The 72,089-nt window shown below is 30.6% G+C and overlaps 4 protein-coding genes across 4 annotated transcripts; 2 read left to right on the top strand and 2 right to left on the bottom strand.

Moving 5' to 3' along the window:
• Positions 1-2,045: 2,045 nt before the first annotated feature.
• Positions 2,046-6,534, top strand: LOC100805213 (kinase D-interacting substrate of 220 kDa). Its single transcript, XM_006604032.4, has 2 exons — positions 2,046-3,758; positions 4,823-6,534. Exons 1-2 carry the CDS (start codon positions 3,051-3,053, stop codon positions 6,194-6,196), a joined length of 2,082 nt encoding a protein of 693 aa, XP_006604095.1. The 5' UTR covers positions 2,046-3,050; the 3' UTR covers positions 6,197-6,534.
• A 23,909-nt stretch (positions 6,535-30,443) lies between these two features.
• Positions 30,444-37,598, bottom strand: LOC102665314 (uncharacterized). The gene is made up of 5 exons (XM_014771467.3): positions 37,534-37,598; positions 33,700-33,859; positions 31,890-32,046; positions 30,948-31,078; positions 30,444-30,883 (listed from the first exon to the last, which is right to left on the bottom strand). The coding sequence occupies exons 3-5, from the start codon at positions 32,019-32,021 to the stop codon at positions 30,799-30,801; spliced, it is 348 nt and encodes a 115-aa protein (XP_014626953.1). The 5' UTR covers positions 32,022-32,046; positions 33,700-33,859; positions 37,534-37,598; the 3' UTR covers positions 30,444-30,798.
• A 16,832-nt stretch (positions 37,599-54,430) lies between these two features.
• LOC100804680 (lysine histidine transporter 1) lies at positions 54,431-64,021 on the top strand. The gene is made up of 8 exons (XM_003553825.5): positions 54,431-54,617; positions 59,411-59,562; positions 60,245-60,628; positions 62,041-62,434; positions 63,066-63,171; positions 63,311-63,402; positions 63,500-63,568; positions 63,660-64,021. Exons 1-8 carry the CDS (start codon positions 54,558-54,560, stop codon positions 63,756-63,758), a joined length of 1,356 nt encoding a protein of 451 aa, XP_003553873.1. The 5' UTR covers positions 54,431-54,557; the 3' UTR covers positions 63,759-64,021.
• A 6,462-nt stretch (positions 64,022-70,483) lies between these two features.
• Positions 70,484-71,619, bottom strand: LOC100780631 (TLC domain-containing protein At5g14285). Its single transcript, XM_003555077.5, has one exon. The coding sequence runs from the start codon at positions 71,347-71,349 to the stop codon at positions 70,606-70,608; it is 744 nt and encodes a 247-aa protein (XP_003555125.1). The 5' UTR covers positions 71,350-71,619; the 3' UTR covers positions 70,484-70,605.
• Positions 71,620-72,089: the final 470 nt, after the last annotated feature.

Here is a 72,089-nt window from a genome sequence, read left to right as displayed (position 1 = left end):
TGCATTCAAAATTTGACCTGTGCTTCTTTTTTTTTAATGAAAGGTCAATATTAATTGTTAATTTATTAGTTTTTGTTATTGGAAGAGTTTTAAACCCACAACCTGGCTCTTCCTTTAACCACCAAGTCAACTTCTTAACTTTTCGTTCTTCTTCCTTTAATCACCAAATCAACTTCATAACTTCTTTGACATGTGTCTCTTAACTCTTATTTATTATGAGACATAAGAGCTGAAAAACTAGGATAATATGTTAGGATCAAAGAGGTTAGATATTAATAGCACAATATAATAATTGATGATGGTAATAAGAAAGGAGTATCTCTCAAGTCTCAATTATTCAACCAATATTGCTTTTGTTGAGTCCCTGGAAAATGTTTCTGGTCAATACTAGATAAGATCTTTGTGGAAGAAGGATAGAAACTTTATTGATGGTATATTCTCACGAGGGACACGTCAGCCATGTCCACCACGCGTGCTTGCTTTGCTTTCTTGTCATTTACATTTCTTAATATGATAATGTCAAATTACTTCATTACCTCATGTTTTTCGTACATTGATTTCTATTTTCTTTGTTTAACCTTGGCAAATAGTCCTAATAGTCATAGGCACATACTCATTAATTGTCTTTCTAAAAAAAATTAATTGGCATGAGCTGTGTTTCTCTATTTGTCGAATTATAACTTATAAGTGAAGAATAAATCTACAAGTTGTGGTAATAAAAACATTTGAAAAATGAGATTCTACCCAAGAATAGGAATGTATGAGAGAAGAAAATTCCAATAACAAAACTTTCAAAGTAGAAGTACTATTGCTCACGGCATAATTTCACATACAATATTACTTTTCTCTCCGAAACACTTTTTGTTTGCGAAAAAAGTATCCATTTATGGTATACGTTATCAGTTTATATAAACGTATAATAATTCTCGAGACCAAACTGAAAATTTCTAGCTTGTTCTTTTCATGTTGCCATGGTACCAAATCATTGGTTAATTAGGCCGACAAATTTTGATTTATTTGTTTTAATTTTTGATAGTTGAAACTTTTAGGCCAATCGCTAAATTTAGGTTCCCAAACACAAAGAATTCAACTACTTTTAGAGAGGCCGGTGGGATAGGGAGACAGACTATTACTCAGAAACCCCCAAACAATATTTTGCTGCTAAATAAAAGTTAATATTTGCAGTTTTGCACACTTACTTTTCATACCTTTTTTTGGCACCTCCACTCCAATCACATAATACTCTTTTCTATTAATTATATACATATATATTTTTCTTTTGTAAAATATGTTTTTAGTTTCTATAAGTTTGGTAAAACTTTATTATAACTTTCGAATTTTAACTTCTTTGAATTTAGTTTCTAAATTTTATAAAAGTAGTAATTTTTTTTATTTTTCAAAAATTCAAGAATTTAATTAATCAAAGTTAAAATATGAGTACTTATACTAATTTTTACCAAAAACACAATGACTAAAAACAAATATATTTTCCTTTTTGCTAGAAATTTAGGATGTCTGGGGATCTCCATACTTAACGAATGTTTATAATAATATACATAACCTACCAATAACCGACTTTGGTAAGATTTAAATTCTGGTCAACTCAGTTAATGCATTTGCCAAGGTAAGATTTGAACCCCCACCTCTCTCTGATGCAAGGCCTACCATTGTAGGCCATTCATATATACACATAATTTGTTTATATTAAATTAATAAATGGGAAAGAAGAATAGAAAAATTTGTTTAGTGAAAGCAAGTAGAATTTCCTTTAAAAGATAGCGTGAACCGACAACCTACCATTTTTATTTTCATAGATGCTATATTCTATATTGCAAACGTGTGGCTGTATAATATGCTGCTAAGTTTTGATAAAGGAAAAGAAAAAGGTCAATTTTAATAAACTTTGCCAAAACATTCCGAAGAAATGAGTAAGCACATTATTAAGATGTGAATTGTGGAACTAAACTATCACTTTAACCACATCTTTATAGAATATAATTGATTGATTGTCCAAAAGACTGATAATTTATTTTAATTACAAGTTGCACACAACATTTGATGGTCACATGAGTTCTGTCCCTGAAAGTGTGATGTAAAGCACCCTGCTTCAGTTTAGCCTTCTATAATTACTTAAATACCTTTGTGAACAGTGAAATCTCATTACCATTGGTTGAACTTCCCTACTTCTACCATCATTGCATCCAACCCCTCTTTCATTATTATTAATGTCCTTTGCATCCTACAAAGGGTTCAATGTTCTAAACCATAATCATCAATGAGATTTTAATTGGCATCTTAGAGTTCCCTTTTAAGATTCCAAGTTGAACTGATTTTTTTTTCTTCCTTCTGGAATACAACATTCCTTTCTCATGTTAACTTCTGCAAATGGTCTTGTGATCACTTTTATAAACAATATTCTTCTTTGAAGTGCCTCTTACCTTTTGTGTTAACTTTGTGAGAACAATTATGGCTGTTTCCATTCTCATTCTATTATTTACTTGGTATTATTGATTATGATCACACCACCATCCAACGTAACCAACCTTAGGGGACCCTTCTTTTTCCCCTTGAGCTTGTGATACTTATCATATTTAATTACCAAGTGTTTTAATGGAATTTTGCAACTAGTACAAATCAACCCTTTAATTAGTCTCATGCGTTGTCTTTATGTGTATGCTTTAGTGATTTTCTACATTTCTCAGATGTGAATTATTTTGGTTCCCTTTTATACTCACTTAATTACTTGTTCATTGTCATAATTCCCATGCAAGCTTTCTTGTGCTGTATCAGTTTTCTATATTCCTCACACAGGTCCAGCTTCCCTACTCTTATTTTGTGCTCTATCAGTTTCATCCTCAATTACTTTCTTTCTCTCTTTCTTTCTTTTCCCTTTCAACTTTTCCATCATTAGTTTTAGTGTGAGGTTGAGTTGATTTTAGTTTGTTCTTCTCAATTTCAATTATTATCTAGCTTTCATTTTGTTAAAGTTGTTACTTGTGTTAGAGTTTTCAAATCACTAGTGTGTTTTTTTAGCCTTTTCAATCTTGTCAATGCCTCCTACATACTTTCCTCTTCGTTGGGAGAGCACTGGGGACCAGTGGTGGTATGCATCACCAATTGATTGGGCTGCTGCTAATGGCCACTATGATTTGGTCCGTGAGCTGCTCAGAATGGACAGTAATCACCTTTTCAAGCTCACTTCCCTGCGCCGAATTCGGCGCTTGGAAGTGGTGTGGGATGATGAAGAACAATTCAATGATGTTGCGAAGTTTCGGAGCGAGGTGGCACAGAAACTGCTTCTTGAATCTGAGTCCAAGAGAGGGAAGAACTCTCTAATTCGTGCTGGATACGGTGGATGGCTAATGTATACCGCTGCCTCGGCCGGGGACTTAGGTTTTGTTCAAGTTCTTCTTGAGAGGAACTCTTTGCTGGTTTTTGGTGAGGGGGAGTATGGTGTTACTGACATACTCTATGCTGCTGCAAGGAGCAAGAATTGTGAGGTTTTTAGGCTGCTATTTGATTTTGCTGTTTCACCAAGGTTTTTGAGTGGCAAAGGTGGGATGGTGGAGGAGCATGTTGGGGACATTCCTTCTGTTTACAGGTGGGAAATGACCAATAGGGCTGTTCATGCTGCTGCTAGAGGTGGAAATCTGAAGATTTTGGAGGAGCTTCTTGCCAATTGCTCTGATGTTTTGGCTTATAGAGATGCTGATGGGTCTACTGTTTTGCATGCAGCTGCAGGCAGAGGGCAAGTTGAGGTGATAATCTTGTCTTTCATTATGAGTTTTGTTTCTTTTTTATGCACCAAATGTTTGAAGCTACTGCTACTCTTTAGCCTTCTTTCTCATAACCCCTTTCAGATGACTATTCTGGTGTAGTAGTAGAGGAATTCTAAAAGTTCTCAATATATAAAGTTTTGTTTGGTGTTGATTGAACATAGATTATTTCTTGATATGTACAATGAAGACACCCCTCACAGAATATTTGGTATGGAATATCAGTTAGCAGTAGAATTATTCTAATCTTAGTAAGATCCTTATTATTGTGAGTAATTCTTTCATGATCACATAGACTATGTCCACAGGCACAAGTAATTAAAAGCTCAAAGTAATATTAAAATACTCTCTTTGGTCCTGGTCCTGGTCCTGGTCCTATATATTAAGGATCCTTTTAGCCACTTTACAAAGCATTAAGGAATGTAGTTACTGGTATTAGATTTATCAACAATTTATTTAATTTTCCTAGAATCACCCTTAAATTATTAAGACCTCATTCTATTTAACATTTTTGCAGCTAATTAATTAATATATCTCATCTAATGTAATAACTTTTTGCATTGTATAGGAAAAGGAAAAGTGAATGAGAGTAAGTTTGCCAAGTGAACTTCCCTTATCCTCATGAGAGAGTCCAAGAAATTAATTAATATATTATATATATTTTTTATTTACCAAAACAAATTGTTGAATAATTAAGGGTATTTTTGTAAAAATATTAGTAATACAGTAGACAATCTTGAGGTTCCTTATAAAAAAAGACCAAGGTAAACTTTTCAAAAAAGGTTTCCATCAAAAGGATTGGAAGGAGTAATTTTACCAGAGATTTTTGAATCATTTTTATAATTACTTTAATGCATTAGAGCTTTTGATTGGTTTTTCCTATAGGCTATAGGCACTGTTCAAGAATTACTCTATTGTTATTGAGCTTCCCATATTAATGCAATTATGGTCTCAGAAAGGAAGATCAACCACTTCTTTTATCTTGTCATTTGATTTTGTTGTAATGATATGACGTTAAATCTGAATTAGTATTGCCTCTTATGCAGGTAGTTAAATACCTTACATCATCCTTTGACATGATCAACTCCACAGACCATCAGGGTAACACTGCTTTGCATGTGGCTGCTTCCAGGGGCCAATTACCTACAGCTGAAGCTCTAGTCTCAGCATTTCCCTCACTGATCTCTCTGAGAAACAACTCTGGAGAAATTTTTCTCCACAAGGCAGTGTCTGGTTTTAAATCTCATGCATTCAGAAGATTGGACAAGCAGGTTGAACTTTTGAGAAACATGCTAAGTGGTAAGAACTTTCATTTGGCAGACATCATCAATGTCAAGAACAATGATGGAAGAACTGCTCTTCACATGGCCATCATAGGCAACATTCACACTGATCTTGTGCAGCTCCTGATGACTGCACCATCAATAAATGTGAATATATGTGATGTTGATGGCATGACCCCACTAGATTACCTTAGGCAACACCCCAAATCTGCATCATCAGATATACTAATTAAAAAATTAATCTCAGCTGGGGGAATGTTTGGTTGTCAAGGCCATAGTTCAAGAAAAGCCATAGCATCACACTTGAGAATGCAAAGCATTGGAAGCAGTCCTGGGACATCATTCAGAGTCTCAGACACTGAGATATTTTTGTACACTGGCATTGAGAATGTGTCAGATGCTAGTGCTGCTGATCATGGAAGTGGGGGAATGAGTTCATCTTCATCAGAACACATTCCATACGATCCGAATCCGACCGAGAATCGCGTACCAATCGCAACCAAAAGGCATAGTACTGTCAACCATGCAGCAGCAAGGTTGAAGAGAGTTCTTCTGTGGCCTAGAGTGAAGGACAGGAAATCTGAAGGGTTCAAGAAGCCTTGTACAACAGATGAGGGTTCAGTGGACTCATGCAGGAAATGGAATAACAGCTTTGATGAAACTCCAACACCACTTAGACAAAGATTTTCTAGGCCATCTTCACTTCCCAACAACAAAAGAACTCTTTCTGTCAGGAGTCACCAATCAAGTCCAAATGCCAAGAAGAGGTTTGCTTCAGGACTAGTGCATGGAGTCATGCAATCATTGCCACATGCAAAGGTTTCTGGCAGATCCAGGTCTAGTTCCTTTTCAAAGTCATCAATTTCTTCACCTAGATCAATAGACAAGCAAAAGGGAATTTTCATTGACAATGACATCGCCGGGCCGTCTTGTTCAAGTGAACAACAACTACCACCACCACCACCACCACAACCTGATGATGATGAATCACCAAAGTTGGTAAAGAGAACTTCTGTTGGAAGGAAGTTGAGGGGCCATTATTTCTGTTTTGGTGCACCTGGCCTTAATGTCAAAAACTCAGTTCACAGGCAGCAAGAAAGCCAGAGTTACAAGGCTCATGTTGTTGCAGTGGCTTAATTGGAATTGGATGAGCTTACATAGATAATTCTCCTGACCAGGCTAATTCAACAAAATAAGGGAAAAAAAGGTGATTCATCAACTTGAAACTTCCCTGTTAAGGATCCCTAGGTGGTTCCATAGTTGTAAGTTTTTTCTAGATTATATTTTGTTACTTAAGGATTAGCTCATCCTCGACTGCACTTGTTAATGGTAAAATGCTATGTTAAAATATGCTTCTTATCAATTGGCATCAAATTAGCTCAATTTGGTGCCTAGTAATGTAAGAATTAGGTATTGCCAATGCACTCAATAAACCTTTTGGATTATGCACTATGCAGTCATCTGCATTTTTGTTAGATGATTGACTACTAATTCCATTTATAAGATTAATTCCATTTTGAATTTGGTAATTAATTCCATTTTAATTAAAAAAGATGATTTATATGATACCGATTGTTATTAAAAAAGGTAGATTGTATCTTATTTAATTTATTTTTAATTTTAAAACAAGGATAATTTATATCTATAATTAGTTATAATTTTTTCATAAAACTTTAACAAAATAGAAATATAGGTTATGTTCGGCAAGTCAATTCAGTTAATTTTTATTTTTTTTACTAGTTGAAAACTTGTTTGATAGTTTGGTAAATAAGTTTTTTTTAAGTAACTTCTAATGTTTTTTTTAAAATGTTACTTGAGGTAGTATTTTTTTAAAATGTTAATTTCTAGCTTTTTATATTTTATTCTCTTTTTATCCATAAAATATTTATTCAATTTCTTTACTACCACTTTTTAAATATGTCATTTATGTCATTTTATATTTTTTAGCTACTTCAATAGTTAATTTTACCAACACTTATGATTTAAGGTGTGTTTGTTCAAACTTAAAAAAATAACTTTAAAATAAACGCTTTTTATATAAACACTTTTTTAAGAATCACCCATTTTTCGAAAAACCAATAAGAAGAGTTTTATTTAAAAATAAATAGAGTTTTAAAAAAAACAATGATGTTTTTGTATTTAAGTGAATGATAGAAAATAGTTTTTATTAATTAAAATAATGGATTTGAGGTAAATAAAATAAATATATGTTTTAGAAAATTAAAAATAGTGTTTTAAAAAATAAAATGATGTTTTATTTATTTATTTATTTATTTAATAGGGAGTAAATAGATCTCTCTTTTTATGAAATAATAAAATAAAATAAAAAGAATAAATAGTAGACTCAAAATTCTAACAATAAATAGAAACATATTAGGTCGATTTTTACAATTATGATACGTCTATACGCTTCTTCTTCCTTCCAAATTCGTTCTCCCTTCTTCCTCTTTCAAAACTCTCTCTTTTTATGCATACATCCAAACCTGTTCCAGAAAAACTACAATCATGGAATCGTTAACCATTAGATCGTCCTAAAATTTGGATAGCACCTTCGAAACTCATTTTCACACATTCTCACCTTTGGGATGTGTGAAATAATGTCTGTAGAGAGAGAAATACCCTCGCATAGAGATAGTAAAATTGAAGCTTCGATCCCTTCTCCTTCTCTCTAACGCTTAGAAACCCTAACAGAACAACTAGAGGAAAAACTTGAAGAATATTAAGAAATTGCCAGAGACGCTGCTATTGTTGTTGGACTACACATGTGAACCCACTTAGAGGTAATAAATAAGTTTATCGTAGTTGGGGTTAGAGTGAACGTATGTAGGGATCCTTAGAGGATCAATTAGGATTTATTTTGGGGTGTTTTATGCGTTTTAATTTTACCTGTACAATGATAACTACGAATTGCTGATGTTTGATGGGTCAATTGATGCTCTAATGCGAATTGGATGGTTTAATTGAGTGTTTGGCTTCGAATGTTAGAAACCTAGAAATTTGGGAATTCTTGATTCTTGCATGTTTTCTCGAAATTGATTGAGGAGTTTTGTTTCCCATGATGTGCTCACATGTTTTGTGCTATTCATTTTGAATTTGGGTGTGTTTTGAGGTATGAATTGTGCCTCTTTTACTCCACGAAACAGAGGTTTTTCGCGAAGCACAACCGTGCTTGATGAGAGTACGTTCATGCTTAGTGAAAATCAGTTGATTTAAGCCCGTGTTATTTTCCTGACAATGTGAGTTAACGTGTAGCCTAATAATGAATGAGAAAATGATTGCATTAGGTTTTGTGGTCTTCATAAAATTTGTATCCCTAGATGTTATCTAACAAATGTAGTTGGTTTCACCCAATTTGGAGTTGTATAGCCCCCTAGAGAGTCAAATTACTGAGCAAAGGTTGAGCTTTTAGCATTAAGCAATGATCCAATGTTTACCTTAGCTTTAGACATAGTTAATGGTCAACTAATTTTTTTCATCAACATAAGAGTTGTAAATAATTGTCTTAGCTTTCAAAGAAGATAAGTATGAACTTAATAGGATTAGTACATCCCTTGTAATTTTAATTTTACTCTACAAAGGTCGTAGTAACTTAGGAGGAAAGGTAAGGATATACTTGTTTACTATACATGTATGTGTGGTTGCTATTAACTGAATGAATATGTGAATGATTATATATATATATATATATGATGTATGAGAAGTAATAATGTGTTAGTGAGAAGGTGTGATGAGACATGTGTTGTGAACAAGTGTGAGATTAATAAGTTCTACAATGTGATTATACATGTTATTGTGAAATGTAAAGTAATGACATTGAGTTATGAGCTATGAACTGTATAATCACATAATTGTAAGACCCTTTAACATGTCATTTTAGGATTATGAAATTGTGATTGAGATTGAGTATAAGTGACAAGTTGAGCATGTGTTAATTTGTGAGATACACGTGAACATGTGATGATGGATTGTGACGTTGTGAGATGTTAAATTGTGGACATGAGATATGGTTGTGAATAAGTGTTTGGTTAATACTTGATTTGATATTACTTGTGTTGTGAATTGTGAATTATACAATAATCTGACTGGTGTTTACCATGAGAAAAATGTTTATGTGTGATGTGTAAAAAGGAAAGTGTAGGGTTCCAAGTTAGGAACCTGAGGTGTTGAATTGTAGCGCAATGTGTTAAACATGTTTGAAAACAAGTGTGAGGTCGTGGGTATTGTATAATTCATTAGCAATGCCTGTGTGCAAAAGTTGTTTTAGTGGTTAGACCTGAATTAGAAAGGTGAGGCCTTAACGGATTCTTCAGAGTCTAGGCCTTGGGGGTAAATACACTCGGCTTGAATGCTCCTTAAAACCTATGTTGATCCCATATGGTTGAAGCATTCTCACAAAACAGAGTGATCCTGACTGATCACCTTATGATTTCACTTAGTGAGAGTGACCTGATATACCCATTGTGTGGTGTGTCTTGTTATGTACTCCTAGGAACCCTGGTGTTGTTTTTCATTGACATGGTACCACATTACATATAGGCTTGAGTCTTAGTATAATTGTTGCATAACGCTTGTGAATCGTTTATTATGAAATTGATAAGTCTTGTTACATCTTGAGTTGAGTGTGTGATTTATGTGTAATGTGATTGGTGATTGAAAAATTAATTTTAAATGATAAAGTGGTGAAATGACATGGATTGTATTAAGTTGAGCTATGTGATAAATATTTTCATAATGTATTTTGCTTATGTCTTTGTTTATCTGTATTTTATTTAGAAATGTGATAATTCACTCATTGTGTGTTGTTTTTGTTTGGATCCTGTGATGATCTCGAATCGTGTGTTTGTGGGAGCAGATGATTAGATGAATGACTTTAAAGAATCTTGTGCTAGAGGACGTTGGGATACAATGCTCTGATAGGATGTGACATTGGGACAAGCGTTTTTGTTTCAATTGCATGATGTTCTTAACATGTTTAAACAAACATAGTTATAGTTTAAACACACTAAAATCCAAAAAGCTACTTACACTACTAGAATTTATAGATTTAACATCGCACAGTTAACATCGGTTATTGAAAAAACCGATGTTAACAAAAGCACGATTGCATTTTTGTAAATAACTTGAGTTAAGTAACATCGGTTTTGAAAAACCGATGTTAACATGAGATCGTTAACATCAGTTTTTTATAAAACCAATGTTAACTAGTTGATGTTAACATCGGTTTTCTTTAAAAAACCGATGTTGTATTATACATAAATTAAAACCCAAAACCCTTTTTCCCCCCTCACGCTTAGTCTCGTAAACCCTTTCACTTCTCCCTCACCCGCAAGACCTTGCTCGTCACTGTCGTCTCCTCCTCGCCATCGTTGCCGCTAAACTGCTCCATGAGTTGGGGTTCATCACTATCGCGAGGTTGAGCATTCGTTGGAGTCCGACATCAACGCAAGGTACGTGGTTGCTTCTTTTCTCATTCTTGTGAGGTTTTGCAAGGTTCTTTTTTTTCAATAGATGTTTTTATGTCACTAGGTCTTTGAATGACATTAGATGCTTTGATGTTTGAACTTATTTGTTATTCTCTATAACTATCGACTGTTGCCACTGTTTGGCTTTTACCTTGCTTTATCACTTTGCCAGGCCCTGTGTTGAACACAATAAGAATGTTAAAATATCATATTAGATACTTGTTCTAAGACCTGTTATTTCAACTTTGAAGGAAAAAGATAATCTAAGACCTATTTGTTAGTAGATGGGAATATTAGAGTGGTCACAAGTGTTAAACTTGGGTACTTAGGCCATCTCCAACTGTGATTCTTATAGGGATTCTTAGAAATAAAAACTCTAGCTTATGAATTTATACTATTGAAGTTAATATATTGGCATCCCCTCCTACCTTGAAGCAGACAAGAAAAGTGACACACCTAGATCATTGGCTACTAGACCAGTTGGGGCAAAGAGACCCCTGGTCCATGTGGATCCTGCGACTGGGAAAGCTGATGGTTCCCACAGAAAGAAGTTAAGAACATATTTGGGGATTATCGCTCGTGATAAGGTGGATATGACATACGAGAATTGGAAACAAGTCCCTATTGCGTAGAAGGATATGATATGGAAGGATATTCAGGTATTTTACTTAAATGTTGCATGTGGATGATTAACAATAAAATTGTAATTTAGTAACAACAAATTAATATTTAATTTTCATTTGTCAGGCTGAAATTGATATCCCTGAAGCATCTGATTTGTGGACAAAAAGAAAATACTTCAGACTGTAAGGGAGTGGTGGAGACAGTTTAAGTCTAATTTGATATCAAAATGGGCACTTGCAGCCGACAAGGACAATGTAGATGACACTGTATGCAAAAAGTACGACATTAACAAGGAGAAGTGAACCCAATTTTGTCAGAGTCGCAGAGACCCTTTGTGGGAGGTAACTTTGTGATTTTCATTGTTTTAAACTTTAAATTTAATTATTATTTTCATTAATCATAACTTTCAATAATCTTTAATTTTTACAGGATGTGCGAAAGAAGGCACAAGCCATTCAAAAATAAAACACTGCCCCTTACGTGTTGTCTCGTGGGGGTTATAAGTTTCTTGAAAAGAAGTTGATGGATGAAAAGAAAAAGAAACAACTGGAGGAAGCTTCTCAATCCAGAAGCACTGACACTATGATTGATCCTCCATCTCCCATCAAACGACACGTGAAATGGAAGATGGCCCGCACCAAGAAAACTAGGCAAATGACGTCTAAGGCAACAAAGGAAATTGTTGGCAAGATTATAAGTCACTTTCAATTGTTAATTACAATTATTTATGTTTATTGCGTGATTGAGTAAACAAATAAATGTGTTCTTTACAGGATTTGTTGGAGGAGCAGGCCTCACAAGGTTCCTTTGTCGCCCATGGGCGTTAGGATGTACTGACTGCTGCCATTGGGCGACTAGAACACCCTGGTCGTGTGTGTGTTGTTGGAGCCAGTGTCACAATCAAACAATACTTTGGACTGGCTCCAACGACCTCCTACACTTCTTTGGCCATGGCTCCCGAAGACCAAGAGTAGTTGATGCAATAGATTAGGGACCAGTTGGAGGAGTCGATCACAGAAAAAGTGACTCGACAACTAATGTTGTTCTTCAGCCAGATGCAGTCCTAGTTTCAATCGCAGATGCAGTGGAAAAAGTGACTTGCACTGCCTCCTGAGCCAGAGGTTGGTCCTTCAACTACTTGTGTCAACATAAAGGAGAGTTGTATTGATCCCTCAGGGAATGACCCAGACATGAGTGACTCAAAGAAATGTGGGTTGTACGTTGAAGAAAATCCTTCCTGCCTGGTTGCCCTAGGAAGACTTTATGAAGGGTCCACAACCGTTCACAACATGCCTTTGCGCCATGATCAACTCAAGGTTGATGTTGAGGAAGTTAAAGATATTTTTGTACCCACTCAAGAGGTTCAGCTAGTGGGGCAGACACTTAATACCTTTGTTACTTGGCCGATACATCTTGTAAAGCGTTTACTGGAACAAGTATTTCACTGTGATTAATTTTTTTTTTCCAATTAAAGTGTTCATTGTATATATGTTATGTTAATTAACTATGTTTGATAAACAAGGAGTTGTGGGATCGGCGAAACCTGCAAATAGGTCGGATCATGATGTCAATGATCCCTTATATCTAATGACATTGATCATCCCACAACTTTTTCTAAGGCTATTGCAGGTTATGTGGGATGCTACCATGTTTGGGAAGTTTAATGACGACTTCCACTTGTATATAAAGCATGAAGATCTGTCCGAAATAGCACACGGTGGTCGATGTCTCAACATCTCTGTTATACAATTATTGATTTTGTAAGTCACTTTAAATTATTTTTTATTACCTAACTTATTGTTTTAAATTCATACATAATTTACTTTATTTTAACAACAATAGGCATATGATTGAAAAAGGTATGCGAGCGGGGAATTCCGATGTTTATGGATTCCTCGAGCCACAGTTCATACAAAGATCTGAGCAATCACAATTTGAATCAGAAAGTTACATTAAGAATTTGATGCATAATTTAAAGAGGGATGTGTACCTAGGAGCCTACTTGGCTGAGTAATTTAAACTGAACAAATGAATTTAAGTAATGTATAATAGTATAATAACTTATATTGTTTTCCACTGCAGTGCACATTGGCAAATGGTCGTCATTTTGCCTAAGGAAAATGTTGTCATCTGGTTTTGTTCGTTTCATAATAGGCCAGACAACTACCTCAAGGGAATTATTAACAGGTTAGTTATATTTTTCAATACATTTGCATTAGCATTAGTTGAAAACATCAATATATTAATTGTACAATACACATCCATGTTTGTATTGAATAGTGCTTTGAAAGGACTTGACGATACTCCACAAAGTAAATCCAAGACTGCTACTAAGTGGATTGTTGTTAAAGGTAGTCATTTAAACAATATTTCTAGTTATATTTTAATACTCTGTAGACTAATTTGTACTTAACATTGAATATCTAAACTTCATAATGTATTTAGTGTAATAGACAAAAAGGAAGCACTGAATGTGGGTATTACGTCATGCACTGGATGTCAACTATAATCTTAGGAAGTTTCAAGAATAATTGGTAAACGGTAATTGTTTAATTCAAACATATTTCATTATGTTATAATTGGTATTATATATTATTGACTTATATTTTATTATATCATGCAATATTTCAATGATACTTGACCATTAGAAGCAAAGAGATTGAAGGCGCTTCACTTCCAGTGGGCAACCTATTATTTGAAATTTAAAAATGAAACAATTAGCGTTTAGGCAATTTTGGAATTGTAGTTTAGTTACTTTACATTTTTTATAATTCATGTCTCCTTAACATTTAATATTCTTTTAATTCATAGTAAATAATAAATTTTTTATGGAATTTCTGGTAAAAACTATTTCAAAACAAAATGAAAATTATATGTTGTGGTTCTACTTTTAAATTTACAGGTTAATTTGGGATTATTAAAAAAAACAGACAGCATATTAAAAAAATCCTAAAAAATAACATCGATTATATATATATATATATATATATTAACATCAGTTTTTTTAAAAAATTGATGTTAAGCTTCATCAACAACATTGATATTTCCAAAAACCGATGTTGCTGGTAATAAAACAACATCGGTTCTTACCAAAAATTGATGTCTGTTATCAGAAAATAACATCGATTTTTAAAAATCGATGTTATTTTGTTACTAGCAACATCGGTTTTTGGAAAAATTGATGTTAACATATGCAGACAACATCAATTTTTACTAACCGATGTTGTCTACATATATTAACATCGGTTTTGGTAAAAATAGATGTTGTTAAGAAGATATATGACTTTTTTGTGATAATTCTTACTATATAACATCGGTTATTTAAATAACCGATGTTGTAATTTTATGTTAACATCGGTTTTGGAAAATCGATGTTAATGGTATTACTTTCATCATTGGTACTTTCAATATCGGTTAATAACCGATGTTTAAAGTCCTTAATAACTGATGTTGAAACCCTATTTTTTAGTAGTGTTATTTTATTAAAACAAACACTTATTTCAACAAATAAGATTAAACAAACTGGTTCTTAATAACCTAGCTTAAAAGCTTTCTCAGCTTTCAGCTACTAGCTAGCTTTTCAGTTAGTTTTGTCGTACATAACTATAGTTTCGTTATGAAATAGAGAAAGTACAAAAAAATAAACAACAGAAATATATTTTTACTGCATACAAAAATATAAAACAAAAATACCTTTAAGTATAAACTTTATACCATGGAATTGTATTTCAGTTGTAATTATATGGTGTGTTAAAAAAAATCACAATGAAAATATGTTTTGATTGTATAAAGTATACAACATAAATATATTTTTGTTGTTTATTTTTGCCCATCCCCTCATACTTAATGAAAGCATATTTTTGTTGTATATTTATATAATGGAAGCATATTTCTGTTATAAGGATATTTTGTGAAAAAAAATTTAAAGCACCTTAGTTTGTGAATAGTAAAAATTAGGTTAAGAATAACAATTCCCTAAGAGAATCAGTTGGGCTAGAAGTAAGCCCAACTCATCCAAATTTATTTAAACAATGTCACTACAAACATATTATTAACTTTTACATTTTTTTAAAATCATAACTAAACACTAAAAATAGTACAATTATTATATATCCCATCACTATTCAGTTTAATATTATTTTTTATTTTAATAATAATTTTATTATTAATATAATGACTTAGTCTTAATAGAAGACCCATTTAAAACTAAATGAAAATAATAGATAATAAAATAAAATAATTTAATATGGCACGCCTGCTCATGGGTTTCTTATCTCGATATGTTGCAAGAGGACTTGAAATGAATCGAGCCAAGTCGAGCTCGATTTAACTTGACTTGACTAGATAAGAAATGGTTCAACACGAAGCTCAACTCGAGTTTGATATGAATTTTTATTTTTAGTTCAAATTTGATTCGACTAAAACTCGCAAACAACTTAGTTCAACTCATAACTTAACTCGATTTTAAATTGCAATTAATTTACATATTTTTATTTATTTATTTTATGAAAAAAATAATATGAAATTAATCAAAAAAATTAATTATATCAATTTAATAATATAAAATATATTACTATACATATGTGTATGTTAAATTTATAATGGTTTAAATACTTTTTTTGTTCCTGCAATTTAGCGTTTTTTCAATTTTGTCCTTGCAAAAAAAAAAAATTGTTTTAGTCCTTGTAAAATATATTTGTTTTGTTTTTCGTCCTTAAAGTGTTATCTATAACGATTTGAATGGTAAAAAAAGTGCTTGTATTGGAAAACCAAGGGGGGTAAATACTAAACACTTGGGGGAGATTTACACTAATGGGTCTCGAGTATATAAGTGAACTTGACACCACACTTTAATCTAAAATCTTAAGGTTCAGTTTTGTGGGTCTTATTTTCACTTATATGGTGTTCGACCTTCTCATTCTTACCTGATGTCGGACTTCACCTCATACTTGTACTCCAATAATCTCTTCCTTAAGTGTGAGTCTATTTCACATGATAGTCTCCCCTTTAAGCGAAAGTCATTTTCACCCACGAGAGTATTTCATGGTGATCTTTAAAGCTTAATCGTTGTTACTCCAGCACACCTAGTTATTATTGCCAACATGCTCTAATACATTGCACCCCCATGCTCTCTAGAGTTCCACGACCACGGGACACGCTATTTGGCCTCCATGCATATACTCACTAATCGAGGCCGTACTCGAATCAAATAGACATTAAAAATGTAGTATCTAGGAAGTGATCCTAGGTCGTCTCCCAACGAGCAATGGTCAACCAAACGTTCATAACAGATAGTAATAAAACAGTAACAAATTGGGGGGGTGTTTGTTTTTGTAAATTAAACAGCAAGCAATTTTGAATTAGAAAATAACATAATTAAAACATGTTTTTTCTCCTTGATTCACAAGCAAGTCTCTTATCCAAGGTTACGAGGATTTATCCCTAACCAGTTCAACCACTTAATCCAACCCTAAATTAAATTACTAAGTGAAAATTAACATAAGGTTATCATTATGTGATTAAGCAACACATACACCAATTAATCATGAACAAATCTGATCATTAAGCATGAACGTAAATTAAGCGCAGAGACAATTAATCAAGCACTAAGCATGCATGAATTAATAACAACAAATACAAAGTAATTGGTGAAGAGGAAAAACTGATCAGTATTCAATAGTAATAACAAAACCTCAAAGAGAGTTGTGCTTGATCCTCAAGAGAAAACAACGCTGGAGACTTAGCCTTCCATTAATCAGTAGAAACGAAATTGTAGATTGAAGCAGAAACGAAATTGCAGAAAACGAATTTTATTCTACATGAATAGTGTGCATGAACAGTAATAAAAATTGGAATTGTAAAACCCTAAAATTATTCTCCTCTCGCCAAAAACTCCTAAACCAAAACCTTGGTGCTGTTATATATGTCCTCAGCCCCAAAGCTTACAAATCTATTTTAAGTCCAAGACCATAAATAAAATAAAATCTGGACGAAATAAAATATAAATGAAATAAAATTTGGATACGATAAGATTTGATAAAATAAAATTGTCTGCTCTCTTCAAGTCCAAGCCCAATTCCGGATTCAAGTCCAATTGCTTATAATTCTCCTGAAATTAAATTAAAAACACAAAATTAGTCAAGTAGGCCCAAATGATAAAACTGCATAATTAATTTGACAATTAAGGCTAATCAGTAATTAAAATGGTGACAAAAAGGGTTAAGAAATAGGAGAAAATAATGACACATCACTCACTCATCAGGAAGACTTTTGATACAAATTATCCCATGTCCATCGATTCATCACCGCCATCTTAATTGTCTAAGCCGATCACCAAGTCAAATTATTGGCTCTGATACCAATTGTTGGGAAACCGAAGGGGGTAAACACCAAAGAAATTTACACCAATGGGCCTCAAGTGTAACACCCCAGATGAATCACACCAGAAAATGAGAGGGATTTAAAGGCTGTGCAAGTATAGGACTGTACAGTTGAGGATAACTTTTAGGAATTAATTAGTACTACTTATACCAACAAGATCCATCTACTTTTCAGTAGCCTATCACTTAAGTGTCATAGTTAACCTTTTGGAAAGTTTCTCAAAAAGCTTGTGAGTAAGGACAAAGTACGCAAAAAAGTCTCGTGTTGATTTATGGGGTCAGACATTGATCTTGGAAGCAAACAAAATTGATTCTCAAAGTCTTGAAAATAGCTACCTACGAAAGTTCTGACCGGTGGAGGGTTCTGACCAACAAGGATGTTGAGTGAAGTGTCATAGTGTGTGAGCCGCTGAGAAGTCGATAACCAGGGGCGCTACATCGAGCATATAAAGTGTTTTAAAGATAAAAAATAAAACAAATACATTTTACAAGGACGAAAATGAGAAAAAATGTTAAATTGCAAGAACAAAAAAGTTATTTAAACCATTTATAATTATTGTACATGTTTTTATTTATTCATTTAATGCAAAAAATATATTAAATTAACTAAAAATCATTATAGGAATTCAATAATATAAAATATTTAATATATGTATAGATTAATAGATAGGTATATCTAATCTAGATATAATAATAGATAGATTTATATATCAAGTTGGTTCATGAATCAATCGAATCAAGTTATATGACTTAAGTTTATCTTATTTGTTTAATGAGCTCAACTTTAAATTTAAATTTAACTCATTTGGTTCATGAACCAAGCTCAATGAGTCAAATATCAAATCAAATCTCAAATTATGTTCGAATTGATTCAATTCATTCTTAGTCCTAATTGTTAGGGAGCATAATGGTGTAGTTGATGCTTTGGTTAAAAGGACTTTGGAAATGAGTCTAACCTCACTTTTTATGAAGAGCCTCCCAAATTTTTCCACATAATGTTGGTTGTTGGTGTTCCAAGCTTTATGCTTTTGATTCTTAGTTTCTGTTTTGGGTTGTAGCCCCTTGTTCCCATAAAAAAAAAATATAATGAAATATAATATAATGTCAAATTCATAATAAAGGAGGACAAAGTATTTTTAAGCCAAATTATATATGAGATTTGGGCCGTAGTTGATGCTTTGGTTAAAAGGACTTTGGAAATGAGTCTAACCTCATTAATAATATATCATCAGTGACTAAATCTTATTTTGTCACTAATATTATTTACAATAGTGACAAAAAAGAAGTTGTCACTATAATTTTATTATTAGTGACAAAAAAATATTTGTCACTAATATCTACATATTTTATTTCCATATTTAAAATTATTACTAATGCACATTCTAGTAATCAACATTATTAAGGTATTTATGGAAAAAAAAATTAGTTTGTCATAAATATTATATTTTATTAGCCTATTTATTTTCAATTACAATTGACAAATTATTCATCATTAAAAATTTAAAGTAAAAAGAAGAATTTAACTTATAACCTCTTACTATAAGATAATATAAATAATAAAAATAAATAAAAATATAAATGAAATATATAAATAATAACATATAAATAAAAAATATAATGATGCAAAGATAAATAATAACATAAAAATAAGAAAACATAAATAACATCATATAAATAATAAAAAATATAATGATTCAAATATAAACAATAAAATGTAATTAATGAAATATTAGTTATCTTCTAAATGTAATTTTTAAAATTATTTGAGTACAAATATTTATCTACAGGTAGAATTGCTAAGTGTGTTGAGATTTGAGATAAGTAGTTAAAAATACTTATTACATGCAAAAAAAAACTTAAAATATTAAAATATTTCATGACTATTTTGGTTATCACATAATTTATTCAAACTTCATCCATTTCAATTTTCTCTGTATTAATTAATTATCACTAACAATTGAATTTTTTAATTTTTGCTATAAAATTGTTTTAAATTATTTATTATCATTTAAATTATTTATTGGAGTTTTAAAACACATATATATTAATTTTTTTTACCTTAAGATATTATTAGAATAAAATATTATATTTTGATTTTATTGGCATTTTTGTACTAGAATGTCACGAGGTCACTACCAACAAATCTTGTACCCTTAACTTTAAAAATATAGACCACTAGAATATAGTTAAAGTAGAATTTTAACGACATGGTACTCTTCTGTTTTTTTTTTTTCACTACCCACCTTGTAGGGGTGCATTTGAGGGTAGTTAAAACATTAACTACCTTTTAATATTAGTATATTAAATCAAATATTTCATCTATTATTTCTATCAAACTAAAAATTAAAATTAAAATTTTAAATTCAGTTTTATTATGCAGAGTAAATGTCAAGAAAGGAACATGTATAATCTTCAGCATAACAATTATTATAGCAAGCAACAAACATAATATATGACTAAAATAAATACAAAAGTAACTAATAATAAATTTTGGTGTAGAAAAATTAAAATAAATACATACAATAATAGTTTTTATCTTTCCTAATTTTTCTCAATATCTTTTTATCTTTATCTCTTTTGCTTTATCAATAACTATTATTTTATCATTTTTATATATTTGTTCTCATTTTATATTAATTATTATTACTCATTATTTAATTGGTTGAAAATAAATATGTACTTTTTTTAAAAAATATTTTTAACAAAATTGTGTCATAAGAAAAAATTTTAACCCAAAAATAAAATAAAAATTAAATTTTAAGTAAATAATTTGATTTTTTTGTACTTTTTAAAATATTTTTAAATACATAATATTTATTTAGTCTAATTACAATTTAATATTTTAATGATAACTATATATTTTATACATTAAAATAGACTTATGTAATGCACATTGATAAAATAATAGTCAAAAAAATGTATATTGAATAAATTAATTATGATGATAAAGTTATCTTGTTTAAGAAAATAACATTAACAACATTTTAAAAAATTAAAAGGTAATTTATGACATTAAATTTAATGATTTGGATTTATCTTTTCTTTTAATCCAACTAAAAGTCTAGTTTCATTTTTTATTTAATTATCTAAATTTATGATTATTTTTAGATAATTTTTTAACTTAGTGCACTTTGAGGGTTCAATGCCGTTATATATATATAAAGTATCTTATATTTTTTTATGCTTGTATAGTATTTAATGGTTTCTTTAATTTTTTATACAATTTTATTAGTCACCTCTTTAAATAGTTTATATTATAAGAGTATTTTCTAAAGGTCATAGTTATCTTTTGTTTGTTTTTTCTTTGTTGCTACTCCAACTAAATTTATTTGATTTTGTGTTACTTTTAACAAAAGATAGTTTGAATTTAAACTTGAAATAATACTTATTCGAGTAGTTTGAATTTAAACTTCAAATAATACTTATTGGAGTAGTTTTCCCTCGTGTTAATTAAAATTTGAAAATTCTTGTAACATGGAGTATATACCATATATGGATTTGAATATATTTTTTGGACTTGAATATATTTTTTGTCTTTGATAAATTTATCCACCAAATTAGAGGTTTTTTTTGGACTTGAATATATTTTTTGTCCTTGATAAATTAACAAATTTTATTTTTGGTTCCTAATAAAATTATTTTTTGTCTTAAGTCCCTAATAAAATAAGAAAATTAATTTTTGGTCCATGTTTTATGTTTTAATCCTTCTAATATATCTATTTTTTTGTCTGTATAGTATGTAGATAATTTTTTATTAGTATCTATCGAGTATTTTTTTTAAAGGGACTAATAAAAAATGAACAAAATTTTATAAGGACTAAAATAAAATAAAAATAACTAAAAATAAAATTTTTGTATTAATAGGAACTCGATGAAAAAAAATTATTAGAAATCCAAAATAAAATTTAACTAATTTATTATGGACTAAAATCATATTTAAACTTTTTTTTTATAAAATTAGAACTCTCTCGTGCCTCATTGATAAAAAAATAATTCTCCATTCACCACTCTATCATTCATGCTAATGAATGAGATAATTTGATTTTATGAATGTTTGTTACAAATTAAAATATTTTGTTTGTTTTAAAGATCAGGTGGACCTCATTCTTTGGTCATTCAATTTCCTCTCATTCCACCTCCCCAACGTAAAATATTATGTGAATCAATTAGATAAAGGAGGAAGTTATAACTTCCCCATTATTAATTAACCTCTCTCACCCACTCTTAAACAATCCATTCTCTATAAAGACTCACCTATAACCGTCTACCTACTTACGTCCCAAAAGCACCCACACAAAGAAGTTACCTTCCCTCATAGTGAGGAAGGAGAGGAAGGAGAAAATAATGTCAAAGGTTGAAGGTTCCAAGTACAAGGAGCTTAGGCGACATATGAAGGTTAGTATATAATTATGTCAATTATATTTAATTTATTTATATATTTGAATATTAGTTATATCTTCAAATTGGTTTAATAATGTATCTTGATAGTATTTAATTTTTACTTTTTCTAGTGAAAATGTATGATATAAGGATGATTTTAGTTTATCTGACTAGGTGAAGGAATATGCAATGAAGCAAATTCAATCTCAATATAAGAATAAGCTTTATTATTTACATCAAGCTTATCTTAAAGAAAATGATAGACCAAAATTCGTATCTTGGAATTGGCTAATTAAAAACAAGTGGAGTGGTTCAAAATTTCAAGTAAAGTTATTTTATTATTTTGAACATAATTTTTTAATAGTTTTATACTTATAATATAAAATCATTGATACTTTGATGTAGGAAAGAAGCTTGACAAACAAAGTTAATCGAAGCAAGCAAGAAATAAAATCAATTATTGGCACAAAATCAATCATGCAAAAGGCATTTGAAATGGTAACATCTTTTAATATTTTATATTCATTTTCTTATAAGTTATATAATAATAACTCATTTTTTTTATTTTGTGATTGTTTTTATATGATATATGAAAGTTTGGTGAAATTTATATAAAGGCATCATGCATTAGATTATATTGTTTTTATATTATTTAATTTGTCTTTTACTATATTTAATTTTAATAGAAAGAAGATTCAAAATCTGGTGAATGGCCCGATGCTGTGGAAGTTTGGAAGGCCACACACATGAGATCTAATGGAATTTGGTGCATTCCAAAAGGAGAAGAAATGATGGTAAAGAAAAAATTCATTTTAAAGTCTTTATGTCAATATTAGAATTAAAGACATTAATTGTATTATGATATCATATCTAGTTATATTTTTGTGAAATATTTTTCTTTCCATTTGTCAACTAATAATGTGAAGATTTTAATGTAAGTATGAAAAATTATACATATTTTTTCTACATTATACAGGAAGCTTTGGAAAATATGGGTGATATATACCTACTAACTTAAGTGCTCAGGTTAGTAATACGAAACTCTTTTATTGAATATTTTCTTTTAGACTTATTATGTGGTCATTTTTCTAAAACCCAAATTCCAATATTTTTTATTTTTTATCTGATTTATTTTTTTATATTTATTTGCAGGATTGAAACTAAACGTACGAAAATACTACTTAATGTAGTTTTGGGATTGAAACTTACGAAGATATTATTTTTTATTGTGAGTCGAGACTTTAATATTATAGGTTTTGTACTTGACTTTATTATTTTTATGAGAATCTAAATATTGTATTAATGTATTTGATTTACGTATTTTTGGATACTATTGTTTTAGTTTATCGTTCAACATGTAATAACTTTGTTATATTTTTATGTAAACATTGATTTTTGATTTTTTATTTTTATTTCAATGATAATTATTTCAGCATTTAAAAATAATTTTCAATGCATTATTGATATATTTAAAAAATAATAGTGATGATAAAACAATATTTTATTTAAAAATAGTAATAAAAATCATACTAATTACAATTAGTAATTACTTGAGTTGAAAAATTGACACTAATAATAACATTTTATCATTAATTATTCTCTCATTATAAACTATTATAGGACATTGGTGACGATTATATAAAAATATTAGTGACAGTATTTATTTTCACAATAAAATAGTATTTTTGTGACAACTAAAAATATCGTCACTCTTACATCAGAGACTTACATATTAGTGACGATTGGTGAAAAATCAAAATATTATCACTAAATATTCCTAGTAACGGTTTTTAAAGTTTTTAGTCACAAATTTTTTTATCACAAAAAATATATTTTCTTGTAGTGGTTGGTTGCTAGTGTTTCAAGCTTTATGCATTGATTCTTAGTTTCTGTTTTGGGCTGTAGCCCCTTGTTCCCATAAAAAAAATTAATATATAAAGAAATATAATATAATGTCAAATTCATAATAAAGGAGGATAAATTATTTTTAAGCCAAATTATATACGAGATTGCAATATAATTTACCCTAAATGATATAAATATACCAATACCACAACTCACGTAAAACATGCTATCCACATTTTCCTGAAAGCATTCAATTAATATTACAAAAAAATTCAAATAGTCAAGCCATATACATATAAACAATTTGTAAAATCCATGATTTTTATTAATATTATTTCTCACTAAAACCAAAGTTAATTATTATAAAAACATTTTAATCCTATAATCCGCATTCATGTTATATTGTCTCTTGAATAAAATAGATAGTCTTGCAACTTCCTTTTATAAAGTTTTTGTACATTAAAATGATTAATGGGCCAAATAGTCTCTTGAAACAATCTATAAACTATAATGATCAAAGAAAGAAATGCATGATCCAAAGTAGAATTCGGAAAGGAAGTGGGATCTTGATGGTGGAAACTTCAAGAATCGTCCTTTTACCCCCTGATCTTTGAATTCTTAGTTTGGATTATATTGATGCAACTTAATCGATTAATGCAACTAATTTTTCATACTTCAGTATATTTTCTTTGAATATCCTCTAATTATATATTAATTTCAAAGGTGGGTGTAATTATAACAACATATGGTTAACATTTATTACAAATTACAAAATCAAAAGTGAAAAGTCATTATTAAATAAAGAATGAGACTTAGACAATTGCATGATATTTAATAAATTATGGTAATAAAAAAAAAGTGTTTAAAAAAGTGTTATAATAGTATGTTATTAGTCTTTCTCTAATTTTAAATCTTCATTCAAACACTACACAGCACCAATTTAGACTACTAACAAAACGAGAAATGTCGTGTCTGAATCAAATTTATTTAAACAAAAAATTAAATTAATCTAAATGTTTGAAGATTAGTACTATTAGGGTTTGATAGAAAGAAAAAGAAAAAAAGAAGAAGATTACTACGAGGCTGTCAATGTTAAGTGCTTGACTACTTAATCTTTAGATTGAGAGTTCTTACTATTCAAGTTGTGCCAAGCCACAAACAAAAAAGTCAATTCTGGACGAAAGCATGGTAGGCTATTCGAGGTGAACTAAGCTGAACATAATCGACAAATGGCACACCATGACGTTGATTGTTGACTAAGTTTAAGGGTGTATTTACTTTGAAGGAGAAAAATCAAAGATAAGAGAAATTTTATATTTTATTCTGTGAAATACATACATTTTTTATGCTCTAATTTAATTTAAAAAATTTATCTTATTTTTTCTCTCTATTTTTTTTCATTTAAATCAAACACACTTTAGGTTTCCACAAAATCCAATCCAAATTGCGGCATAAGATACATACATCTGGTGTGGTGGGTGATGCGACACCCCGTTGGAAGGATTAGTACATAGATGCGTACTGCTAATAAAATACTGTCTAACTCTAATGTATTTTCTTTTAACATATTTTTATTGTTAGTTAAACGTTATTAAAAATAATAAAATTACGAATAAGACAAGTTAAATAAGAAATAAAAACTATAAATTTAATATTTTTAATATATATATATATATATATATATATATATATATATATATATATATATTAAAACGTCATATTCAATATTTAATACACACTAGATAAGACACATTACGTAATATGTCAAATATTATACTAATTCGACCTTAAATATAAAATTTATTTTATAAATTTGTTTGTCTCTTCTTATAACATTATTTTTAAGTAGATGCTTTAATTTTTTTTTTATAAAAATATCATTAACTATTTTACAATGAATTTAATAAATTAATAAGATAAGTAGATTCTCTCTTTTATAAGGATTGAATAAATGATTAGCAATCATTATTCACTAATTAATTAGCTAGATAGAAAGTAATTAATCAATTGAAAAGAGAGAAATGATGAGTTCCAAAAAAATTAAGGGTAATTTTGAATAATAAGATAAATTATTAATAAATTTAATGTTATTAACTAAATTAATTAATTTTATTAAAAAAATTGAATTAGTTAAAGACAAAGGTAGTGATACATATTATAGACTCCCTCTAACCTAAATATAAAAAAAAGAACTCAAATATAAACAAATTTTAACTATTTTAATTCTATTTAATTATACTAAGTAAAAAATATCCTTCAACTAATTAAGATACTAATTAAGATTCTATTTTCAATTATCTTTTATTCAGCATATAAAGTTCCAATGAATAACAATTTAGGAAAAAATTTATTTCTTAAATGTAAATAGTAGAATTAAATGATATTAACTAATATTTTAATTAGCACAAAAGTTAGTTAATCATGCTTATATTTAGGCTAGAAGGAAAATCTAATTTAATATTAATTCATTGCCTCTGCTTGTTATATTATAAGGTCCAAATAACTAATTTATCAAGAAAATTAGTTTGTTTTGTTTTTAGAGAATTAGTTAGTTTAGTTAGAGTATTAAATTTTTATTATCAAAATATGGATCCTTAGGGTTTCTATCTCTCAGGGGTGTAGTGGTCAATCAAGGCCTAGTTAAAAAGCCATCAGACGATGAAGGCGGTAGTGTCAAGGTTTCCTTTTGTGATAAGATATAAGGAGGCTCCTCCCCCACGTCCTAAAACTATCACCAAAAATACTTTATACGTCAGTTAATTTGTTTATTAATTATCATCGTAGAAAGTCTCTACTTTTTACGATGGTTCCATAGAGAGTCATCTTAAAAAAAAATATCATTCTAAGACGATTCTTAACTAAAAACTGTCTTAGAATGATATCATTTTAAGACAGTCCTTAATTAAAACTGTCTTAGAAGGTAAACTTTCTAAAACAGTTTTTTCAGATAACCGTCTTAAAATACATTTTAAAAATATATATATATATATATTGAGGATTCTAAGATGATTTTTAGAAAAAACATCTTAGAGTGTATTTTTTAAAAATTAAAATATATTGAGGATTCTAAGACAACTTTTTAAAGAATCGTGATGGTTTTCTCAAAAAATCGTCTTAGAATGTAAATTCTAAGACTATTTTTCAGAGAATCGTCTTAGAATGTACTTTTTTTATATAAAAAATAATAATGTGACTACCAACAACAACTCATCCATGTATCCACTTCGACACTAGCATCATAATTTCCCCTGTACTTGTCCTTGGACTAAAAAAATTACAAAAAAAAAACACAGAGTAAATGTTTTCATTTCAACAATACTTCTTCAAAAATGCTAATAAATATCCTAAAGACAACACACCATTAAAGAAGAAAAAAAACATTAGAAAGTGTAATAATGCATTCAATTGTGATCTCTGTTCTTAATTTAAATTTTTTCTATTTATTAATTTCTCAATCAATATCTTAGCAAAGCCTAAGCCTTAATTTGTCATATACTTTTCAAATAAAGTACCAAACAAAAAAGAACCACTAATAATAAGTGTGCCAAATTAAAAATAACATGTATGGTGATATAAAAACTAGTACTTTCTAGAACATTCATACGGATTAATTTATTTACATAAATAATATTCAGTAGATTTTTCATATTACGTGTCGTACGTCAAGATATCCTATCCACGCCATCTCCACAATATAATTAATAATACGTTCATCACTTAAGAACAAGAACTAAGAACCAACGCTTAACTATACATGTTATTTTTTATTGGATCACAAAGTACTATTATTATAATAATCAATAAGGTGAAGATGCACAATATATTAAAATGGGTGATATTGTGACTTGCTAGCTTAAGAATAAACAAATTCAACTTGGACATATAATAATGGTGGGAGGGAAACCAAGATGCTTATGGCTGACTCACTCACTCATATTCCAAGGACATAGATATGGAGTAGAGTATAGCTTACGTGTCACATTACTGAGTATAGCTTACGTGTCACATTACTGTAATTGCCAACAAATGCTTCATGTTTTGCAATTTTTTGACTGCGATTTGAAACTGTAAATGGTATAAACTATACTATATTTCATATATTTTATGCAAGTTTATTTTTAATTGCATATAGTGGTAGCAACAGTAGTATATATATACTATACGTAAATTGAATTATACCTGCAGTACTAATCTATTTTATTTTTAATTCAAAGTATAATAGTGCATTCAATTGTGATCTCTAGGACACAAAGCATTGAGTAATGACTCACTTGCATGGCCTGGTGTAGAAGCAAGTGAGAGTAATGTGGGTTGGTTTTCCTTAACACAATGGAAGTAACTACCATGGCTGCTGCAGTCTCTCCAGCCAGATCTGAACCAAGATTGTTCTATCTATCTTAAATGCTCGTCGTGAAGTTGTCATGTCCTTTAGGTGTTGCCAACAATAATAGTCATAATTTACCACATAATTGGAGCCTTGGCTTCAAATCTCAATTGAGTGACCTGTGGATCAAAATCAACCAATTATCAACTCATTCATGCCGTTGGAATTCCCAAGAAAAAGAATCATACAATGTTTCTGTTTTTATATTTGTTTTTTCAAATACCTTAATTATTTTTAATCCCTAGAAGCTTTATAATGCACTAAGGAAAATGTTCCTTATTTAATTTACTTGCAATTGTTGATGCGTCTGTATGCGTGATTAAGACAAATTTTATGCTAAAGATTCAAATGCGTTCTGGAAAGTCTTTGGTATAAGTCGTAGTTAGGTGTTTTGTGTAACATTCCATTTTTTTAAGCCAGTTTAAAAAGAATTTTTATTTTTTTTAAATAAATAGAGTTTTAGAAAACTGATCAGGTTTTTATAAATAAATAAATAATGAGAAATAATGATTTGAAGGGAAAAAAAACATTTGATTTATTCATTTGATAGGGAATAAAATAGAGTTTCTTTTTTTTTTATAAAATAATAAAAAAATAAATAGAGTAAATAATAGGTTGTGAATACCCCTAGCTATAAATAGCAACATGCTAGGTCATTTTTCAGACTGACTCCTCAGCCTCCTCTGCCTCTCAATTTCGTTCTTTCTCTCTTCTTTTCCCAAAACCCTTTCTTTTTCTCGCAGCCCATCAAACTTATCTCAGAAAAATGACGATATCAGACTCATTCACCGTTGGATCGTCGTGAAATTTTAGCACTAGGTTCGCAACCCAATTCCGAGCATTCTCACCGTTGGGAGTTTTGATATCGTGTTTGAGCTGAGAGAAATTCCTTTCGCATTGTAGCATTTTTCTTTCCCGCAGAAACCGAGAGCTGTCTTGATAAAACTAGGATCTTGGTTTCGTTAACCGTTGGATTGTAGTGAAAATTGGATATGTTGTTCGAAATTCAATTTCCCACGCTTTCACCGTTGGGATTTGCGAGATAATTTTCGTGGAGGGAGAAAAAGGAATCGTATGAAGATAATACAAATATAGGCTTCAATCCCTTCTCCGTCTCTCTGACGTTTGGGAACTCTATCGAAGCAGTCGAAGGAAAAAACTGAAGGAATCTCAAGGAATCACTAGAGATGCTGCTATCGTTGGCTGAAGACACATGAACCCGCTTAGAGGTAAAGGATGAGTTATTCACTATCTACAAGAAAAATGACCTATACCTACAGACAAAAACTGTCACTATAAGTAAAAAATTCGTAGGTAAATGTATAATAAACTTTGTCCTACAGACATTTCTTCTGTCAACTTTGAGGGGGCGTATAATGACAGCTAATTGTCTGTCACTATAGGTTTTACCTACTATGTATAGTGTGTAGGTAAAAGTCATTAACTTCTACTTACATCTCCTAACTGTAGGTAAAAGTCTTTAACATTTACCTATCATCTTCAACTGTAGGTAAATGTTTAGATCTTAGAGAGAGCTTAAAACATACATAATTGAATGTGGGCAGTGCAGCAATCCAACGATCCTTCCAGCTCCAACTCCAACTAGCTTTGCCAAGTTCATAATTACCTAGGCCTTGGCTAGAGGTGGCCCTCCACTATTAGAGTGACAAGACATCAAGGCCATAATCTAGTACAAGGACCATAAAGATGTCTACAATATCTTCTGCATATATACACAGAGTTAGAGTGACAAGACATCAGAATAACTTCCACATATATTTCAGTTAGACATAATTTTATAGTTGTGCTCTTAATTTTATTGATTTATATTTATAAGAAATAAATTTAAATCTAGAAGAATTAGCTAATCGTCATTTCCCTAATCAAATTAATCAAGAACAATTTTAGACCCATATAATTAGCATTCAAAATCCAAAATTAGACTACATAAACATAAAACGAGATTCTACTGTGTGCGCATGTTCATACATAAACATAATTACAGTTCAAACCTGTCTTTCTTTTTGAGTTTTGAAAATAATAATAAACAGTTGTTAAACAAAATAGTTTAGTTTAATAGGCATAACTAAAATGGGAGTATTTACAATTTGTTTAATGACATGATTTTTAAAAAATGATAGCATGGTGTAAGTCTGATTTTCATATTTAAAAAGAGTATACCATATCCTTGTAGGACAAGAGCACAAGTAACCACCTCTAAGTAACCTTCCACATGTGCAGATAAAGGTGCGACTCCAGACAAAATAAGATGTACTCTACCCCCTAAACCTTGCTTTACCTGATCAAGTAGTAAAATCATGATTAGTAAAAAATCATGTCATACCAAGGGGATGGGGAGTTACCAAAACCTTGCATTTTCACAGTTACCATCTGGCCAAATAACAGAATCAATATCAAAGTCTAACTAAATACTTGAGGCAGCATATGTAGCCATAAAACAGACAGCAGAATGCCAAAACCAATAACCATAAGAAGTTAAAAACCATCATAATATGCAAGAAATGCATGATTAGAAGCACCAAACCTCTCAACTTAAAAGGGTAAAAAAAGCACTTGGACAATATCTATTGGAGGAAAGATGCTGAAAACTCTGAAAAGCACGAATTGAGAAACATAACAAAGCTTTGGTTTTGTATTCCATTCTCAAATATAGTTAAATAATATACGAAGCTCTTCACCACCCAAGCCCTTAAGTGCTCTGTCCATATGATTTTCAGCCACTCTCTTCCTGCAAAAATATTAGTTAAGTGTATGCCAAAAAGATGCAGGCAACAAAATAAATTATCACTAACCTGCAAAGTTCTGCAAATAGCTCAAAAAGCCTATGAGGCCTGCGCAGTTCAAATGCGATTTGGATTGCTTTAGTATAGTCAGCATCTGAGACAGCATTCTCTAGCTCTTGACCTTTCACAACTCCCTCTTCCTGTATCAACATTAGACATTACAACATTTTTAACACAAAGGGCACTTGTGATTTGGAAGATAAGAGTATATAAGAAAATCCTAAAATTACACATATGGAACAGGTAATGCTTTTTGCTTGAAATACTCCAATGTCACTAAGATAAAGGTAAATGTTATAAAAAAATTCCTGAATGAATTGTCCATTATGACCAGTAAAGGCATGACAACATAGGTAAGTGTATGGAATTCCTTCGGCTTCAATTATTCTTCGAATTCTTGCTTTTTCCACGACCAAAATGTTATAAAGAACAAAATCAGCTACAGATAGCCTCATACCACAAGAAACAATTTGTGTTCCACGAGTAACAAACAATGCTCTTAACACACTTGAAGTGTGTCCTTCAAATGTCTTCAAACAGGAGCCATCAGATATAGCCCATATCCTTATTGTCTTATCACCAGATGCTGTTACTACACATTGATCAACAGGAGAAAATTCTACTGACCAAATTCCTCTTTTATGCCCTTTAAATACAACTACTGATACTAGATCTGGAAGTCTCCAAACACAAGTTGTACGATCCTGGTGGGATACAAGTAAAACATAATAATAATGATAAAGTACAGTGAAAGCACTAATTTTCCAAAAATAAAACAAAAAGTAAAGGAAGGAAGGCCAGTGAAGTATCTAGTGACTTTTCTTTCTTCACTCGGAAGTCAGATGAAAACAAGAAACATACAACAAAGGTGGCAGTCCTTTTTTCTACAAATAATTAGATTACTTGATTCAAAAGCCCAAAGAAAACTGCAAGTCAGATATAGTTACCAACCTGAGAACCACTACATACTAAACTATCATTTGGAGCAACAGCTACAGAATTTATATCTTTATCATGAGCTGCAACAACAGCTTTTGCTTTTAAATTAATTGGCATTGTCATATTGTCTGAGAGGCCATCCATACTCTACACCTTAAGAGTGTGATCACTGAAAAAACATTGACAAAGATTGATGAGAAATAAATTTGAACAATACTATCTAAAAGTCTACATGTTTAAAATCAATGCATTTAAGTTTCAACAATAAACTCGGTAACATTACAATATTCAGTTCATAGAGTAGAATGAACAGGAAGGCCAAATTGTAATGCTTGGGTTAAATGACCCATGGCTAGCAGAATATATAAAATAAAGCATAAATGCAGCTGCCTTGCAGGATTCAATGAACTATAGTTTTCATATTAAAAAGTATATTGAAAAGAAACTAATGAGTTAGAGATTAAAAGAAGCAATGTAAGAAAAATTATTAAGACATGATGCTGCATTCAAACACTCACAAGTCACATCCCAATTTATCAACACTAGTTTGCAAGTTTAACTTCATCATATAGATTCAAACATCACTCAATAATGCATTACAAACTACAGAACTTACAAACCGCAGTACCATCAGCTTATCCTAACGTTTCACACAAAAAACACCGAAAACAAACTATATTAATTAACTCTAGAAATATGATTGCTCTGTGAATCAATCGGTCGAAGCATCACGAACAAAAAAAACAAAAGCCAATAACACACACTTTGTTTCCATCATTATCCTTATCATTAACCTTATATACTCAATCAATAGTTGAGATATGTACTTGGCAGAGAATACTGGAGAAATTTTGATGATCCTAAGCAGCAAATGAGTTCCTCTGTTTGTTTTTTCTCAGAAACAAAAAGCGAGGCAACAGAACAGAGTTTACGATAAGTTATTATGGAGAAAAAAAATGTAAAACGAAGTAGAAAACAAAAACTGAATCGAGATGCTGGTTGGACCAGCTAATGCTGATATATTTTACATTGTGGATTATCCTATTCCAAAGTCACAAATAATCATTTTTTTCATCTTACCATTTAATTTTTATTAACTTTTTATATTTGGTTTATGTTATTAAGAACTTGATTAGATCATTTAAAATTTAAGCAAAGATAGCAATCCATATGATCTATATTATAAAAATTAAGTTAACCCTTAATTTTCATCATATGTTAGACTGGTTTATTTTACAAGATAATTAGTAATTCCAAAAAATAGTTTCTCTCCTCTTCTGAAATTTTTTTCATTCCTAAACATGCATGCACGAAACTTTAGATATATAGAGATGTAGTGATGCATTATCATGACTTCTTTCTTTAAAAAAAAGAGAGTAATATATTAAAAAAAACGGAAGAAAGCTGAATAGAAACACAAGGGATGCCGTGGTTCAGCATACATAGTCTCTTACATATATGTTCCCATAAAGAGACAAATAAAAAGTGATGGCCCAAATTTTTGGTATCTACAATGTAAAATATATCAGCATTAGTTGGTCCAACCAGCATCTCCCCTGCATTTAAAAATTGATGGCCCAAATTTTTGGTATCTACATGCTAATGTAACTGTTAGAATTGATGGCACCTATAACTACATGCTAATGTAAAATATATAAAGAATTTAAGCTTCCAATAAATCTTGATATCTACAATGACGTACGAAATTCGAATCAATACCAAAATACCGGTAGTTATATTATCCACAAATCCACATCATCATTACTAGCCACAAACACAAGTCATAAGTTCATGAGAAGAATACAACGGAATAGTAGCCAACCTTTCAAAGCAAGGATTCTGGAATTTGGATTCAACATGTTCATATCAATGATAACCACACTATTCTGCGGAGCCATTTCTCAAACGCATATATACTTATCGGACTCCATCGTCACATGCGTGAAAGTGATGAATTGCGGATTTATGTCAATGCTTGGCAACTGCAATCACAAATCACATCACTCTCACTTCACAACACACGCTAACTCTACAGTTTAGGATAAACACAAGAAACATCTAGATCTATGCAAACTGAAAAGCAAGAAAGTAAAGTAGTGCAGTGAATGAACTTCGTAACGACACCGATCGAATCTATCACGGAATACTCAATTCGGGAGAGAGAGAAAAAAAAATAGAATCTAGTAAAGCATGATAGTTATTATTCTACTGCTACTTATCACAAGATAACAGGTTTTGTTGTAGTTAAGTAGCGAAGTGGAGTTGCGAATTGAGCTAAGGAAATAGGGAGAAAAAGGAAGAGTGCGGAGAACTCATGGTGAGAGCTTCTCTCATGGCGATCGGAGCGTTGGCAGCTGCCATGATGGCTTGGATCAGAGAGTGAGATCTGCGGCGGCAAATGAACTGGAAGAAGAAGAGTCAAAAGAGTGATCCAAATCGGTGCGAGATCTGGAAGCAAGTTGGACCCTCTAAAGAGAAAAGTGAGAGAGATCTACGGGGGAGAAATAAACTCTTAAAATAATTATTTTAATATATTTGTTTTATTGTATTTTACTTACACTATTATTTGTAGGTAGAAACTTTTTAAATTTTATTTACACTAATAGACTGTAGGTACAAGTTTAATAAGATTTTACCAACATTAAGTAATCGTAGGTGTAAGTTTTTTGAAATTTTACCAACACTAAGCATTTGTAAATAGAAGTTATTTTGAGTTTTACCTACATCAAATGATAGTAAGTACAAACTTTTGAATTTACCTATAACAAACAATTGTAGGTATAAGCATTTTTTGACTTTTACCTACACTAATTTATATGTGTAGGCAAAAGTCTGTGTAGGCATATGCCATTTTTCTTGTAGTGATATCAATTGGAATGAGTTTTGGGGTGTTTTTGCAATTTTCATTTTATCCTTATAATTATTACAGTGAATTATATTTGTTTGATGAATCAGTTGATGTCCCAATGAGAAATGACTGTGAGATTGATGTGTTCTTATGTTGAGTGTGAACCCCTTAGAAAAGTTAAGCTCTTTTTATTAACGTAAATTATATTTTAAATAATATTATTCAATGACTTATTTTATACAAATTATTATCTTGTTCTAATTTTTCTACGACGATGATCAACATGTTATGTGTATATAATTATTGTAATACTAGAATAATAAATTAAAGAAAATGGTAAGGTTAATGCCTAGTTGTAATTTCTTTTGATGTAATATTAAATTGTTATAGAAATCCTTTGATTAAAAACAATGTAGTTTAATTTACTATATACATATACATATATATGTTATGTAGCATGCAAATATTATTATTGTGTGATATGTATATGAGTTATAAGGTGTAATAAGTTATTATAATGATATTATAATATTATTGTGAAGACTGAGTAGTACAAAGTTGAATGTGTCGATTTGCGAGATACATGTAAAAATGAGATGGTTGATGTGATATTCTGAGATGTTAAATTATGGGCATGATATTTGATTGTGAATAAGTGTGTGTGTTTGACACTTGATGTGACAATAATTATATTGTGAGCTATGAATTATACAATAATCCGACCAGTGTTATCTTGAGAAAAGCGTTTATACGCAATGTTTAAGAGAAAGTGTAGGTTTCCTATTCAGGAACCAGCGTTAAATTGTAGCGCAATGTGTTAAACATGTTTGAAACATGAGTGTGAGGTCGTGAGTATTGTATAATTCATGAGCAGTGCTTATAAATGAAATATGTGATGAATTGTGGAATAATATGTTGCCTTGAGATTATAATATTGTTATTGAGATTGAGTAAAAGTGTAAAGTAGAACAAGTGTTGAATTGTGAGATACGTGAAAACATGTGATGGTGGATTGTGACATTATGAGATGTGAAATTGTGAATGAGTTTTGGTTATGAATAAGTGTGTGATTAACTCTTGATGTGACATTATTTGTGTTGTAAGCTGTGAATTGTACAATAACCCGACCAGTGTTATCTTGAGAAAAGTTTAAATGCGCAGCGTTAAAGATAAAGTGTAGGTTTCCTATTTAGGAACCAGTGTTAAAAAGAAAGTGTATGTTTCCTATTTAGGAACCAGTGTTAAATTGTAGCGCAATATGTTGTACGTGTTTAAAACACGAGTGTGAGGTCGTGAGTATTGTATAATTCACGAGCAGTGTCTGTGTGCTAAAATGATTTTAGGGGTTGGACCTGAATCAGGAGGGAGAGACCCTGACGGACTCTTCGGAGTGTAGGCCTTGGGGGTCACCGGATTTGAGTGCTCCTTTAAGCCTATGCTGACCCTATATGGTTGGAGCATTCTCGCAAAACATCGTGACCCTGACTGGTCTCCCTATGATCTTACTTAGTGAAAATGACCTGACAAACCCATTGTGTGGTGTGTCTTGTTATGTACTCCTAAGCGCCCCAGGGTGGTTTTTCACTGACATGGTACCACATTGCATATAGACTTGAGTCTTAGCATAACTATCTCATGCGCTTACTAATTGTTTATTATGAAATTGATGTGTTATTATGTCTTGATCAGAGCATATGATTCTTGTGTAATGTGATTGATGATTGAAAAGTGTAATTGATGGGTGAAAAATGAACTTTGAATGACAAAGTGGTGGAATTACGTGAATTACGTGTAAGTAAATTTTATTTGGTTTATATGATATGTATATCTAGCTGTCTTGTTTCTCTATTAGTTAGGAATGTAATAACTCACTCCCCATGTGTTGTTTGTGTTTGGATCCTGTGATGATCTTGAACTTTGTGTTCGGGGGAGCAGATGACTAGGTGAATTGATTTAAGGAATCTTGTGCTGAAGGACGTCAAGACACAACGCTCTAATAGGATGTGACATTGGGGTATAGGGTTTTATATTAATTGTATGAAGTTTTTTACGGTCTTGCTTAAACCGAGATAACTTTATTATTTATTTGGACAAGTTTGAATATGATGTAGAAGAAAGTGAATGTGAGCCTTTTATCCCTTTGAAAGACTTGTATTTAAAAATGTAAAAAAAAAACTTTTAATTAATATTTGGATTTTTATTCCTTTGTTAGTATATATGTGAGGGGTAGAGGGTGTCACATCTTGCTTAGTTGTATATTCTTGTTGGTAGTTGAAAAATGTCAAATGAAATTAGATGCAAAATTGAATATTAAAACATTATAAATATCAAATCTTAAATATTATAAAGAATAAATCAAGAGAAATTATTAAAATTCATGAAATAAAAGAAATATCATTAACATCAAGTATTATATTTACTCCACTCAAAAGTAGCTTGGCAAAGAAAGGATATTAAGATAAATGATACAATATGTTCTAGTCTTTATCAATATAATCTATTTGATTTTAGTCTTTTAAATTATTATTTTTTATAGTTATTTTTTTTTAATTTTTAAATGAATTAATTTTTTTACTACATACTCTTAAATAAAGCTTGATGTGATGAAATTGATATTGGATTGATATGATGATATGATGTGACACAAAAGAAAAGACAAAGCCCTAACACTATATTAATACTAAACTCTCAATCCTAATTAAATAAGTAAGCATGGTATGAAATATAATGAAATATGAAATCCATTCTCAAAATATTGTATAAGAATAACATATTTTATGGTAGTTTTTCAGATACTTGAACAGTTACCTTAACAATGTATGAATCATCAACCAAAAGATTTGGAGACTTCAAATCTCTATAAACAATAGGAGGTCTCATTTGATGAAGATAATTCATTTCGCTTGCCTAGACAAGCATATGAACATGTCGCAGTCATATTGAGAGTATAATTATCATGCCTAAAAAAACATAGAAATAGGAAGACTAGCAGTTTTAATCATCGAAGACATATGACATCATAAGCCATACTTAAACGACGCTTCTCACTAAGTGATGATCCAACATTGGGCATGTGCAGAAGTTCATACAAACTGCCTTTGCAAATCAAGGAAAATTTGCATAAGAGTATCACACAAAGCCTATATTAAGCACATAAGCGAGGAACACAATGTTCATTGTTTCAAGAAATTACTATACCTTGATAAATATTATGTTATTATTGATAACTTTGGGGGTTGAATAACTGCACCCATCAAAAGTACAATATTTGGATGCGGGAGGCGCTTCATGAGTGAGACCTATGAAATAAATTGGGATGCTAAAGTGCAACCAACAAGGACAAATTTTTTTATATGTGCAAATCTAGTGCAAAATCATTCCTCAACCTCATTTGAAAATACAAAAAAGAACATGGATATAACTTATCAAAAACAATAATAGTGTTGTGCATACCTCCCTTATAAATTCTTCAAATCATTCGGGATCAAAACCTTGCACTTTAAGAATCTTCATAGCAACATCCTAAAATGGTAGATAGTTAGGAAAGGAAAGAAAAAGAAAAAAAATAGGGCTAGAGGCAGTGTTTGCTACTCGCAAATTACATAATGGTTCGAGGGAGGTTCTCATTAAATGGGAGAATCTTATGGATCACGAAACATAATAAAGCTTGAATGGAAATAATCAAAAGATTTATTCTTTGAAAACAAAGAGAAGAAAAAGAAGAACAAGAAATTCTACCTGTCAAGGTTAACTTTTTGTTTGTGAAAGGTGAAAGTTTGGAGCATGGGTTTCTTTCTACTAAGTACTTTTGATCTGCTTCGGCCCCAGTTGTGGATTTTGGGTCTTTGGTTTTCACCTTCAAAGCTCCAATGGTTTGAACTGAATTTGGTGGATGTTAAGGGAAATGGGGATGGTTGGGGAATTAATGTGGCCTATAACTTCATGATAGTCAGGTTAGGACTCATAGTAGCTGCTTCCATTGCAGCCCTCACAGTTAAGCAGCTGAATGTGAATAACACAAGATCATGTACTTCTACTTATTCAATATTCACCACTTATTATTGTTATTAATTTTTTTGACAAATTTTGATCATTTCACTTCTCAACATGCAAAATGTTCTGCACTTGATTCATGTTGATGGCTATTCCTATAAAATAATGTTTATCCTATATGTTGAACATAATTCTCATTGTGGCTCTTTGAACATGGTGAAGCAATGATTAGAAACGATCAAGCTGAGGCTACAGAAGAGGAGCAGGTCACTTGTTCTATTAATGATCAAACCGAGAAGGTTTTAAGTACATTCAGCTCAAGTTTTTGAATTTTTTTTTATTTTACGAGGGTTATAATTTCTTTTGCATAATTATTGCCTTTTTGTCCTCATATGAATGAAAAAAATGGGAATTTTTATTTATGTTTGCGACATGAGTTGACACTGGTGCAGAGGGAAAAGGAAGAGCAAGAGGAGGTTAAGCTAATTAGCAACATAATCAATCAAACTGATGATTTTGAAGATGATATTCTACCAGAATTTGAAAAACTTCTATTTGAGGAGATTGATTTTCTATCGCTTGATGAGAAGACTGATGAGGATAAGAAATGGAGAGTTTATGCAATTGAAATGGCTAATAGTGCCAGTGAATTAGAATGGTTGCATAATCAAGTGAAGGAATTGGAGGAGAGGGAAGTGAAACTTGACGGTGAATTGCTTGAGTACTATGGTTTGAAGGATCAGGAAGAAGACTTTGTGGAGTTACAAAGGCAGTTGAAATTGGAAAGAAATTGAAAGCTCTAAATGACTTGGAGGTTGAAGTTGTGGAGCTTAAGAGAGAAAATAAAGAACTTCAACACAAAAAGCGAGAAATGACATTAAACTCAATGCTGCTGAATCTAAAATTACAGAACTCTCCAATGTCACAGAGGTCACAGTCATTGAGTAGATCTATTTTTCTTTAGATGCATGAAACCAATATTTAAGAATTGCTCATAGTTGAACCAACGTATGCTATATTTTCAGCTACCTAAAATGATCCTTTTTGAACAACGATTTAGCATCAGTGAGTCCTCCTTGTTTACCTTGTCAGTCTACTGAGTATTTATCACACAATTAAGAAATTATACTTGAAAATACTGAAAAACCTCAATGTGTATCAATAATGCGATGCCAAATTAAACATTATCTAAATGGTGTTTATATTATTATACAAATATAAAACAAACTTAATGTCAAGTTATTTTTTTCTTTTATTTTTGTTAACACCCATATAAATATAAAACTAAGTTGCTTACCTGTTCCCATGTAGCCACAGCTTGACATAGATTAAAATCAAAAGACAGGGCTTCAAGTTCACCAGTTTTGGGATCTCTCTGTTAATACAGAAATCCAAATGTCAAAAAATGGGCTAATTGTTTAACTACTTTTAAGCCAGATCAAGAGGCCAAAACTATGCAATTTGTCAATAAATTACAACATGAAATCATACCAATTGGCAAGTTACATACATCATGCATCAAAAGTACAAATAATATCCTTAAACTATTGCAAAATTTAAAATTAGTACTATATCATGACTGAAACAAAGAAACTAAGATGATTGTGAATGGCTCTAGTTAGTAATCAAGGAAAAACAAATTCATCAAATGCTTCTAAGTTGCACCAAAAGCACACAATATATATGCATGGTATAATTATAAATGGCTTTGAAATAAGAAGAAAGACAATTCTTCAGACCAGAATTATTAAACTGCTAGTTTAAGAATAACTATTGAAGTTAAGATGTGAAAAAGGACTAAAAGCAAGGGAAAAAGAAATAATAGTTGTGGATAGGAACTCATACCATATGCTGATAGTCGTGGACAGGAACTCATACCATATGTTGATATCCAAAGGGGAAGCTATTAAAGCAACAACACCAGCAAGTTACATTGTAATAATCTTGTTTTTTTGTAGAAAACATAGATTTAGCACCCACCTTGATCGTTAAAAGATATGTGGGCCGACATACTTTAAGTTAATTAAAATTTTTAAGGATGGAAAGCAATCAAAATGCATGGGAAACCATAGGGAGAAGGGATAAATAGAAAATAAGTTATAGTAACTGACCAAATTTTGCTTGAGGAAAGTATCCACAGTTGTTCCTACTTGCATTATTGCATTGGCATATATTGTAGCACTATGACAGACACTATTCCTCATCTACACAAACTGTTTTATTGTCTTTAGAATTAGGAGGTCATATCTAAATGCATATTGCAGCAAAACAATGTAAGTGTCTTTATTGTCTTTTGAAATTGTGATCGAACACATTATGAAGCAATAAATCATAATCATTTGCCTCTTCGCCAACTTGATAGACTCTAGCAACTAGTAATCATTACTATTGGAGCAAAAATTAAAGGCACAAAGGCTACTTATTTACTTATTTATTTGATTACTTGTTTCTACCTTTTCTCAGCTGCCTTGAGGTTTTACCACCTTTATCCTCCTCACCAGCAATAGAAGATCTTTTGTTCTTCCTTAGAGAACACAAAGTTGAGCCATCCTTTTTTCTCTTATTAGAATCTTGACAAGCATGGTAAATGACAAGAAAATTTATATACAATCATATTCACAAATCAGAAAAATGAAAAGGAAAAAAAAGGCAAGGAAAAGTCATTGTAAATGATGTTTACTTCTATTTCCCTCGTAACATCTACATGCAAAGAATCAGCCAATGTGGAGATTATCTGTAGCATCTGTCAACTCAACATGCACTAAAATTCCAGAAGTTGGACCTTCACCAAATTTCATGGATTGATAATGAAAGACATCATCACCTAGGTAGGCAGGACTCAAGTCCACAATTTCCTGATACCAATAATAATCATGATCACCATTATTCAATAAAAACCCAATCAATTATTTAGCACTTATAGAAAATTATGATATCTTTGAAATCATATAATCTTCACCTCTGTTTCTGACCTTATATTGTTAGTGTGAGTATCATCCTCATTGAGGAGTGAAACTTCATTAAGGTTAATGAATCTTGGAGGTATGATACTTGGGATGGGACACCTTTGAACTTGGGTAGCATCTTTCAGTTTCCTTATGCATCCACTTCTTGTTGTCATCCATGGTAATAAAGTCTTCTTTCTCCTCAACATGCAAGTGCTTGCTACTCTTTCCTTTCCCTTTCACTTGTACAAAGATCATTGCATCAAAGGGTCATACAAGATCTGATGATCTTAATTAAGGTAGGGGAGACAATAATAAGCAAATTAAAACTAATTAATTAAATGAATAGAGAGTTAGAGACATGGGAAGTTGTTTCAAAAACTAGGATACGAGTACAACATGATATATCTTAAATATATATAGAAATATAAAAAACATAATAAGAAATATATAGTGTTGCAGATTTCAATTGTACTCTGTCTCATGAACTACTTACACTAAAAGACAGAAATTAAGTGTGAGAGAAATCTAGTTTGAAGCTTCTTAAGAATAGTTTTTCTTTCTTCTTGATTCTTGGCATCAACAACAGCTAGTTTGAAGCTTCACTGTTGACTTTGAAATTTTAGAACATAATGTAATTTCTCTCTTTCTACTTATTTTAAGAAATAATGTCACCTACAATGGATGTGCCTATCCTTATCAAATAGTAGGTTTCTTAAAGAAGTTTTAAATAAACTATCTTCACTTTTTTCAACTAGGAAACATACCATATCAGTTTCATGCACAAGCTCCTCGGAAATGATAATGGACACAAGAAATGATAAAGGAAGTAACCTCATTTAATTTTATGATTCATCCAATCTGAAGTAAGAGCTCCACAGTAGCATTCATCTAGCCAAGTTTTGAAGAGCACTTGAGGTATATCCGTTCTTTGGGACTAAAGCCCTTACTTTGTAGTAATTTCTAATAAAATAATGCAGATCAATCAACAAGTTAAAATGGCTTAGGCCTCATAAAAGATAAACCACAGGCAGATATTAGCATAGCTTAATCATTGTGCAACTACTTTAAATTTTACACATATGATAACATAAAAGGAGTAGTTTGTTGCAGCTTGTCACCTAATTTTTCTCATATATGAAACTCCTCAACGAAAAACAAAAGAGTAAAAAACATAACACTAAAGGACTTGATTGTCTTATTTTTACCTTATTTTTGTCAAAGAAAGGATCTCTTTCAGATGATTCAAGAACAACTGAACACTCCTCATCAGTATCCATGACTACAGCTGCTGTGAATAATTTGAAGTCAAACACTAATCACAAGTCAAAATATAATGGCAATAATTATTGGTAACCTAACCAGAAGTTCCTCATCGACAGTCATTGGTTTATCATCGAAACGCTAGAACATGAAATCCAAACTTAATCACTAACACTTTCTACTTAATTTCCAATCCAACATATTCTTGTATGGTTACTTCTCTTCTCGTCTGTATACTTTAAATTCATTAACATTTTAATATAAGCTTCATTAGCTGAAATGATGTACAAAAAAATAAAAAATAGGAAAGAAAAAAGCAATAGAAAATAAAAAAGAAAGAAAAGTGATGAACTATCTTCTTCTTCTCGACCTTTTCTTTCTTCGCCTTAAGATAATTAGATATACACCTGTATAAGTTATAAAAATAAGAATTAGGCCATTTATTGTACAAACTTCTTCAGAAAATATTTGCCAATCTCACAATTGCATAATTAGAATTCTTCGTAGCATTTGAAGCAGATGTTTGTATTCAACACCTACTTGCTACTACATCTGTGGGTACAAAAGAAAATCAGTTAGCCTATGATATAGTTGATCAAGAAAAGAAAGTCAGCATAATATATGTGAAGAATAACAGAAACAAACCATCAGTTCCTTGGGCTTTTTCTTGGATTTGCTAGCAACCACTTCTTGATACTTCTGCACCAATGTTTTTGACCGTTTTGCTTTATTGTATTTGTCCACCAACTCTACATCCACATTAGCCCTTTTCTTATCCTCTTCATTTGAAGCTAGTGCAGTATCTTCATTGTATGCTTCCAAATAACTACCATGTAAATATCATTTTGGCTTTAAAGCTCTTGATTTCAAGGAGTAAACTAGACAGGTTGTAAGAAAGAGAAATTGTCCAACCAAAGCATTCTAGAATGAAAGAGGATACATACTTCATCTTTGCTTTTTGGGCCCTGACCAAAGGGGTGTCTGTCCAAACACTAGTATCACCTCTACCTTCCTTTAGGCCCCAGCTAAACGTGGTTGATTGCATAGTCATACCACCAAGTTGAAACACAAATACATTAAATAAGTGGGTATTATTTAGAACAAAAACTGAATTCTTTCTTTATTAAATAACTAAGTCTTGAGCAATTTTTTTAAATTAGAATCAAATTTAATTAAGAGAATATTAAAACAGTAATTGGTAAGTGGTAGCTAAATATTCATAAACACTAAGTCCCAATATAACATAACCTAAGCCAGTTTAAAACTTTTAATTGGTAAGTGGTAACTATAAATTACAAAATCAACTAAAATATATCCAAGATCATATATATAAAGCTAAAGTGACTCTATATTATATCTTAATCATAATTAAACCATGTTTCAAAGGTACTATATATTATACCATATAGATGGGTTACACAAGACTTACTTTCCTTTTTGGAGGTAGTCTTGTCATCCACTCATCCCTTTTTGGTTCTACTTTAACCTATGTTTATGCCAGAAGCTCTTCATCACCCTCCATGGAAATACCTGGCACATATTTCGTAGCAATAAGATAACAAAGTTCATAAGTAATAGCACCCAACTGCACGTCCTCTCTCCTTTCAAGAAAGAAAAGTAAAATTGAAAAAATATTGGGGAGGGGGGAATGTGCCCAAATGAAACCAAGACAAGCATGTTTGTTCAAGCCAGACCAATTTTCCAACCTCAAATGTCACACGACAACTATTCAATACTAGCAAGAAACAAAAATACATCCTACTAAAGTCATTCCAAAGACCACAAATTAAGCACACTATCACCAAATTATTTGGCACAAACACCAATGTCTATCTGGTATTATTGTCATAATATATAAGGTAATTGTACATCTAAAACAGACACAAATAACTCTATTTATATTTACACCATGTTGATACAAAAAGAAACAATCATAATAAAAGGATTAAAATCAAATCTCTAACTATTAGTAAGTCATATCAACATGTGCCTTTTAGCATACCACAATTTAGCAAAATAAAAATTAAATTGTGATTCTAACAAAGGATTTAGATTTAGTGCTTAAAGCTCACCTTCGAAGAGAGAGAAAGAGAGAGAGAGAACGTGCGAATCAGAGAGATCGAGGAAATAGAGAGATTGCATGCAGATCGACAAAAGTGAGGTTCAAAGCTAGGGTTTTAGCGTGATGGATGAGATCATCGTAGGAGAAATGTTGGCCGTTGGCGACATCGATGAAGACGGTGACTAGTTTCGGTGAGTTACGACAGAGGTAGGAGGAGAAGTGGCTTGAGGTTGTGGAAGTTTGTGGAGCCAACAAAAAAGTGCCCCGGGATTTTGAGCGAAGGTTGCAAAATCTCCCACGGCAAGGGAATCTCGTGAGGATGGTGTGATGAGGGTTAGGGCTAGGCTTTGGGGTTTGCGGAGGGGCTTTGAACCCCGCGAGGGATGGTGGCTTCGAGGAGTGGATGCTGAAGAGGTAGATGATGGCGAGGACTACCAGGTGGGGACGTGGGGGTCAGAGGAGAAGAATGTGTCATAGAGCCACTGGCAGAGGTGGTACATATATAGCCTTAATTGAATGAAAGTGAGAGACAGAGAGAGTGAGAAGTGAGATATAAAAGGCACTTATTTCTAAGACGATTTTTAGAAAACCATCTTAGAATAACAATCATTCTAAGGCGGTTTTCACGAAACCGTCGTCGTTGAGAAACCTCATATTTACAAATTTGTCATCGCCTAATATACTAAAACGGTTCTTGGAGAACCATCGTCATATCGCCGACATAGAAAATGCTTTTTATAGTAGCGTAAGGTTGACTTGTTTCAAGCAAGTCTTGCCAAGATAGAATATGAAGATGGTAACAGGCTGAAATTGAAGGTTATTGTTGATGATGCAGTTTTTCAAGGACTGAGTACTCCCTAGCAACATGCATTAGTGGTTATACTACTAGGAAAAAGGATTGGCTTTGTGATAATGAATGAAAGATTGGGAAGAATCTAGAAACTTAAGTAGGATAGAAAAAAGGTTATTGGGGAGGGACCTTGGATGATCTTTGATCACTATCTTGTGGTGCAACTGTGGTCACCAGAATTTGTTTCTCCATTGATCGAACTATGGTATAAATTCATTTTCCTGGTTTGAACTTATATTTCTATGATGAGAGTATTCTCCTTGCCCTTGCTTTAGCAATTGAAACACCAATAAGGGTGGATAAAAATACTCTAGACATGAGGAGAGAAAGCTTTGCGCATGTATGCGTTAAAATGGACCTCAATGTTCTGGTTGTGGGAAAATTCTAGCTTAGAGGGCATTGGGATGGTGTGGAGTATGAGGGTCTCCATAGAATTTGCTCAACCTATGGATGCTATGGACACCTCACAAGATACTGCAAAATTCAAACTATTGTTGGTGAGAGGGATTAACATAATTCGGTGACGGCGGTGAACGGGGATGGTTCGATGGCTACAACAACAGCGAAGACATATGGCATTCCAATTCATTTAATGTGACAGTTACACATATGGAAAATTCAAATCATATAATTGTTAATGATGGAAAGAATCAAGTAGTTATAGATTTGAAAGAGCCAAATATTAACGACAAAGATGTTGTGCATGGGAACTGCCTAGTTGTACGTAGAAGAAACAAGAAAATGAGCCTCAATATTTTTAATTAAGGTAACAAACCCATATCTTATCCTTTTAATAAAGGTGATGATATTTGTGGACTATCTAAAGCTTTTTCCAAGTCTATGAGTGTCCAAAAAGGGGCTAATATGGAACCGTCTACTATGGCTCAAAGAGTCTCAACCAATATTAAAAAAGTTGCAAAAATGATTGATGAAGGTACTGCCATGGAGGTTACCACAGAACTATCAAGCTCCGTAATTTAGAAACATGAAATCACAACTACCCACATGTCTTCCTAAGTCATGTTTGGATTTCTCTTTTATCGAAATGTGTTTTAAGGATTCGTTAAAAGATATTCATGGTCTATTTTGGAATATTAGAGGTGATAACAGTAAAAGAACTTGGAGACTCATTCATGATATTGTAAGGTGTCACAAACGTTCTTTATTGTTGCTTTATGAAACTTATGTTGCTTTTGTTGTCACTGAAGCTAGACGGAAAGCTATTGACTACAAACATATTTTTTGCAAGAGGCTAGAGGGCACTCTGGTGGAATTTGGATTCTATCTAATAGAAATAATGTTAATTTTGATCTTGTAAACTCTTATCCCCAACCTATTACCTTTGACATTAAGAAGATGAATGCTTCCTGGAGATGTACTGTAGTGTATGCTTCCCTTATCCCTTCTATTCGTGCTTCCCTTTTGGATCACTTACTTCATTTACATCAATCCTTCTCTATTCCATGGGCTATTCAGGGTGATATGAATGAGATTTTATTGGCTTCTGAGGTGATGGGTAGCTCCTTCTCTTATAATAGAGTTGTTGTTCTTGCTAACTTCATGTCTGATTGTGGCTTAATAGACCTTGATAGTGTTGGTGGTGTTTTTACTTGGCACAGACATACTTCTAATGGTGTTCATATCCATAAAAGACTTGATAGATGCATGGTTAACTCCTTTTGGAGAACTTCCTTTCCTCATGCTTTGGTTGAGCTTTTACCTCCTCACAATTCATATCATAAACCCTTTCTGAGTTGCTTCAAGTCTCAAAGTTACCAAATAAAGAGTTTTATTTTTTAGGCTACCTAGAATTCTCATCCTAATTATGGCCCTTTGGTGAAATAGACTTGGAATAATGTTCTCGGTAATGCCATTGTGAAGCTAGGAAAGATTACGGAGGAATCAAATTATTTCAATAAGGAAACCTTTGGAAATATTTTTAGGCATAAATGCCATCTCGAAGCTAGATTGAGAGGTGTCCATAGAGTTCTTGATACTTAGTACTATTCTGATATGGCTTTCCTTGAAAGATCTCTTTAGAGACAACTTGATTCGGTTCTTGCCCAGGAGGAGATGATTTTTTAGAAATCAAGAAAGAATTGGGTTAAACTTGGTAATAATAACACCAAATTTTTTCATACCCAATCTATTATTAGAAGGAGGAAGAATAAAGTTATAGGTCTCTGGATCAATGATATTTTGTGCTCTGATGAAGAGGCTCTAAAAACTGAAGCTAACTCTTTTTTTCAAGAGATTGTTTCATGATAATAACCCTTGTAATCCGAGTAGCTTAAAAATTGCTTTTTATCCCCTTCATTGGCCAATAGCTCTTTGAGGGTCTCTTGAAAGCCATTTCCCAATAGGTGGTTTGTCATGCTATCTTCTCTATGAGCCCTTAAAAATTACTTCAATTTGGGTGATGATGTTATTTTGAGATTTAAAGAGAGAATTAAAATTTGTGTGTTACAAGATGCTGAGTTGAAAATAATTATTTTAGATGAAGGCCATAAAAGTAAACTTAGTCTACATCCTGGTATGACTAAGATGTATCAAGATTTGACAAAAATGTTTTAGTGGTTGGGCATGAAGAAGGATGTAGCACAATATTTAGTAGCATGTTTGACTTTTCAAAAGGCTAAAGTTGAATATCAGAGGCTTGGCAGTTTGTTGCAAGCGATAGAGATTCCTTAATGGAAATGGGATGGCATTACTATGAACTTTGTTACTCATTTGCCAAGATCAATTAGAGGTTGTGATGCAATATGGGTGGTTGTTGATAGGTTGACAAAGTGTTCTCAATTCTTACTGGTTAACATAAAGTACTCTTTGTAAGAGTTGAATTAGTTCTACATCAAAGAGATAGTGGATTGCATGGAGTGACTTCTAGTATCATTTCTTATAGAAATCCAGGATTTACTTCAAGGTTTTGGCAAAGTTTGCAAGAAGTTTTAAGAACTAAGTTGAGACTTAGTTTTGCTTATCACCCACAGAAGGATGGACAATCCGAGAGGACGATCTAGTCATTAGAAAAAAATTTGCAAGCATGTGTTTTGGATCATCTAGGTAGTTAGGATGAGGTTTTGCCTTTGGTGGAATTCACCTACAACAACAACTTTCATGCTAGCATTGGCATGACACCATTTGAAACTTTATATGGTAGGAGGTGTAGAACACCCCTTTGTTGTTACCAAGATGGTGCAAATATGGTCGTGGGACCCCAAAATTCTTGCAACAAACCAAAAAGAAGATTAAGTTGATTCAAGAGAGGATAAAAACCTCACATAGTACACATAAACCTTATGAAGATAAGTGTAGAAGACTGCTTGAGATTGAGGATGGTGATCATATTTCTCTAAAGGTTACCCCGACTACTGGTGTAGGGTGAGCAATCAAGTCAAAGAAGCTTATTCATAAGTTTATTGGATCTTATCAAATTCTTAGGTGTATATGTCCAAAGGCTTATTGATACAAACACGGAAACGGGATGCATCTCCCTGAAGAATTCAGATTTAGAAATTGGTTTAGTTTTGTTTTAGGGAAAGGATATTGACGTTACACTCAAGAAATAAGAAAGAAAATGAGTGATAAGTCATAAATTTGATAGCCACGTGTTGTCTTGATAAGATCAGATTTAGTTCTTTGCCTAAGAACCAAGGAAAGCTCTCACAAAAGGGAGAAAACTCAAACATTCATTCAAACTCAATCTGCCTCAAAGCTACAAAGTTTATACTATTTATAGGCTAGGCTTCCTTCTAAACATCCCACTAAGAATTGATTTCCACTTAGAATTAAATTATTGCTTACATTAAATTTTCATAAGAAATAAAATCACACTAACCACTATAATAACTTAGGAAGCATAAAAACAGACCTAAAATATTTCAAGAGCCATTTGAACTTATTACATGAAAATAGATTACGAAAATTAAAATAAAAAATAAAAAATGGGCTTTAATTAGTTCTTTGGCCCAAAAGCTATGTAATCCATCCAAATAAACTCCAGGCCACAATTGTATCTTTAATCCTCATTGGGTGAGTCTCAAACATCAAGTCTTCTTGCATGTGTATCACATCATATTTTATGACATAAGTAGGATCAGGAACATACTTCCTCAACTGAGATACAAGGAATACAATATGCAATTTGGCTAGGAATGGTGGTAAAACTATCTCATAAGTGATATGATCCAACAAAGGTCTAATCACTTCAAATATCTTTTGTAATGGATAAAAGACCCAATAACCAAAGCAAGACCGCAAAGAACTATGAAGTCTTTCCAAAGCATAGTCATGCAAGTGCCCAAACCAAGAATTGTCTCATTTCTACAACTTGAAGATTAATTCAACAAACTTAAAGATAATAATTTGAAGATTATATGTCTCGTTTCCGTGTTCGTATCAATAAGCCTTTGGACATATACACCTAAGAATTTGATAAGATCCAATGAACTTAGGAATAAGCTTATTTGACTTGATTGCTCACCCTACGCTAGTAGTCGGGGTAACCTTTAGAGAAACATGATCGCCAACCTCAATCTCAAGCAGTCTTCTACGCTTATCTTCATAAGGTTTGTGTGTACTATGTGAGGTTTTTATCCTCTCTTAAATCAACTTAATCTTCTTTTTGGTTTGTTGTAAGAATTCTAGGGTCCCATGACCATATTTGCACCATCTTGGTACCAACAAAGGGGTTTTCTACACCTCCTACCATATCAAATATATAGTAATTCAAGTATAAACTCTTGGGCTCATTGTGATCTTCAAATTATTATCTATAAGTTTGCTGAATTTATCTTCAAGTTGTAGAAATGAGACAATTCTTAGTTTGGGCACTTGCGTGACTATGCTTTGGAAAGACTTCCTAGTTTTTTGCGGTCTTGCTTTGGTTATTGGGTATTTCTTCCATTACAAAAGATATTTGAAGTGATTGGATCTTTGCTGGATCATATCACTTATGAGATAGTTTTACCACCATTCCTATCCAAATTGCATATTGTATTCCTTGTATCTCAATTTAGGAAGTATGTTCCTGATCCTACTTATGTCATAAAATATGATGTGATACAAATGTGAAAAGACTTGATGTTTGAGACTCACCCAACGAGGATTAAGCAACTTAAGGGAAAAGCAATAAGTTTGATCAAGGTTATTTGGAATGATATTATAGGAGACTCTACATGGGAACTTGAAGATAAAATGCGTGAACAATACCCTTATCTCTTCCTAGGTAGGTGAATTTTTGGAGACGAAAATTTCCTTGTCGAAAAGAATTGTAATGTCATGATTTTTATTAGTTTTGTGTTTAAGTGTTTAATTTTAATTGTAAGATGAAATATGACATTATGTTAATTGATATGTTAGTTAATTTAATTTGCTTAACTTTGGTATAATAAGAGTGTTAGTGGGCTTAGACAATTTCAGGCCCTAAATATGGTCACAAAAACATGTAGAGGAAAGGTGAAAATAAAAGAAAGGGGTAGTTAGATAGGAAAAGGGATTAGCCACCTCTCATAATCTCATTCTTTCAATGTTGAAATGCTTTCATTCCTCTCCATCTTATTTTTTCCTTCAATTGCTCTTGTGCTTTGAGTCCCTCATTCTCAAGAACCAATAATGGTTAGAATCCCAAAATAGAAGCTTGGTTTTCTAAATTCTAAAAGTCCCCTTGTTTAATTTTAGTTGGTAAGCAACAATTCTAGAAGTCCCATAATAGATCATTGTTTGAAATTTGTCACAAGGACTAAATTTGTGGATTTTTTAACAGTGGGGGACGAAATGTCTTAATTAAAAAATGAGACTAAAATCAATTTTTTTTTAAAAATGTAGAATGAAATGTCTCAATTAAAAATAAGAGACTTAAAACGCATATTTAAGAAAATAGGGAGACAAAAATTATATTTTAACCTATTATTATACCCTCACTACTAATATATACTACCATATTACTTATCTACTAATTCTATTATTCTCGCTTAATGATACCCACCTGGAAAATTATACAATGTGCAAAGCATCTTCAACTGTGTTTTAATTTTGAATTTAGCCCGAAATTTCATTTCCATCTAATATTTTTAGGAATAACATTATTGAAAATCCAACAAAATTATGAGATACATGCTTCTTTAATATGTATATTATTGCATTTAATTATTTTTATCCTTTTATTTATCTTTTATATATAAGTATATCAAAACTTCATTCTAAAATTAGAAAGATAATAAGTGTTTGTTTTTTCTCGTATACATAAATCATAATAAAATTTGAACATAAGACCCAATAGTAAGCTATTCAAAAACCAACTCTAATGAACTAATAAGTATTTATTAACTGTTTATAAAATAGCAATGTTTATGTATTAACAAATAATGAAGAAGATATAAGATTAGTTTGATGATAGAAGAAAAAAGGAAAAATGAGAAATGATGAGTTTCAATACTTCCCATTAATAAGTAACATTTCTCTTATCAAAAATATATCAGAACTCAACTTTTATTCGGTAGGCATTCGGCAACAAAAAGAGTGGGCAATTGCTATATCCACTTCCACATTTTACTTGATACACTCCCTTTAGTATTTTTTTTCTTCAAAAATACCCTCTTTTCAGAAAGTATGTTCCATTAAATGTAATATATTCCAAAAATTAATTTCCAGAAGCCAATTCGGGAATGAGAGAGGGAAATTCGATTGAACCAAGCTCCTCTTCACACATGCACTCCTAAATGGTCATCGAATGCTTACACCTCCAATCACTTGAAGGAGTTTAGGCTTGGATTTGGAAGAGTTGAGGTATGCTCTTAATTTGAGGGTGAGTGGATGTCAACTCATTCCCTAAATTGGCTTCTGGTAATTAATTTTCGGAATATATTACTTTTAATGGAACATACTTTCCGGAAAGAGACTATTTTTGGGATTTTGTTTTTACAAAAGGGAATGTAACAATGTGATAGTGAATATAGCAATTACCAAAATGTGACGTATCATTCCGCGAAATTGCTACCATGACGAAGAAAACAGGCATTGCAAAAATACAATTGAAAGTCAACGTTTTCCCTTTTTAAATTTCAACATAATTTTCCAATGAATGATACGTCACGTCTAAGAACTCTTCCTTTCTCTGACTTTCATTCTCTGTGCGTGAGACACTTGTTAAGAAAATATTTTAACAAATATATTATGTAATATACTGAAAATTTTTTCTATAAAATAAATGAAGAATCGAACAAGATATAAAATTATTTAAAAAGTATAACATTTGATTAAAGAATTTAATGTATATTTAATCACAGTTTTATATTTTTATTTAATTATAAATTAGCATTTAAATTATTTTAAGATAATTATTTTAAAAAATTAATAAATTTATCATAATTTAATTATGTTGAATGATTATATAAAACTTGAATTACTGTATAATTTTTTTACGTTAGCCTATAGTTACTTTTTTCTTCATGAAATTAGAATTTAAATTATTAAGAGACTATTTAAATATTGTAAGATGATATATAATAAAAATTGAATTTAAATTTAAAATAAAAAATTTAAATACAAAATTAAATCAATCTTAAAAACTAAACATTAATTTAATATACAAGAATAAATGAGTAACTTATCGATTTATATTTCCAGTAGATTTTAAAATTTTTTGCTGCTACAAAAACAATGTGTGAACCACAACAGTTTGTGCCAGATTTCAAAAAATTATGAATAATATATTATATATGTTACTCGAAGAATAATTAAAAAATTAAACTACACTAAACAAATGTTCTCCCTGATATAATATAATTGAGTTTTTACTCTTTATATATGTAACGCTTTTATATAATACTTATAAAATGTATAAATCTTTCTATGTGATATTATTTTCAATTTTAGTTTAGACTTTAATACTATTACGCGTAAAGATTGAGAAATGAAATATTTGAACACGTGAATGCAGAAATAGGAACTCCACTCATTCACAAAAAAATCTTAAAAGAACCTTAACTCAAAAGTCAAAACAAGACATTTTTTTTTAGATGAGTCAAAACAGACGTATTGTACAAGGAAAAAAAATTAATTAAGCTTATGTCATAATATACGTACGTGTCCACACACAGATACCACCAACTCTTTAAACAGGAATGATACACTTGCAATAAATATTTTCCTGCGTACTCTACAATATATTTTTTCAATTTAATTTTTTTGGAAATTACATATTTGGTGTTGACGAATGGTGGACACTCTAATGTTTGTCTACATTCAGAGAAAGAAATGCTATGTCATATAATAAGTGATGAATACAAAATATGTTATTAACAATTTCAAATTATTTTATATTAGAATATCATTCCAAAAACTGTGGGCATAAATTATACCAACTTGTTTCATTTAATAAAGTAATCTAAGATTTAAATTTTGGTTGATGATTAAATATAAAATAAATTGTATTAGAAAAAAATATTCATCTTATATATATTTAAAGTTTACGAGAAAAATTTATCATTGTCTTTAATAAAAACAACTTCACATCAATATGATGGTTTACTAATGAAAATACTATAATATATATCATTGTCTGTCTTTTGTTTTGAACCATTTTCTGCCTATAAATACTCATACATTCGACGTTTTTCAAAGGTGAGAGCCACCCTTTTTCTCTTACAAGCTACTAGAACACCGTTTGCTTTGCTCTCCCTTCATTTTGCAAAACCTCTGGGTATCTAACTCTGCAGCCATGGGAAGTTTGGAAGTTGAATCAACAAATGGTCACACCTCAAGTCCTCACAAAAAAACTGTGAGTTTCTCTCTAAAATCTCAATCACCAATTTCTCATATATACAAAACAATGATTTTTTGGAGTATTATGCATGCTAAATCAAAGATCAGGAATTTGATCATTGTTCTTCAGCATATTTCAATATATACTCTATATTACATTTCCTCTCGATCGGCAAGTGCTTTTTCCCATTTCCATCATCCTTTTGCTTTTTACTTTGTTGTTCTTTCTTTGTTCACTTATCTCTTATGTTTGGTTTAGAGGTGAGAAATATAGTAGATAAAAATATAATAAAGATAATTTTTAAAAAATAAAATAAAAATAGAATTATATGTTTTGTTATATTTAAGAGAAATAGAACGAAAATAATATTATAAAGTTGTTTAGTATAAATAAAATTGAAAGCAGAGAATTAAATAAGTGTACAAAAATATTATCGTGTCCTTCTAAGAATTTTGTTGGTTACTCGAAAAGAGTAAAAGTAGGGTTAAGAATGTCTTTTTCTGAAAATTTTACTATTCCCGTCCAATCCCATCACCTACATGGAGAGAGAAATTAACGTTGTGGTCTATGCACATATGTAACGTAATTCTCTTTGAAATCTGGCCTACCAAACTGGAACGCCTCATTTTTGTCCTCCACATGTTATTTCTGTCACTGGAATCGAACACAACCTTAATTGTTGGGAAATTACTTTTTTTTTTATATATATATATATAAGACTTGAGTTTGATCTTTAAAGATTCTTCATACCTCAAGTAGAGAATGGGATATTGAAAGCGGGTTTGTCTATCTTAATCTCCCTTCCTATAAAAGGTGGCGGATGTAAAATATAACTTAAATCCCATTCACATAAGATTTTATCATATTTGAGAAAACTCGTGAGGAACTCACCTCACATTTTTTTAAAATTATTTATTTATATATTTTAAATGAATCCTAGATTAAGTTTTTAATTACATTTTAATTTAACCAGTATATATATAATTTAATAAAAAAATGAATAACATATATTTTTAGTTAAATGAATCCTTTATAATTTTATTATAATTAGTATTATAATTATAATATTATTTATTTAACTATTATAATAATTATTATATATTTTAATAATCATAAAAAATAAAATATATATTAATTACATAATTATATAATTAACAATTGCATATAATATATATAATAATATAACTTCATAAATATATAACTACATTATTAATAATTATAAAAATATATGTAACGACACATGTGTGAGAGCAGGGCGGGGCAGAAAGTTACGTACCTGTTTCCGATTACATCAATTTTTATTAATTTAATTGGCCGGGAAATTGCCATATAGTACTTCTTTAGCTGTCCACTTTCTTAGTACACACGTGAGGGAAGTATTTCTCGTAACAAAATAGTCCATGATTTTGACTACTTAATTTTCTTGTTTGAACAATTTATTTGAATTAGAATTGGATATATATGACTATTAAGTATTAATAACATCAAAAATATTATTTTAAAAAGAACATCAAAACCTCCTACTTACATTACATCTAGAATTCAAATTCGAGAAAACAAAGTTAAAACAATTTTTTATTAGCTGATGTAGGTGTTCATGGTCATATAGTTTAGTTTTTTTTTTTTGTATAAACTGGATACTTAATTGGTAGGAGCCTTGCTCATAAAAATTTGGTAGGAGCCTTACTTAATTGGTAAGAGAAGACAAAAGAAATTACAGTAACATAATCTTTAAGAACTCTTTTGAATTTTAGCCATCTCTACATCAGCTAGCCTGGCTTGTAGAAAATCTAATCAAAGAAGAAGTGCTAACTATGCTTGAAAGATGATGGTAGTGATAATCAATTGGCTAGTAGGTGTCAGAAAGAAAGACGTAATAACTTCAACAAATTCAAACTTTCCAGGAATAAGTAGAAATGGTGTATGTGCAACACGAATTAATTCGTGGAATTTATACACACAGGTAATTATAGTATTTTTTATCGTTAGTTGTTTATTATTAGTTTTTTAGATGAAATTGTAGTATTATATCATTATAGGAAATTTATATATTAATACAAAATATTTGTTTGATTTTATATACAAGCAATCATTACCTGCACAAATTCATACAGATCAATAATTGTATTATCATCTTATTAAATTTTTTCCAAGAATTATTTTTAGATGGTTCTCTCTAATTTGGCTCAAGTGCTTAACTTTGTGAATTTTCGAACTCTCTCTAAAATAATAGAATGCTTTAAATAATCACATATTGACTAATCATTGTTCCCAAAAATGTAATTTTCTACTCATTTGCTGAAAGCTAGTATAATTTTAAACAAACTTTGGTGTTATTCATAAATTATTATTTTCATAATTATTTGTGGTCATAATTATACAGATATTTAATAAACTAATATCGCTTATTAAATTATAATTCTTGAACAGCTAATGTGCAGAAGCATTTGCTAATATCTCTTCGTATTTTGTCCTGTTAGATGAGGACACGTAGGAACCCAGTAACGGAATAACCTACCCAAATACACCCTATGCCCCCAATATATAAGATTCATGGTTTTCTTTTTCTAACTAGGAGGTATCTAAAAATTCTGATTTGATATTTAATTAATTATTTTTTTACCATATTTTTAGGGGTAAAATGATATTTTCAGTTGAAATTTTATGATCAAGTCTGGAATTAAATTCAGATCTTCATTAAGAAATCAAAGTATCAAATCATTTGTGAGAATTTCTTTCTATTGATTCATAGGGACATTGGAGTTGATTGTTTGATTCATATATTTTTTAGGGAAAAAATGTAGTATATATCACTTTTTATGGAGAGAAAAAAAGGTACATTTGCTTGAGTAATGCATTATGCGTGATAATGGTTGTCATTCATTGAAAATATATGATCTCACTTGCTTGAATGCTATTGATTTAAAATTAATTCACGTTACTACTATATTGTAAATAAAAGAATTTCTACCCACCCACAAGAAAATGGCGTATTTGCATGCAAACTATGCCTTTTCAAAACGCCACCTTATCACTATAAATATCCATAGAAAATTATTAGTATTAATGCCGTGACAAAAAACGATAGTAAAAATTTCCTTAAATAATAAGTCAAAGTCATACGTGTTTCTAGGCCTCAAAACTCAAAAGTCATAATTGTCGGGCACCCAAAATAAAAATATGCACTTTAATAACCGGATAAGATAGATAAAAAAATTCATTTCGCAATATATTTGCACTTTAATATGCACTTAAATAAAAATATGCACTTTAATATAATTATTTGACAATATATTTCAACTATTTTAAATTTTTTTTACTAGTTAAAAATTCATTTAGTTATTCGATAAACAAATTTTTTTTATAATTTTTCAATAACTTTTTAGTATTTTTAAAATGTTACTTAAACCAATATTCTTTAACACGTTAGCTTTTAATTTCTAATTTTTTTATATTTTTTTCACTTTTATCTTCAATATATTTATTGATTTTCGTACTATCTTTTTTTTAATAAATCTTAAATATTATTATTTTTATCATTTTATATTTTTTAACTACTTCAATAGTTAATTTTATCGAACATTTTTAATTTAATAAGTTAGTTTTTTAGCTTCCAACTATCAATTAATTTTTTAGTTTCTAACTAGTTTTACCAAATATAACCAAAGTTATTGTGTTTGACCACCATATTTTATTTTTGACAACTTTTTATTATTTTTTTAATAACTAAACTTTTAGTCATTTTATTGCATAAGATAAATTTTTATTTATATATAACTAAATTTTATATAAATAATATTTTTAATTTAAATTGTGTTATAAGGGTATTTTTAATTATTAATAATTTATTTTCAAAAATCCATTGAAACTTAACTTAAAGATAGAAATAAAAGGAAAGTTTTTGAGATATTTTAGAAATAAATTTTTTAACTAGTTGGAAGGGTAGTAAGTAAAATATACATTAAAAAAACGAGAAAGAGGATATTTAGAATATCTATATGAGAGAGAACTCTCAAGTCAAGTTGTATATTCTAATTTATAATATAAACATAGATTTAATATAAATACATAGAACATATATATTGTCTCTAAGTTAGGCATTCTAATTTATGATATAGGAGTAGATTTATCAGAACACAGAACATAATATATTGATTTTGATCAATATTTGATTTTTTTAAAAAATAAAACAGAATTGAATATGATGCTAAAATGTAGAATTCTTTGCTAGGTTGAAATGTGTAAAAATATTTCTTACATGATGTTTGTTTTATGGGATGACATTGTATTCCCCGGAATCATATGACTGGGAATGTTATTTGTGGATATATTTAAAAATATGGTTGATTATATTTTAATATTTCTAGGATTATTTTTTAAAATTCAAAATAATTTAAATAATAAATAAAAAATGAAAGTTACATGTATATTAGAGAATAACTTCCCATATTCCCATGAAAATATTACATCCCCATCTCTTTTCATGAGAATAAAAGAATGAAAAACATAATAAAAAAGGAAATTATAACATTTTCAAGAATCAACAATACTCCATAATAATTTTTCAATATTTGTAACAAACATGCTTACATTCCCAGAAATAGAATTTTAGAGAAGAATGCATTGTAACTTGTAAGGTAACATCTCTGTAGTGCTTTATAAGATTTTCTATTGTGAATTGGTTACACATTTTCTTGCATTTCCTTTCTAGCATATTACTCTTGTTTGAGTGAATTTATGGCATTATATTATAATATATGTAGCTTGAAATGGAAGCTCATTTAATTTGTTGTTTGTTGATAAAATAGGAAAAATCGGAGAGAGAGAGGAGAATTGATGAGTGGCTTCCAATTACTTCTAAAAGGAATGGAAAATGGTGGTATTCAGCTTTCCACAATGTTACTGCCATGGTTGGAGCTGGTGTTCTCGGTCTTCCCTATGCCATGTCAGAGCTTGGATGGTATATTTCAAACCCAAATTACATCCCAGCTTAAACTTATAATATTTCCTAAAAGATAAAATAATGTTATTTTAAAACATGTTTTAATCCCATAATCTTGTTTGTACGTAAGCAAGAACACTGCAGCATAGTATATTCAAAACTCTACGAATCTTTTGTTTTCAAATAAAATTATTAAAGATTAAGTCGAAATGATTTAGAATTACATCGGCGTAAGTTTGATAATTATTACATCATTATATAACTTTCAATTGGATAATATTTTCTTCAAATTTACTATTGAATTGAAAGTTCACTTCACATAGGTTGTACATAAAAATTTTCATATTATTTCAATATTATTTATTACCTCTTTTATATAAATTAAAATCAACGTAATATAAATATTTCAAAATATACTAAAATATAAATTATTGGATCATAATTGAAATCACCCGTATTACACTAACCTTCCATATATATATTGACATCACTTTATAAAATACCCTAACCCCCTTAATTTTTAAAAGTTATATATGAACACTCCCTTTTACATTATACAAACCTCTCTTATAAGGGAGGTCACACTAAAAAAGCAGAAGAATGGTATAATGTCATGAAACTTCGGCACGGTTAGTGTAACTTGCTTTTTTTTTAAACTAAGTGTTTGTTGATTTGAGAATTACAATGTCCTCTTATACAGGGGTCCAGGTGTAACTATACTTATCCTCTCATGGATCATCACCCTGTACACACTATGGCAAATGGTTGAGATGCATGAAATGGTTCCAGGAAAACGGTTTGATAGATACCACGAACTGGGCCAGTATGCCTTTGGTGAAAAGCTAGGCCTTTATATTGTGGTGCCTCAACAGCTTGTGGTTGAAATTGGGGTGAACATTGTGTACATGGTCACTGGGGGAACATCATTGAAGAAGTTCCATGATACTGTGTGTTCAAACTGCAAAAACATCAAATTAACGTTTTTCATTATGATCTTTGCCTCTGTTCACTTTGTACTGTCCCATCTCCCTGACTTCAACTCCATTACTGGTGTATCCTTGGCAGCAGCAGTCATGTCCTTAAGGTACAAGCCTCTTTCCATTCTATATAAACTTTTGGCAAAATTATATTTTTGGTCCCCCATTTTATTTTGAATTTCAGATTTGGTCCTCGGTAAATTAATTGACAAATTTTATCCTCTTATCTTTTAAAATCATGCAATGTTGGTCCCCCAGGTCACAATTGGACGTTGACCGTTAGCAAGTGATGTTGACTGTCACGTGTCACGTGGATGACGACTGTTACGTGTCATGTTCAGATTGGTCAATGAAAATAACAATGCATTTCATCTTTCATAGAGTTGACATCCAACAACATGATATGTGACAGTCATCATCCAATAAGAACGTGGCACGTGATAGTCAACATCACTTGCTAACGGTCAACATCCAATTATGGCTTGTGAGACCAACATTGCATAATTTTAGAAAATAAGAAGACAAAATTTGTGAATTAATTTACTGGGGAACCAAATTTACAATTTTACCTAAAGTTTTCAAGTAAGGAATGTTAGTCACATACTTTTTAATACATTTTTTGTATAACATACTCTTTGTTATTAATAAATGTTTATTAAAAATCATATAATCATCAATAAGATTTATTAAATATAGATTGAGATTTACATCATTTCGTGAGTCCCACTAAATTTCAAAAAATATATATAACTAGCATTTTCAGTCACTTATATATAAGAAATGTGAGTAATATACTCTTTATTTTTTATCAGCTAGCAATATATCCCCTTTTAAATACACACTTTATCATTTCTTAAATTAATTAGAAATCATTTACATAGATCTCATATTTTATTTAACGAATCTCATTTATAATCTTGTAATTTTAAATATATTTGAACCAATAATAAAAAATAATTTAAAAGAAATATATAAAAAATTTGATTCTAAGAATAACTTTAATTCGTCATAATCATTAGTTTTCTTGAAATCTAATGGTAAAATTAATTACTTATTACAATTATTAGTTTCAATAAAATTAATGGTAATGATAAAAAATATCTCTAAAAAAGTTACTTTTGAGTAAATTGATCCCTAGTCATATTATATATATGTATAGAGAGAGAGAAGACATATCATAGGAGAAGAATCTATTTTACATGAAAGAGAGAATATTAAATATGAATTATATAATCAAATTTAGACGGTCAATATTTAATGTCATATGATTACTTAAAAAATCATATGTGACTTTTTGATGTTAAATCTCAACCCTCATATATGATTAAACAATCAAGATTTAATCTGTTCATATTCTCATATAAATATTTTCTCTCATAAAATATGTGATATATATATATATATATATATATTATCTGTGAGAATTGTCAAGCGGCTTAGATTCTGCTAGTTGAATGAGAATAACACACCGAAATACAAAATTGTTAATTTAGTCTTCAATGTTTGCATTTTCCTGCAGTTACTCTACAATTGCTTGGGTAGCTTCTGTACATAAGGGTGTTCAAGAAAATGTACAATATGGTTACAAAGCTAAGAGTACTTCAGGGACAGTGTTTAACTTCTTTAATGCCCTTGGCACTGTGGCTTTTGCCTATGCTGGGCACAATGTGGTGCTAGAAATTCAAGCAACAATCCCATCCACACCAGAGAAGCCATCCAAGGTTCCTATGTGGAGAGGAGTGGTTGTTGCCTACATAGTTGTGGCTATATGCTACTTCCCTGTTGCTCTTATTGGCTACTGGATGTTTGGCAATGAGGTTGATTCTGACATCCTCATCTCTTTGGAGAAACCAACTTGGCTTATTGCAATGGCTAACTTGTTTGTTGTTATTCATGTAATTGGAAGCTATCAGGTGAAATTCAATTTATCTTATTCTTTATAGTTGATACTTTTTTCTTTTATAAGACTCAAATTTAAAATATTGTCTGATTTCTTTTATAAGATTCAATTTATAATATTTCTTGTATTAATTATTTTTAAACTATAAATATCTCTCATTAAAAGAAGAATTAGAATATATTGATAAATCATTAGACAAGAGAAAATTACTAATGATAAAGATAATTTTAGAAAAAATTATAAATTTAAAACAAATTTATTGTTATCAACTAAATTAATTATTTTTCTTATTTTGATGAATTACATAATTAAATTTTATATATAAGAATTAAATTTTATATATAAGAATGGAAGGGTACATGTGGAAAATTACATATAAAAACCATACTTATGAGAAATTACTATATAATCTGCAATCACCCTAGCTAGGTGTTTATGGTCTCATACTTTCAATCTATTTCCACATGACATGTAAATAAAATTTTCAATTTAAGAACAAGAGTTAATAAAACTCAATTACTTGTTGACATAGACCATAAATACGTAATGTTCTCGTACTGTGTAATAATTTTTTTTTACTAGTCAATGTTAAAGTAACTAGCTAAAACTATCAAAATTGCTGCTTTTTGTGACTGTTGATGTAGATTTATGCAATGCCAGTGTTTGACATGATTGAAACGGTGATGGTCAAGAAATTGAATTTCGAACCAAGCAGAATGCTTCGTTTTGTTGTACGTAATGTATATGTGGGTAAGTAACTCTTTCTCATCCAAATCAAGTAATGCAACCAATGTACATGTTTTTTACATGTTGTTATGTCACTTCTAATGGATTTCCTATGGTTATGTGTATTGATATATCCTCTCTCTTTTTTTTCTTTTTTTTTCAGCATTCACTATGTTCATTGCTATTACCTTCCCATTTTTCGATGGTCTCCTAGGATTTTTTGGAGGGTTTGCTTTTGCTCCAACAACATACTTTGTAAGCCATGAATAATTATACATTTTAATCCATTAACTTCCCTTAGGATTATTATAATTGTGTTTAACTGTTTATTTTCTTATTCGTATTTTTTTAGCTCCCCTGCATCATGTGGCTTGCAATCCACAAACCAAAGAGATACAGCTTGTCTTGGTTCATTAACTGGGTATCTTTGAATTTTAACTTTTGTTTAAGTTATTCTCATTTGAAAAATATTCATTTTATCCCCAATATTAATCTTGCTCCATTTGTTACAGATCTGCATTGTGCTTGGCCTATGTTTAATGATTTTATCACCTATTGGAGGATTGAGGACAATCATAATTAAAGCCAAGACCTACGAATTTTACTCTTGAACTCTTTCTCCTCTTGACTCAGTCATGGAAAGTTAACTATATGGAAATGTGTGTGATTTATCATAGGTCGCTCTTTAATTTACTATTGCAAAAGATTGCTTGTATAGTATTGCGTGTTGGTGGAAGGGGAAATTATTCCCACGGAATCTCATGAAAGAGGAATTTCTAGATGTTTTTTTCCTTTGGCATTTTCATTATAGGAATGTACCATTTTCTCTTTGCTCTACATTATTCTCGTAATGATACCTATTTTGTAAAGCACATATAGCATGTTTGGCTTTGATTAATTTTTGGAAACAAGCAAGATTTGTTTTCCTTTTAAGCACATTTTGTATAAACTTTTGATGTAAATTATTTTGAACAAAATAAATGAAAAATGAGATTTTTTTTCTGAATAATAAATGAAATGTATTTTTGTTGTGTATTTTTTTTTCACGTCCTCTTACACAACAGAAACACAATTATGTGAAAATCTATTTCCGTTAAAAGAGTATTTTGGAAATAATTTTATTTTCATGCATATTGGAGTATCAATAGCAAAAATGGATTGAGAATAGCAATTCTCAGAGCCCTTCCAGTCTAAAATTCAAATATTCTGAAACTTGACTGCAACATTGCCCAACTTAATTGGTCTCTACTGAATAGAGATCAAACATTGGTCTGGTTCAATTAATTGGCATTTGGGCCTGTTCTTAGTTCGATGTTAAATAGGAAGAAATATAAAAACAATATGAGCCAGTAATAAGAATAGAGATCAAACATTGGTCTGGTTCAATTATTTGGGTCTGGATCAATATATTCTCTAATATATTTTATAAATAAACTTTCTAGTTGAATTTATTAAAAACTACTCATATTTTTTATTTAAAGATTCTCATTTATAATTTAGAATTTTTAATAAATTTAATTAATAATAGAGAATGTATCAAAAGAAGAAGTATAATATTAGAGAGTATTACTAGCACTCTTTAAAATTATTGGCTTAAATAACCTTTTGGTCCCTATAAAATACATATTTTTTATTTTAGTTTTTGTTGTCAAGTAACAATGTTAATTAATGAGGTTGGCAGTCCATTGACTTTGCATGTCAATAAGAGATGACTAAAATATGTTTTTCGTTCCTATAAATATCAAAAAGTTCGAAATCTGTCCCTGGAAAATTTTTGGTATATATTTTTCATCATTGTAAAATTGAAATGTGTTGTTTTTTGGCCCGAAGCTAGGCTTGGACAAATCCGAGCCTACATGACATTTTTAAAAAATTAAATTATAGGTTAAAATATGTTTTCCATCCCTATAAATATTGAAATGTTTGGAATCCATCCCTGCAAAAAATTTGAATCTTTCTTTTGTCCTCAAAAAATTAAAATCTATTATTTTTTGGTCCGGACGTATCTGAACCTATATGTCACTCTTTCATTCATTCCATTGATGGCTATGGAGTGAGTAATTTTTGGGGGTTAAAAACCGCCACAAAATGTAGGAAAAAACACATAAATTTCTAATTTCTTCTTCCCTAACTTTTTTCATCTTCTTCGTCCACCAGGCTAATCCGAGAGAGAGCTGAATTCGGAAGCCAGGTTGTTGAGTTTGTCGACGACGTTTGAGAGTGGAGGTGTTAGATTTTTTAAAGGGAGGGGAATTCAGAGAAAGAAGAAGATGGCAAGGTCAATAAGGTGGTGCTAGCCATTGCAGTTGAACAGAACATTTAAAAAGAAAAAAGAAAAAAAAATGTTTTTTAAATTCGAAGAAGATGAAGTTAGGGAAGAAGGAGGTTAGAAAAAGGATTTAAAAATTTGTGGGAGTTTTTTTTTCAGCATTTTGTGACAGTTTTTAACCCCAAAAATCACTCACTTACATAGTCATCAATGGAACCAACGAAAGAGTGAGATGTAGGTTCGTATTTCAATTTTTCGAGGACAAAAAAAGTGACTCAAAATTTTGCAGGCACGGATTCCAAATATTTTGATATTTATAGGGACAAAAAATATATTTTATCTTATAATTTAATCTTTAAAAAATTTCAAGTAGGCTTGAATTCGTTCAATCCTAGCTCTAGACAAAAAAATAATATATTTCAATTTTACAAGGATGAAAATCATACTGAAAATTTTGAAGGGACGGATTTCAAACTTTTCAATATTTATAGGAATAAAATACATATTTTAAGCACAAGAGATTGTTAAGACAATCACTTTTTTTAACTGTTCTTTTATGTCCTCTGTTTAAAATATTTTTTTTATAAACAAATGTTAGTTTTGTTAGTAGAGAAAATTAAACACGTGATCTTTCTCTTCTTCTTTTCTTCCTTAACGATCTAACTCAACTTATATCTTCTCTATTCAAAATAAATGATGACGTGAGACTAGTTGATGAGGAATTGTGAACATCTAACGTTAAAATTTACAGAAAATGAGATAAAAGTAGACGGTTGGAATTGTGAGAAATCTAAAAACATATAAACAAATAGTATTAATTTTACATTTATAAAAGACTTCTAGAAAACAATAAAAAAAATATTTCATTTAATTTTTCGAGAAATTTCATTCCAACGTTAGATTAGCCATAGGTTTAGCTAGAAAGCAATTTTATTGTATTGATGCCTAAAAAGATAATACTCAAAAGGTAGGGCAAACCATCCTTTATCCCTCCTAAGATGTATGTATAAGTTTATAAGGTGCTATAAAAAAATCATAACAAAATGGTTTCAAAAAGTCATATCTACAATCTTCTCTTCAGTCAACCTGCATTAAAAAAGGGAAGACAAATTTTTGATAGGTGCTCATTGCTAATGAAAATGTATAAGTGACAAAGTGGAATGCAATGGAGTTGCTACGTCTTAAGGTTGATTTTATTACAAGGAACAATCTCACACATATAATTTGCAAATGATGTTGGTAATTAAGGGATAAAAGTAACCACCAAATGCGTGAATTAATTGATGTGAAGTTTTTTTAAATTCATTTTGAGTTTAAGTTCTAGATATGCACTTGCATTAAACATTTGAATGAATAATTTTACCGCTAAGTATATATTATAATCAAATATTTATTATTAATAAAAGAATATCATTATAAGTAATTCTTTTAATTTTCAAATGCCCACACAATCTACAAACAACTTATTAGTACTTTAAAAATCTTAAATTCTTTGACTTTAACTAATACATCTTCTTCCTCTTACTCCCTTCTTTGCCCCTAAATCTAAAATACTATTTTAAAATTTTTATGTTGGCCATGATGAATCATATTCAACTCAAACAAAATTATCAATAATAATAATAAGTTAATAACAATTTATATATATATATATATATATATATATATATATTATAATAAATTATTATTAATAATAAAAGAATATCATTAAATAATTCTTTTTCAAATGCTCTTTCAATCCACAAACAACTTATTAGTGCTTTAAAAATCTTAAATTCTTTTACTTTAACCAATACATCTTCATATTACTCCCTTCGTCCCTCAATACATAACACTATTTTGAAATTTCTTTGTTCCCTTTTTAGAAGATTTTTTTTATTATTTCTTGCATTAATTATTTTTTACTAAAATACCCCTAATTATTTTAATCCATAAATAATAAATGCTATGAATTCTCTCTCTCTCTCTTGTGAGAATTGGAAAATTAAAGATTTTTGTTTGTTAGAATCAAAGACATTGGACAATGGCTAACCCCTCAAAATCTCTATGATTTTGATGATAACAAATGTATTAAAATTTGATGGACTAATGGATTTCATTAAGTATTACAAGAATACTAGCATCCAAGGAATCTTTGGTATTGGAATCCTTGACTTATGATTTGCTCTAATCATGCATATCTATTATACAATATAACTCTTAACTTGTTTTGCTTAAAAGTTTATCTAGCGTCTAATGCGTTATAACTATACAAGTTTCCAAGAGTCTGGGAAAACCAACATTCGAAGTATCGTTATAACTATACAAGTTTCCAAGAGTTTGGGTAAACCAACATTCAAAGTATTGGGTTCTTTTGAGTATCCAAATTGGAAAAAAAAAACATACACAAATATTTTATATAAGTTTCCTATCATCCAATGTTCTCTTTATACACGTGTACGCATTACAAGGTTGATTTGTGCTAAAAAAAGTTATGTATCTTTTTATTCTTGTTTATTCTCTCTTAAATTTGATTTGTTAATCTTTGAATTTTAAGTGTAAACTAAGGTAGGACATAAAAAAGCATATTCCATGTAGACCATTGAAAGTATGAGTAGTAAAATGTGTCACCAAAAATGGCACTACTATTTGTTCCCTTTCTCTTTCCACTCAAGTTGTAATGTAGCATCTGTACTAATTGTGAGAGAACGAAAAAATTCGAGAAGGCTCATGTCCAACTTGTTTATTTAATGAAAATTATTGAACAATGCAATAGTTGGTCAAAGTTACATAAGTGTAATTTGATATATATATATATATATATATATATATATATATATATATATATATAGAGAGAGAGAGAGAGAGAGAGAGAGAGAGAGAGAGAGAGAGAGAGAACATATCATACAAAAAGGTCATCTTATTTGAGAATGAGAATGATCAATCTCAACTATTAGATTAAAATGAAATGTTAGGATTAAAACATAACCACAAAATCTTTAATAGATTTTATCAAATAGAACCACAACCTTGAAGATTTAATTTATAACATCCTGAAATATCTCAAACATATCACCACCATGATCGTCAACCGCTACCACCACCAACATGACTATTATCATTGTTACTTAACCACCACCGCGATCGCCGCTATAATCATTGTGGTCACCACTAACATGATCGCCGCTGCTTCGATCGTTACTGCTGCCGTCAACAAAGGCTCAATATTCCACAACAATCATATTCCTTGAAGCCTATATATATAGAGAGAGAGAAAAAGGCACAACAGAGAAAGACTACTAAAATTGTGAAAAGTTAAGCTTTGCCTTTGCTTTGTTACAAGTCTTTGGATGATCATACACAAGTGTTAAGTGTACAATCATTTGCTTTATAAAGTTCTTTGTAATTTGTTCTTTATTATATATCCTCTTTGTGAGAGTTGATTTGAATTGTATTTCATCAAACTATTGTTTGGAAAGATAGAAGTGATTTAATGATAAAACAATATTTGTGTGTTTATTAATCTTAGGAGAAAATTGAGAGTGTGTCAGAAGTAGCCTACAAAATTTTTGAGTAAGCCATAAGTGGCAAGATAGAATGATTTTTTGGAATCAATTTTGGTTACTGGAATCCTTCAAGGATTTGAAGGAGAACTGGATGCAACTTAAAAGTTTAAGTGAACTAGTATAAATCAAGTATTTATATTATCTCTCTCTCTCTAAGCTTTAGCTTGTTTCTCTTGATTTTCTTTGAACACACATTTGGACGCACAAGTTCTTAAAACCAACACTTGAGAAAATTGTTTTTCAAGCCCCTCTCTTTCTTTCACTATTTTTATTTTCTCTCCAAACATTAATTATTTGAGTTTTTATCAAAAAATATTAATTGTTAATTTGTTAGTGAAGAGATATGAGCCCAAGACCTCTTTCTTTTCATTTCCCTTCTCCCTCCACCACCAAACCAATCTTATAACCTCTTGTATTAATTATTTAAATGGAAAAAATTAAGAAATGTAATATATTTAATCTTAATAATTTTATGATACCTTTTTTAAAAAATATAGTTACAAATAAATGTAATGTTAGTTACTAAATCAATTATTTTTTTAGTAAAGATGAATTTAGTTTAACAATTATGGATTGACAATGTAAAACAGTTTTGCCTTATCATCTAATCACAAATGTATAATTTTTAAGGTAATTATTATAAAAGTTAATAAATTTATCATTTATGATAATTTATAATTGGATGATAATATAAAAATATTTATATTTTTCATATTAATTATTTATAAACCTTTTATATTTAGGAATGAGGAAGTAGGACGGGAAATGAGTTGAGTTTGGTCTAGCTCAATAAGAAATGACCCATCTTGCAACTTGACTAAAGTAAGATATGAATATTTATTTTTGACTTGAAGTTAACTTAATTTAAACTCACAAGCAACTTTGACTTAAAACTAATTATCTTACTTACTTTTATTAATTTATTCATTTATTTTGTACAATAAAATTAATATGAAATTAATTATATCAATTTAATAATATAAAATATATTAACTATAAATAATTTAAGCAATTACTACACAATTCTATAACTTAATATGCAATATGATTTTTATCGATCTAACCATTGAATTATATCTACATACTACCAAGATTATTTGTTTCAAATTTTGTCAAAATTAAACAACAATAAAAAAGTAATTAAATGATCATATTTTAATATATTTTTAAAAAAATTATATTACTTCATTTTTAATTTATATGAATAAAATAACGAATAATTTTGAATGAATATGAAATTATATATATTATTTATATAAAAGGAATTTTCAAAATCCAATAATAGATTTTAAGAAAATATTATTATTCAATTAAAAATTATTAAATGATATAATAATGAGTGAAAGTTATACACATATAATTTCAGCTTATTTATTTATCAAACTCAATTTTAACTTAAATTCTTCACATTTGATTCATGTGATTCGATTAATTGTCACTCCTCAATTTATATTGAAGTTGATTCGATTAATTGTCATTTCTCAGTCGTACGAGGAAGTATATGTATTTAATTCCTCTATAATTACTCTATGTTGATCATACCCAAAATATTTATTCAGAGAACAAATAAATACAAACATTTGACACAACATGCAAGGATTTAGTTGCTAACACCCAAAAACCAAAAATTCAATAACCACGCCACTATCTAATTTTCTCCTCAACTTTCCTCGACCTTTCTCTGTACACTTCAACCCAGAGATTCGAAACCCACGCAACGCTCCCAGCAATGGCCATGGACACCACAACAACCCAAGAAACCCAAACCCATGTGGCAATAGCACCCTCAGCGCCTCCACCCGAATAAAACACCACCATTCTGAAAACAACGTAAGGCCCCAACAAACCTCGTACAATCGAATACAACCCATAAAACGGCAACGCCAGCGCGGCGTCGCATGCCGTCGCCACGTGTGTGGAGGAGGAGCAATTGCTCCTCCGCACACGCGCCAGGGCCCACGTGTTCTGCAACGCGCTGGTGACCTCGGCGAGGGCAAGGAGGGCAAGCACCGCCACCGCCCCGCGCGAGGCCGCATGGCGGCACGTGAGAAGCACGAAGAGCGTGGCGAGGTGGTGGATGACGAAGGGGAGGTCCCCAGCGCCGGCGAAGAAGACGGCGAGGTGGAGGAGGTCGGCGGCGAAGTAGGCGACGCTGAAGTCCAGCACGAGGCTCTGGAATTTCGTGTTTTCGGCGGCGAAGCCTCGGTCTGCGGCGGAGAGGATTGCAGCGGCGGCGAGGAGCGTCGCCGGAGTGCCGTGGAAGATGGAAATGAAACAGCTGGAGGCTTCGGGTCGGATCTTGGGGCTCCACTTGCGGAAGATGATGAAGTAGCCGAAGAGGTAAACGAAGAGGAATAATAAGAAGAATTTTGGCACAAGAGTTTCCATTTTTTTTTGGTTTGGTTTTGGTGATTGGGAGACTGGAAGAATGTATATAAGGATGAGTTTTGGGCATGTCTTGTTGGTGGGGTTTTGTGGAAAAAGAAGAGCAGAAAAAGTGAGAGATGAAAGAAGAGGAGAAGGTGGTGGGAGGGGGATCAACGGTTTTTGTAGGGTTGGTGAGAAAAAGTGAACTCCGTTTGGTATTGTTCAACGGCTGCACGATTTTTTTTTTTTTACCCTGATATTTATATAAAATAGTTTCTTTCTAACATAATTTATTTGATATTCAAAAATTAATCAGAATTTAAATCTTAAACTAATTGATTAAAAGAGACAAACTTATATTGCTTGTATCAACAGTTGATAACTACTCCACGACATCAACTTGTGCAAGAATCTTAAAATGTTTTAAATTTATTTTTATATTTTACTTATATTTACTAATAGAGTAGTAGGAGTAGTTGACTTTGACTAACATTGTGTTTGAATTAGATTTATAATGAGAAACAATCACTTTGGTGTGTTTGTGTTTGGTTTGTATTTTCATTTTCTGTTTTTATTTTTTATTATTATTTTTTGAAAATTATTTTTATTTTTAAAAGATTAAAATTATGAAAATATGTTTGATTTGACTTCTTATTTTTTGTTTTTATAAAATAAAAATACTGAAAATTTATGATATTATTGACTTCTTGTCTTTTTGTATTTTTAGATTTACTTAAAATTACATTGATTGTTATCGCAAT

This window comes from Glycine max, chromosome 19, assembly GCF_000004515.6.
Source record: "Glycine max cultivar Williams 82 chromosome 19, Glycine_max_v4.0, whole genome shotgun sequence".
Classification (NCBI taxonomy): domain Eukaryota; kingdom Viridiplantae; phylum Streptophyta; class Magnoliopsida; order Fabales; family Fabaceae; genus Glycine; species Glycine max.
This window is presented reverse-complemented; position numbering and strand designations above follow the sequence as displayed.

Bases quoted from the DNA above. Each gene is read 5' to 3' on its own strand.
- LOC100805213 (XM_006604032.4), top strand. From the start codon at position 3,051: ATGCCTCCTACATACTTTCCTCTTCGTTGGGAGAGCACTGGGGACCAG. The intron at 3,759-4,822 runs GTGATAATCTTG...CCTCTTATGCAG, and splicing joins CAGGCAGAGGGCAAGTTGAG to GTAGTTAAATACCTTACATC.
- LOC102665314 (XM_014771467.3), bottom strand. From the start codon at position 32,021: ATGGATGGCCTCTCAGACAATATGACAATGCCAATTAATTTAAAAGCA. The intron at 31,079-31,889 runs GTTGGTAACTAT...ATGTTGATACAG, and splicing joins TAGTATGTAGTGGTTCTCAG to GAAGAGGGAGTTGTGAAAGG. The intron at 30,884-30,947 runs GTTAGTGATAAT...ATATTTTTGCAG, and splicing joins CTATTTGCAGAACTTTGCAG to GAAGAGAGTGGCTGAAAATC.
- LOC100804680 (XM_003553825.5), top strand. From the start codon at position 54,558: ATGGGAAGTTTGGAAGTTGAATCAACAAATGGTCACACCTCAAGTCCT. The intron at 54,618-59,410 runs GTGAGTTTCTCT...TTGATAAAATAG, and splicing joins CAAGTCCTCACAAAAAAACT to GAAAAATCGGAGAGAGAGAG. The intron at 60,629-62,040 runs GTACAAGCCTCT...ATTTTCCTGCAG, and splicing joins GCAGCAGTCATGTCCTTAAG to TTACTCTACAATTGCTTGGG.
- LOC100780631 (XM_003555077.5), bottom strand. From the start codon at position 71,349: ATGGAAACTCTTGTGCCAAAATTCTTCTTATTATTCCTCTTCGTTTAC.